The 72089-nt window shown below is 42.2% G+C and overlaps 3 protein-coding genes across 3 annotated transcripts in view; 2 read left to right on the top strand and 1 right to left on the bottom strand.

Moving 5' to 3' along the window:
* Window positions 1-5029, bottom strand: part of mrasa (muscle RAS oncogene homolog a) — a 16850-nt gene extending 11821 nt beyond the window's left edge. The window contains exon 1 of the mRNA XM_071532989.1: window positions 4890-5029. The gene's annotated coding sequence lies outside the window, so the exon portion shown is untranslated. The remainder of the gene's footprint in view (window positions 1-4889) is intronic.
* Window positions 5030-14437: 9408 nt separating this feature from the next.
* Window positions 14438-17006, top strand: tmem177 (transmembrane protein 177). The gene is made up of 2 exons (XM_071532995.1): window positions 14438-14679; window positions 15308-17006. Exons 1-2 carry the CDS (start codon window positions 14479-14481, stop codon window positions 16037-16039), a joined length of 933 nt encoding a protein of 310 aa, XP_071389096.1. The 5' UTR covers window positions 14438-14478; the 3' UTR covers window positions 16040-17006.
* A 3167-nt stretch (window positions 17007-20173) lies between these two features.
* On the top strand, window positions 20174-71680 carry LOC139655555 (tyrosine-protein phosphatase non-receptor type 4-like; the record flags this gene model as incomplete). Its single annotated transcript, XM_071532990.1, has 10 exons — window positions 20174-20597; window positions 51414-51568; window positions 61532-61639; window positions 62122-62164; window positions 63074-63152; window positions 65071-65115; window positions 65607-65659; window positions 69611-69731; window positions 70710-70797; window positions 71592-71680. Coding segments are annotated over exons 2-10 (764 nt in total), but the record flags the coding sequence as incomplete, so codon positions are not given.
* Window positions 71681-72089: the final 409 nt, after the last annotated feature.

The following is a 72089-nucleotide window of genomic DNA, read 5'->3' as shown; positions in this document are numbered from 1 at the left end:
TTTACCACTGAACCCTCAGATTTACAGGGTTTTCATGAAACTGCAGCAATAGACAGACAAGAGGCAGACAAAAAGACGCACTCACACACTACCACCACCGCAACCACCACTCCCCCCCCATTCCTCCTTCATCCACCAGGAAACAGCTGTCAGCTGGCTACAGTCCGTCCCTTCCTGCCCAGCACAATGGAGGGAAGGAAGACGCTTCCTTCCTTTCCACAGCCAGCCAACCAGTCAGTCAGAAAGTCTGCAACAGTCAGCCAGCCAAGCAGTTGGGCAAAGAATTTCTAAGCCAAAATCCTGATATTAAAAAGCCTTCACAGTCTGTCAGCTCATCAGCCAAAGTCACTAAGGATCTACTCCATTACAAAATTTCTTAACGTACAAACACTGTCTCAGACAAATTCTCAGTTCTCTGAAGAAAGACAAAAAGAGAAGCGCTTGAGAAGCACTAATGAAATAAGGTTCTCCCCCATCAGTTGTGGTTTTCACACCAGCCATGTGTGGAATGGCCTAACTGTGGCTAGGTCAGGTCAAAACCTAGTAGGGTGCATAAGTATTTCCCTCAGACAGTCTACCTGGTGGGGTGAGTGGGTCTCTGAAACACCATTTAGAACCTGTGACAGTAAAGTACACCATTGAAACAAGTTCAAATTTAACTATTTTCTAAAGAGTGGAAGCAGCATGGTAGAGGAAATGTTTGTGTCCCTATGGCCTCATAGACCGTCACTACCAAGAGAAAGGAAATCGGGTTTCCAACTGAGGGCCAACCAGGACTAGGCAGGATTTACTCATTTGGCATGTCACTCAATTTTCTGTGACTCTTTTTGCATCTTGTTGCCAACAGAGTCGATTAATCAGCTGAACTATTGTTTCAAGTAGCCTACACAAAAAGCACTTCCAATCTTAGTCATATTTTCTCTTTACCATGGCTCCATAAAGTCCATCTTGGCTCTGCTGTGGAAAAGTGGCTAGCTGCTGCCCTGGGAAAGGATATGGGGTCTTCCCTCTTCACATGGGAACAAAGCAGCAACAGGGCTCACGTAACAGGAACATGGGGGAACATGATGCACACCCCAGCCTGTACCGTACTGCCTATATCTACCGCCATCTATCATTCACACATAGTTCAAAGAGTTCAATATGGAATGCATCTCCGAGTACCTGTCAAGTGAAATCCTCTTGACTTTTTTTATTTTTCGGTCCTTTATGTATAGAATAAGTTTCTTGGCCCTGAGCTCTTGCAGCCCAATTAAAACACATGGTAAGATTTCAAAAATGTTTCATTGTCAACCAGAAAATGTTTTTTCCAAACAGCTGAAAACTTTTTAGAGGCACAATGTTTTCGTCCTATGATACCAGAGTGCTGGTATTTGTCACCTCGACAGTTAGAGTCAAAGCCACAGTGTGATAAAGGTTTGTCCTGTTAGCTCAGTGAGCTGGGGCAAATACAGTGGGATCCCAACGTTGTGAGTTTAGATCTGATTCAGGACCATCTAGCCTCTTATATTTCCTCACTGTTCAACACCTGTCAAAGTTGTCAATTTTAGGGCTGTATGATGATTATTATCACAATTAGTCTTGATGATTTGAAGGTTATGTTACTAAACGTTTGGCATATTGTGTCAGCATCTAGCCTATAAGTGAACTTCTAAATGTAAGTGAAATGTTTCAGTATTGCCAATATTCGACAATTATTAATTCTGGCAACTAAAATCCAATACAATAATACACAATTAATTATGCAGCTCTGCTTTCTTTCACCTTGCTTGCTAGCATGGCATCAGTTACTTTACAAAATAATTTGGCTCACTGGATGAAAACAAGATGTCTGTCTCTAGCATGGCCTTCACACAAAGTACAAATTCACTGTGCAATAGACGTACAATCAGCCCAGCTGAGCCGCACTTCCTCACTGAGACAATGGTTCAAACTGATTCATTCATTTGAGTTGCAGTAGGCTGTAGCAATGCTAAACAGAAACATATGTTCAGACTTCTTCAAACTGGTTGTTATAATGGGGCAGCAGGGTGGCATAGTGAGTAGGGACATGATCAGACGACCCACGTTCAAGCCCCGTTGTGGGCAAGCACCGGCCCTGCTGAAGTGTCCTTGGGCAAGACAATCCCTACCAGCTGCAGGGGTGCTGCTCTGTAGCTGAGCCTGACCCTGAGAAAACATATTTCCCCTAGGATCAATAAAGTATTACATAATTATTCATGTGACTCAAATAGACACAGTGATAAGCACATAAATCAAAAACAGAATCTATCATTTTTGTTCATTTTCAAAAGTGAGGGACCCAAAAGTCCACGGCCCCTCACCATGTTTCCTCCACCACTGACACACTGCGATCTTCAACATGGCGTGCCATTTAGTTGAGAGGACAAAGCAAATAGCAGTTGACTGTATAACTGATCACAGGATTATGGGTCATCCCCAATGACTAAGTCTGCCACAGTATCCAGTCTCACAGCAATGTCAAGAAAGAAAGACTATAACATCTAGACATAAGTTGCATTATTTTCTAATGTCTTTCATAATACTGCATCGCTTTGAGAATTTCTCTGTGAATTAAGCTGTCATCCACACACAATGCAAATGTCTCACTGATCTGCTGTGACTTACTGAAAACATTTTCTATTTTGACCTTTCTATTAATTTATTCTAATCATTTTCCATTCATATTGACTGTTTGGAAATTCCAGCCAGGCCACAAGAATGTCATGAGTGAAACCCGGGACATCAATGAAATTAATTGAATGATCAAATGCTTGTTTCTATACTGCAGATTTCAATTCCAAAGTAAAATTTTTTTGGGGAAAAAATACCATTATGTTCATCATACAATCATACTATAAAGCAAGGAATCTCTGTCTGTATGTGTGTCCTTCGCATATCTCGAGAACCATTCGTCCGATCTACTTCACACTTGGCGGGTGTATTGCTGGGGACCCAAGGATGTGCAGTGTCGGATTGGACACGCGACACGTTCAATATTAATAAACTTTAAATAAACAAGCGAACAGCGCTCTGTGCAGCAGCGGGGCTCAAAGCGAACAAGCATCGCACTAGTATCTCTTAAATACAGAAGATCTGATGTATAAAAGTGTTAACATTTTGTCAACCAAGTATTCAAGTTACTATCCAAAATTAGATTAAAAAAATACCATAATTTGTATGAATTTTGTACTATAAATCACATCACAGCAGATCTAATTTGCCAAATGGTAGATATCGCATCTCAGAAAAAAATTACAAAAATAGTAACTACATGCAGTATTACTCAATAGGTAAAGCATGAAACCACCACTGACTGTGTTAGGTGTTTGCATCCTTATTTAGGCTACTATATTTGCAATGAATTCAGCATACTGTAATCCATGGCTTCAGACCCAAAAATGGGTGGCTGGCCTCTTGCTTTTGGGTCTCCACATCACAGGACTTGTGTTTGATTGAATGAGCCTGACTCCCAAGGGCACAAGCAATTTCTCAATTGAATCCCCTGGCAAAAAAAGGTTTACAAACCCATGCCCTTACCTATAGTTAATCAATGAAATCTCATCCATACTGCCACTTCAATTTGAATAATAGACTAAAAGGAACATCATTAAGGATGGTGACTAACAGTAGAAATTAAGCAAATTTAGAATTATAACACCATACATAAGCAGTTACGCCATTTTACTCTCAAATATCGGAGTTCTCTTTCATATAAGGCTCTATAAATGCATGTGCCCATTTGTATCTTGCAGGTGTTGAAACTATTCAAATAAGCAGCAATGAATCACATACAAATGTAATATATCACTTCAGAGTCAAGGTCTCCTGGGTGGGAAACCCAACATGTACCACTCATCCAAAGGGGAATTTCCCCTGGTCAAAGGGCACATTTAGGCTTACAAGGCTTCAAACAGACAGGCAAACTGTGAAACATCACCGAGCCTATCCAGCAGCATGCTCTACTTTCGATTCATCTGATGCTGCAAAAGTCACAACATCATTATCCTCAAGAGCAACATCATCATCCTCAGTAGGGTTTGACATTTCCATGAAGCCATGATGAAAGGCTAAGAGGGATCTGTCCCCTAATAGCCAAATTATCTGGTGATTTCACTTTGCTATTAATAGTGATGAATATGCCTGTGTGTGCCTCTCTCTCTCTCTGTGTGTGTGTATGTGTGTGTGTGTGTGTGTGTGTGTGTGTGTGTGTGTCTTTCTGCAGACTGACTGGTGCTTCTGAATGATCTCATCCTATGATCTGATACACGAAAAATCCCTATATTCTGTCCAACGGTTAATTTTTTTTTAAATTTTACATCATTTCTGGTTTACAGCTGGACACAATCGTGTGTAGCTAGCAATTAGAAATGTGTTATAGCATACAGAATATCGTGGTAAAATAAATAGGTTGTATGCCTTTGTTTTGTCAATTCAAGTGGGTTCATTATTGATCATTTTGACAGGCGAGAAAGACCATGACAGACGAGGAAAGACGTCTGTGTGTTTTTGTTCAATCCCAACGGAAAAACACGTCTTTGACACATCGAGGCAAGGCCTGTCTTCTTCTGTGAGCGACTGTATGGAAAACCGACAGTAACCGCCCCTGAATAACGGATTTTCGGTTGCTTCATCTTTCTCCGAAGTTTGCAGCAATAAGCAATTTCCGCAAATGGGATATAATGTCGTCCATATTCTTACATGAGACGAGCATCTCTCCCTGACTGTTAACGGTGCTGTCATGAGGTGATTTTTAAGCTAGGCTACAACAAGTTGTTGATATTAAGAGTAGTGTAACCGTTAGGATTTTAACCAAGGTGTTTCCTGCACTGCCCGGGTAATTGCAGCACATATTCACGACCATTTCTCTCAGCAGAAATGCAACTTACCGAAATGAGCTTCGTTGTCGCGGACACAAAGAAATTGCCTCACATCGACATATTCCTCATCTCTCTCTATTTCTGAGCTTCAAACCACCGCCGCCCTTTCGCCACAGACAGGAGTGCGCTTCACACATCCGCGAAACAATACGTCGTGTAGCAAATCTTTATATTGCAACAGCTGATACTATAAATAGAATAGCCCCAAAGGGGTGGACTGTCTTTTTGTTAAGAAATTATGCGGTCAAATTTTCATTTATAGCAGAATGTGCTACCAAAGTTTAGGAAACAATTACATATAAAGTGATCAACTACTTTAAAAATTCAGGCTTTTGTGTAAAATCCTTGAAATCACATGAAGCAGCTGAAGAGTCTCCCTTTTTGGTGAAATGGACTGTTCCGTTATGTCGCGGCAGGAGTTGGTTAAAGGGATAGTCTTGTCAAATGGGCCTTTTCTACATCTGGGGACATCTGGATAGAGAGAAAGGATTTTTTAAGAGAAAAGATAGGATTTAAAAAAAAGACAGCCTTTCATCTAATTTATTAATAGGCCTATTCCCAAATAAGCAATTTGTTATGATGATGATTTTTCTACACTGCCATACTGAATGAGCATAGGCCTACATGATAAGAGTTGTTGCAAATATTTTTGTAGCAACAATATGCACAAAGTCTTGCATGTATAAATTGAATGCAGTGACAGACAAACTCAGCAACAGGTGAGGGTTACAAGTGGTCAGTGATTGATCCTTTGGGTGTTGCTGGGTGAACTCCAGGCTAGTTCTCTATCTTATTTTATTCTCTAATATTAGTTTTAATCCAAGCAATCACTGAAGCTGGGAATTCACCTGCCCCAAGACTAAAATACAACATTTTTTTCAGTCCCTGACACCAAAACATAGTGATACATACCCTCATTAAATATAAAGTTTCATTAACATTCATTAGGCCTGTTGTGCTCCAAAAGATTGGCTCTATTAGTTTTGCACTGAACATAGGTCTGCTGGTCCCTTTGTTAGTTTAAGCTAGAGGTCAAAGAGACAGATAAGGATCTGATCAATCAAGAGAAAAGAGGGAGGGCTGAGTGTGTGTGTGTGTGTGTGTGTGTGTGTGAGTGTGTGTGAGTGTGAGTGTGAGTGTGTGTGTGTGTGTGTGTGTGTGTGTGTGTGTGTGTGTGTGTGTGTGTGTGTGTGTGTGTGTGTGTGTGCGTGTGTGCGTGCATGCGTGCGTGTGTGCGTGCACACATTAGAAAATGATTCAGGATAGATACAGAGGGACAGAGAGAGGGGTGGGGGATATTTAGAATAGATTAGGGCAGATGCTGTAAAATGTAATTTTGCCAAGCAGTGCATTTACATGAACTGGAATGTCTATTGATGGATTGGTGCAGAGAGAATAATGAGTCCTATTACATACAGTTCAAACAGGAAAAAAAAAAGGAATCATTTTCATATTCCACTCAAAACCTGACCTTTATGACTAATTGGTAGGTAAATAATTTGAATGCAGATAATTGGAATTTAGTGTTTTGTCCACTTGAAACAGTAGTGAAACAGTGGAACTCTGCTGACAAGCATGACCTGCAATTACCTGATTCAAAAAGAGGTGTACTGACTCAGTTAATGACTGATTACTCACTAGCTACTTCAAAGAGTTGCTTCCCAGAAATTTTGGTAATAAAGGGACTGATTGGGAGCAGGTAAGTATATTCCGGACGTCAACCCCAAGCCACAGAAGACGGAGAAGTAGTAGTGTAAACACTCAGAGAACGCAGGAATGCTGATTAGTCATCAGGGAACCAGAGCAGGAATCAGCTTTACTCCTATAATATTTAAGTAGAGATGTGACATTAACATAGTGTAGTTAATATGAACACACACACACACACACACACACACACACACAAGCGTGCACGTGCGCACACACACACACACACACACACACAGTCACACACTATTATCTTTGATGGTTTCTGGTAATGGAAGACTACATCATGAGCAGTCTTGGCAGTAAGTGTGGAAGTTGAGCAAGTGTGTGTGTGTGTGTGTGTGTGTGTGTGTGCGTGTGTGTGAGAGAGAGAGAGAGAGAGAGAGAGAGAGAGAGGGAGAGAGAGATGTAAAAGATTTGATTGGAGTGAGGGAGAGGGAGCTTGATATGAGCTTTGCCTTCATAAATAAGCCAGGCATTAGATGCTGTAACCTTTTACAACTCACATTACAGTGACTAATGGATATGAAATGAAATGGGCATCTCTCTCTCTCTCTCTCTCTCTCTCTCTCTCTCCCCAGCATTTCCAGGAAAATCTATTGACGGTCATTCAGTATTTAAAAGCGCACACGCATGCACACAAACACACACACACATGCATGCTCACACGCAAATCCTTTCCACACATTTTGCATTATGCTAAAACATGTCCCTTGATTTTCTTTGCCACTGTCAAACTGGAAATTGGAAAGAAAGAAAGAAACAAACAAACAAAAAATGAACAGACAGAAAAATATGTCAGATCCAGTGATGCCAATGAACATATGATCGATAATACTATAATAAGCAGTTGTGATGTTCATCACGCACTGAAGTGAATCATCTGTTGTTTCTAATGGATGGAAATGCATGGAAGTACAGTGATGTTGAAAGGAAAAGATGTGAGCATGTCTTCATGTCTACAGTTAAGTTTATTTAAAAATAATTTTCTTACACTGGCTTTGGAACTTTTTTTAGGCATAAAAATATTGATTGAAGAGTCCAACGTCATAGGAACAGCATTTCATCAGTGTCGTGCCAAAACATTGCACATGTCTCCACAGTCAATTTTTCCAGGAATTGAGCAAATTAATTGATCTGCTCAATGGATTCATTTTTTTTGTCATTTTACAATGCATTATCAATGGTTTGACTTTAACTTGACATTTTCTAGATATAGAAGACATCCACTAAAGTAAAGCAAAGACAAAATGGAGATATGAGTGTTTCAACAGGTCAGCAACAAAGTGTGAATTCTGTTTTAGGCTTAAATGTACATCAGGGAGACAGAAGCTTGTTCTGTTGGATGAGAAGATCTGCACTATTGATTGGGGCTTTGGAAGACTTCTCAGAAGCAATCAAGAGGTGCTGGATTGATTGACTGGATGATTGATTCATTCATCATAGGTCACTCCACTGGATTGGTAGGCGAGGTGATGGGATCTTAATTTGAGTATTGATTGCTTTGTATCTCCTGCGTACTCCTCATTTGTCTCTAGATGCCATTGATGCCTGGAGGGCAGGGTCAGATGGAGTGCAGCTCTTCCTGAAGAGGTGGAGAGAACCTTGCTCATGAGCCCTTCAGCAGCGGCAGCCATGCAACCTGCAGTCACAGGAGAGCAGAAGGACTAAAGGCCCATTCACAGCTAGAACGCTTACTATAAAGTAGGGATGGGACGATATATCAAAAGTCAGTATATCGCAATACAAATGTGTCAGTACGTATCATGGGGCAGAAAAATAAATGGCATTATTTGCTATTTATTCTGCTGTAGTAATCACAAATGAGACGCTTGACCATCACAATTTCACAAGCTCTCCATCCAAATTATATTAATTGCACTTTGTAATGACATTTTTAAATTGTTGGTTACATTCTGGCAAGTCAGTGCCATTGCTAGAAAGATTTGTGGCTCAGAAATAAACATAATTCTGCACAGTCAAACTTTGTTGTCATTGAACTTTCATGGTATCATGGTTGCATCAAACCGTGAACCCCATACTGCGTATCAAATCGTATGTTGTGATAAACATATCGTTGCATCCCTACTATAAGGATAACTAGAAACTATAACGATACATTGCTGCTCAAGTATTTTTATCTGTGATAAGTTCCTCAACAAATGAAGCCACCACTGTAGTGAGCTACCGAATTCTCCCGAGTCCTGCCCCCTTCTTTGTTAGAACTTCAATTTGCTTGGTTGAAAATGTTGTTGATGTATTAGGAATACTTTTATAGTTATAGTTAAAATTACAGTTCTAGATGTGAGTGGTCCTTTTGTGATAGAACCAGTTGCTTTCTGCTTGCTAGTTGACCTGCGTTACTTCAATGTAACTGTCAAACTGTTTAAATTAAAGGGGGGATTAAAGGGGAGATCAGAGGAGACAGATCTCTCTTGTTTGGGTACAAAGCCAAGAAAACTGCTCTAACACAACTGCAAAACGAAAAATGTTGTAGTATTGATGTGTAAATTTAGAAATGTGTAAAATAAGATAGGCCATACACTCATACACCATTAAGCCAAATTTCATGTGAATAACTTCTGATCAAGCTGTCCCGGACTAGACGATATGTACCATATGAATTGGTTTTAGTGTTGATTGTCCCTTTAAAGTGAGTCAAAGGGTCACAGCTTTCATCACGTCCACCTTGAGAAATCTAATCGCCATTCAACACCATGGATCACTAAGCACCAGTGACGTCTGAGGAAACGGTAATGATGCACATGCCTGCATGCGTAAACACACATGCACATGCACACACACACACACACACACACACACGCACACACACCTACAAACACACACCCACTCATTCATTGTCTCTCTCACACACAAAACACACTCACTCACTTACTCAGTTCCTCTCTCACACACACACACACACACACACACACACACACACACACACACACACACATCTTACTCCTGAGCTGCTTGTTGCTTAATGAACCTACACTGAGGAGTATGTGTGTATGTGTGTGTATATTTTTGGGAGGGGGGGATTATTGGAAGAATAGCTGTCCATTTTCTGTCCTTTGTCCAGTTTCAGAGAGAGGGCGACAATCATGCCTGGGAAAACGAGGCTGTTGTCATACACTGTTATGCTATTTTCCAAGCATATATTTTGTAAGTATATACAGTATATTACAAGTCAGCTCTTTTTAGATGTTTTAAAGGAGCCTAAAGCTTTAACCCCTAAATATCTCATTTGGCAAATTGGGCAGAGGTTTGGCTTCCTGATCCATCCAGGCTACAATCCAGTTTTACACTGGAGCCCAACCAGAGAAGTCACTATGGAGGTGAGTGTAGCATGAGTGGGTGGGTGGATGGGTGGTTGGAGGCTTATCCTCTAGCTGACCGTTAGACCGTTTAACATCCCACATGGAGACCCAGGTTTGAATTTGGTTGTGGTTTGTTATATAAACAGAAAGGCTGGCAGTAGTCAGCGGCCCTGGCTGCCCCCTCCACCCCGAGTTCAACATGTTCCCCTCAGATTGTTTTAAAATGCCAAGGAGAAAAGAGGGGCTGTATACCAATACCAGCTCCCTATAAAATGTTCACTCATTTTCTCTATCTTGAGCCTAGCTTTCTCAGTACACTGGGTGGAAGGCAGGGAAACACTCTGGACAGGCTGCCAGTCCGTCACAGGGCGAACACAGATAGACAGACACTCACATTTGCACCTATGGACAAATTAGAGTCTCCAGTCCACCTGAATTGCATGTCTTTGGAGAGTGGGAGGAAGCACCCAGAGGAAACCCACGGGAACATGGAAGAACACACAAACGCCACACAGAAAGGGAACTCCGGTCTTTCTAGCTGTGAAGTGACAGTGCCAGCCACTGAGACATTGTACCGCCCTTTAAAAGTGTTACATGTTGAAATTTTCCTGATTGAAGTTAATTATGATGATGACACATGACTGTCAGAAACTGGTACAAACTGTCAAACCCCCAATGATCTACTTTGTGTATTCACTTAGTCCAGGTTGGGAGTCCTCAGACTTGATGAAACTGGTATATTATTATGTAAAGACAGTTGGGAGGGGAAATAATGACAAAATGATAAAAATAGATGTGTAAATATGTAAATCCTGTATCTTAACCAAAGGCTAACATAGTCCACCAGGATTATCACTGTACAGACAGAGAACAGAGACATGACAAGTTTAAGCCAATATCTTGAAAGGATTGAGGGGAATAGAATAGAATAGAATAGAATAGAATGGAGCTTTTTGATGGGCTATATCGAATAAGAAGGATAAGAAGGGAAACCTGATTCTCACTGATGCTCCATATTTAAGGGATCTACACACACACACACACACACACACACACACACACACACAACTTCCACCGCCTCCTGCCTGTTTCCATGGAGACAGCAGAGAGCTGTTTTGCTCCAGTAGGATCAGACCCTCTGACTTGATCTTTTTCTGTAGAAGGAATATCACACACACACACACGCACGCACGGACGCATGCACACACACACACACACACACACACACACACACACACACATGTAGCACTGTAATGTGATTACAGTCCACATGACACATAGAGATTATCACTGTATGTACAAGGTTACATTATGTGTGTAATATGATTCTACAGGTGTTATTGAGATTACATTTGTAATAACTACAGATTCCACTCAGGCTAAGTTTCTTTCTCAAGCCTGTGAATCTTCTGCCCTCCAGCAGGACAGAGAGCTGTCTAACGTGCGCTCTTAAAATAGATGAAGTGTTTCTGCCAGAGGAGTAACTTCATTTGATGTCTTCAACTCCATTTGCAAATCTCTCCGATAGCCTATTTTTGCTCTTTTCCAGTGAAACCATTCAGCTATTTTAAACAACTGGATTAATAAGCACAGCCAACATAATTTTGTTGCATATTTCATTGCTGAACGTGCTGGGAGGACTTAACGATGTGATGCAGGGAGCTGATAAGATGTGATGCTTTATTGATCATCGTAGGGAAATTCTCTGTTCGCTTCCCTGGAGCCAGTAGGGAGTCATGGTCTTGCTCAAGGACAGCAGGGTGGATGCTTGGAGTTTAAACATGGGTCATTGAAGGACGATCTTGCTACTGTGCCGGGCCATAATGCGCTTCATGAAAATGTCAATTATCCTCTGACAGGCCCAATACAAACAGTATTCACACTTGAAATGCAAACACGGTGGTAGGAGAGGTGGTGAAAGGATGTAAAAAGGTAAAATTATGTTGTTACACTGAAAGAGTGTTTAGAGGGGCTCCAGCTATAAGAGAGGAGAATGAATATGACTAGAAGTTCCATCCTTCCACCATATCTTTAGACCTGCTGAGAAGATCGCAGCCTGGACTAAATGGAATATCTTAAATATAGGAAACCTTTAAGCCTTAACCTTCAGCCTGAATAGCATCAACTTATATTGGAGGTTGGGGTCAGAGTACCAACATCTAAGGTTCCAGGTTGGAGATTCAACCTTATTGCAACCCAAAATGACTTAATTTGCTGCAACACCCAAATGCCAGTATATGAACACAACACAACGGTATTAGCTGTGGCAGCAGTAGCACTGTGACCTAAATGATTGCCATCACATGACCATGACAGTAACTACAACCTCAACTCCCCAAAGTTTTCTCCTCACTGTCTTCAGCAGCTGCTCAGCTTTCACTTCCTCATCTGCACCACGCACCCAGTGCCTGCATGGAAATCAGGTCTTGTGTGTACCTGGCTCCGGCTTTCATTTGCATCCTGTGCATAAGCCCCAGCCTCAGCTACGCCATTAAAATTTAATAATGGCTCGCAGGCGTTTCGACACGTATCGAGCTCCTCAAAGGAACACACATCATTACAGCTCAGCAGCCGCACATATGCTCGCCCTTTCTCTCTTTCTATAATCAATGTGTGATTGTGTGTGTGTGTGTGTTTGTATGCACCCGCACACACCGACACACCGACACACACACACACACACACACACACACACACACACCACAATTACTCTGCCATTAGCCTATATGCTGAGGCCAGGGTCTCCGGAATGAATGGGGAAATAACAACAGGACTGTAATGAAGAGATCCCATCTACTTATCACACCCACAGATGAGACGACAGCAACGCCGTTGAATAAAGATCTGCTGCTCGTCCTCTACTCTGTTCTCTCCTTCTTCTGTTTTATTCTATTGTGGGCAATTCTATTGTGATGTGTTTTCTTCTGCACTGTTCTGTTCTGATCTTTTGTTTTTGATCTGATTGGTTTCTGTTCTGTTTCTTCTTCTTATTTTTCTGTTGTAGTTTGTTCTGTGCAACAGCAACATGACATTGCAATTACAATTACACATTCTTAGTCTATTCTATTCTATTCTATTCTATCACTCTTGGAGAGACAGAGGTTGTTCTTGTGCCGCAAGAAAACACCCCCTGGCGGTAGGTTAATATGCAAAACTACTAACACAAAAAATCCAAAATATATGGCTGTAGACTGCATCATACTATCTTCAGCATCGATATATTTAATAAAACTGATATTTTAAAATGGTACGCTCTGGTTAGATGGACAATTTTGGATATATTACTTAAAAACCCCTTGTCGTAAAACTGTCGTGCAAAGAACACGACCGCTTTACGGCTCTGGGTCTCCTCTCATAACAGTTACGCTCAGCTGTCCTTGCAGTGATGTCGAGAGCATGTGAGTTATCAGGGATTCATACATACTATCGCGCCTGTTTGTTGTCGGCAACACACTCTGTAAACGTTTTTAAATTCGGTTTTTGTAGCGTTATTGTTATTTGCAGTCAGTGGGGTAAAGCAGGTCATCCATTGTGTAACATTACTTCCATAAACCTTAACAAGTTAACTAATGTTTACAGTAGCTAGCTAGCGACTTCACATTGTCTTCTCGCTCCCATATGACTGAGTCAGACTCCCAATGTCTCTTGTAGGGTCAGTCTACCTGACAGTTAGTTGTAATGTAGTGTAATTTCCCACTGAGCAATTTTCTGTTTGCTGTTTAAAAGACGTCTAAATTGTTATGATGTCTGGGCTAAAATAAGGCTATATAGGGTGAAAGTTTAGTATTCGTTTCCATCATAAACTATGTCTTCTGGGGTATATGACAAAAATAAACCATTATCTTGTACATATGGACTTCTCTGGTGCATATTTGTGATATTTACGGCTGTTTATGCATCGTTTAAATGTGTAATAATGTATTTACTGCTTGGTCTAAAACGTGGCTATGCATAGCTAAAAAGATCCTGTGCTATATGAGAGCTAAAGCAATTGCAGATTGATGTCTAGATGCTTGTATATCCAGAGACTGTGGTAGGCATATTATACCTGTTACTGATAACATGGTTTACTATTTATGAGCTACATGTGTGGACTGAAACATGACAGATGTTTAAAAAAAAAATAATAATAATAACATCATGCATTATTTATGGCTGCTTTAATCTCCTCACCATCTGCTTTGTTAAATTTGAAGAAATGACTATGAAATGTCATGGCACACTAGCTAGTTACAGGCCACAGAACATTACGGCCTAGTGGATAGAGAGACAGACCGTCCCTCAGCTGGACAACACAGGTTCAAACCCGCACCATGCTGAAGTGTCCATGAGCAAGACACTGAATCCCTATCACCTGTAGGGGCGCTATTAGCTGACCTTTGACCTTCTTGAAGGGGGGGAAACAAAAAGAGTCAAAGTGTCACATTGTTATTATTAAGAAATCACCCTATCTATGACCTGCAGGCCTAATGCCATACTCATTAACTTAACTGTCTGTCTCCTTCACAGATGCCACCTACTGAAGTCCGCAGCACCTGCCAGACACAAATTCAGTCTGTACACACAACATGGCGTTTCCCTTCCTGAAATATGCGGTGCTTCTCCAGAAGTACCGCACTCCGCTGCTCATCGCCAGCTGCGGCGGGGTCTTCGCCGCTAACATGTTCTACCACGTCTTCCCCGACCAGTCCTACCGACAGCTGTACCAGGCCTGGCACAGAGGAGAGCCAGTCGCCCTGTCTGACAAGCTGGACGGTGTCTTCCAGCAGGTAATGCGTGTGTGTGTGATAGTAGTAGTAGTGTAATAGTTTTGAAGTTTTATTTATGCTATTATTTTCCCCGTTCTCCCCCTTTCTTCAAGGTTACCTTTTATATATTTGCAAAAAAGGTACATTTAATTTCTAAAACTAATCATATACAGATGGTGCAGATGGATAAAACCCCAAAGGACTTAGAACAACTTGAAATTTGCTTCTTTGACATCCTGTGTATTATTATATAAATATAATATAAATAGTGTTATATTTAAGCAATATTTGGAGAGGGAGTGCTACATTGTAGTTATTGGCACTGGCGTGTTGTGGTTATAAACAATATTTACAACATTTTTTGAATAGTATCAAATGTTAAACAAAGGTGCAAGCTTTGGGTTTATTTAATGATTTTATTTTAGCCCTTCACCAACAAAAAATTAGTCCCCATTTGCTAAGCAGTAAACATCCATGCTTCATTCCATTCATAGTTAAAGGAGGAGTGATACTGGTTGAGTTATGGGATATAAGTTTGTCTACTGCAGGTATGAGCACTCATTGAACGGCTCTTGTCCAATCACAATGTGCGGTTGAAAATGAACATTGTATAAAATCCAATATTAAATATTGTTATTATTATTTGTAGGTGTTGAAGGACTATGGCATCAGCTCGCACAACACTTTCTCTGCTTTCGCCTCCTTCGGCTTCCATCCGGTCGGTGCCGGTGTCCCGTGGCTTCCTGCAGGAGCCCAGATCGGCATCCCGGCCAACTTCAACAGCACGGCCGAAGATCCGGGTGGAATCACCAACCGCACCATTTTCATCAATGGCAAAACGGTGGAGTGGGAGAGCGATTCCGGCGCCGCTCTGAAGGAGGCGCTGGTGTTCTCCCCCGAGGCGCAAAAGTTCGCCATAGCGCGAGAGGTGGCCCGCTTGGACTCCGGAGGGCTGGTTTTGAGCGCCGCTGTCGCCCCGGTCTGTCTGGGCGGAGTTTGGGTGTACAGCGCGTTTCTGAAGCAGGTGTTCGGGCTCCATGTCGGGCCTCCGCTGCTCCGCGGGGCCGTGAACGTTCTGGCGCTGGGGCTCGGCGCCGTGTCCTACTTCCTCAGCTCAGACGCCGTCAGCCAGTGGATGGACTACAGCTCAGACCGGCGTGCGGCGCGAGTGTCCAGCGATTACGCCAAGGGAGGGGTGGAGTTCTACGATAAGATCCTGTCCAGGAACAAGACACTGCGCTCTCTGATGGGGCAGAAGGGAGAGGAGATGTACGCACCCAGCGGGAACCTGTTCCCTGCTCACCTGCTCCAGCTGAAACACGCGCCCTACACATCCAGGAGGGACGGCATCCTCACTCTGCTGAGACAGGAGAAAGCATGAAAGGTGCTCCACACTGTGTTGAGAATTGAATGCCATTGGGCCTCATCTGAACTAGTGTAATGGTTTGAGTTAAATCTTGAAAAGACCGCGGGAGAGAAGTCTTTGACCATCTGAAAAGACATAAAAAATTATGTTTAGAAGTCTGCCAAAGATTGAAGAAGACAAGCTTTTTCATGGTTGTCATGATAAAGGTGTAAACAGTGTCCAACATTAACTCACCAGGTTTTTTTTTAAATTGAAGTATGTCACCCTACTTGTTTTCGATGTTATTTTGTTGATAATTGAATGTTTATAATTCATCACGAAGGGCAACAGAATTCAAATGACAAGACAGCATTTTGGAGCATTATGCTATCATCTCAAAAAGTTACCAGCCAGTGTGACTTATTTATTTATCCACCAAAGACAAGTTTTACTCGCATTTGGTGCTTGGCAGCTGTGAATTTTGGACCCGGGTTATAAATAAACATTTTTGAAGCCTGTGTGTTTAAATATATATCGTTGAAAAGGCATAGAATACAAGTATTTGTCATGAAGAATAAGGCTTCATAGCTATTTGCTCAAAATACAACAAAACAAACACATACAGCAGATAGTTGTCCTGTTTGGCCTCAAATTCCCAAACCATTTTAAGGCTTTTCACTTCATTTTATGTTTGGTTGCCCAGCCAAATGTTTCTTCACAACTGCCTGCTGAAAAATGTCATGTTGTGCGCCCTCAGAGAATCTGCAGCACCCTCATTCCCATGTAAACCCCAAGCTATGTTACCACTCAATGAAAAACGGGTAAAACTTTGACTTAGGATATATTTTTTGGATTGCTATGCAATGGACTAGTACTTCAAAACCCTGTACTATTTGTGTGTGCTGTGCAAATGCAAATGGAAGTGCAAGCCATAAAAAAGCAATGTACCGCCCTTCCTATTAAGCAGTTGTACATAATGTCCACTTGTGCATACTTAAAAGTAGACAAAATGTGAAACTCTGATTAGTACAGTGTTTTTCTCTATGCCTATACCAATGCTCCATTTCTCTCTCCTTCCCTCTGCCTCTCTTTCTTTCTTGTCTCATCTTTGTATCAGTAATTCCTGATTGTACTTCCAAACAACAAGCAGCAGCGTTCTTTTGAGCTTTTCTGGTCAAGAAAATAATCTTTAAGGAGAACAGCACCCTGAATCCCCACACATCACTTTCATGACCCCAGATAATTTGATTAGTGATAATAATCTTAATATCCATCTTACTGGGACTCAGAACTCATCATATAGTGTTCAGGTTCCCCTACGTTGTCTGTCTGCATATTAACGAGGTTCGGATATGATGTTTTAATTACATCTCCAGTCTTGCACCCTGTGGGCTGAACTAAATATAGAAGGGTGTAATTAACGCTGTCACAGATAGACATACACTGACGCTTTTACAGCGCCGTGCTAAGGTAGAACATGTCAAATAAGTAGGAACAAAAATGGAATCCACAGTACTGTCGTTTTTTTCTTGGGGCTGATGAATGCACCCATTAAGGGAAAGTAGAAGGTTCATGTTCTGATAGAAACTGTATATATTGAGAGTGTGCTAACGTGGAAACAGGAGGGAGTAGGGGGGATATCAAGACATGTTGGGTTCAACCCCCTTTGACAGCAAGCATCCCATGCCCCGCCTAAGAAACTGAATCCCTACCAGCTCCTGGGTTAAGTAGCTGACTCTGCACTTTGACAACCCGCACCTTTTATAATTTGAAATAATTCCTCAAATACATAAACCATTATTTACTCTTTTTTTTTGTTCTAACACAAGAATCCCCTTATCATCAGATCATACTGTGTTAAAAAGGGAGTAACTCTGGCATTTTCCTCCATGCCCAGCTGGAAAGTTAAAAATAAGTAACAAAAAATGAATGCATACATTATTAATGAGGAATAAAGCCTGCAAAAGCATCGACAAACATACAAATAAGAAAAAACTTGTCAACGTTGACTGAGTTTGTTGGCCTATCCTGCCAGTTCCCTGACTACAAAGTGGACTTTGGTTTAAGTATTCCAGCAACACTGGGCTTATTGTCTTGTTTTCACCACTTCACTTCATCTGCTCGCTCCTTTTAATGCTGTGCAGTGAGTTACAATGGTCCATTGTTTGTTGAATTACAGGGAACTTCTTTTTTGAGCCACATGAGGTCAGCACAGCCCACATTACCACTCCTGTAATTTGTTACTGTACCTCTTTTACAGTCCTTATGAAAGACAAGGCTCCATTTATGACAGATATGTTTCAGGATTTGATGTTATTTCACCTCTGATAGACAGTGTACAGGTGAAAGTGACAGTAAAGATAAGGGACAGAGTGAGGGGATGACATGAAGCGATCCAGTAAAACCTTCCTCTACAGTTTCTGGGGCGTTTTATGCAACCTAGCCTACTACTAAGCCACTAAAACACTCCTGCTGCAAAAGAGTCATATCTCTTTTCCTCTTACAGATATCTAAAATAAATCATTTCCATAGGAAGAACAAGAAGCAGGCTTGTATAGATGAATGGGTAGAGTATGGCACTAACACTAACCTATACAGAATACACTCACTTCTTTCTCTGAGGCACATAAAGTATAGGCTATTCATCTTTCAGACAAATTAATAGTGTGACTTGTGTATAGGACGATTGGGTTGCAGCATATTGACCTGTTTTTCTGAGCATATACTGTATAGATTCCACACACCTTGCAGTCAAATTCCATGACATGTACAATATACGGTGACGACATGCAGTACATCCACTCACTTCAGCACTGTATCATAATAATCTGGTAAATATATTGACTGTTTAAACTGAAAGAAAGTGCAGGTAGAAGCAGTGTGTGTGGTGGATGTGACATTTTCTGGATACAGCTTTCAAAACATAAAGGTGGGCTGTGAAATAAAGGTTGCATTTTGCAAAAACACTCTAAACTGGCAATAAGCTAATAGGGTATTTGCTGTAAAGTGAGTGATGCACTTGGTTTAGTTGCATACATTAAATTATAAAACAAAGAAAGAAGGGAGGGATTTAAACACAGAGGGCTTAATCATAAGAAAGAAATAGGCTACAGATGACAGCGCATGGTGAATGTGACAGCAGAAGAGAGAAACATGGAAACAAATGCATTATTTCTATTTCAGAGTAGTCTGAAGGGGTAGAGTTAGAGTGACAGTGAAGAAAACAAACCCCCCTTTATAATCACATTCATTTTGAAACACAAACAATGATTCTTGATCAGTTTTGCCATTAATCTGCAAAGAAATTTGATTTGATTTGACACCATAATTTGTACTCCTAGGGACAATGTTCTCTTTTGCAAAGGAGTCACTCATTCAAAGTAATTAATATTGAATGGGCTATTTAAAATAACCTCTCTCTCTCTCTCTCTCTCTCTCTCTCTCTGTGTGTGTGTGTGTGTGCGCTTGCATGCACTTGCGTGTTTGTCCTGTGTAGGTTAAGATATCATGTATCCCACTTGACAATAATGGCAGATAATGCGACCCACACTCACTGTAGCCTATTATTACATTCACGCCTGCTCTGCTCTGTCATTCTGTTTACATACCCTAGTCCTCAAACACTGTAGAAAATAAAGTTGTTTTTTTTTGGGGGGGGGGGGTCTTTTCTATTCTGGTGGCCTCTGTATCATCTGTATTCACAACCAGATTTGACCCAGATCGTTTTTGGCGGCAGCAACCTTTTTTCATTTGCATTCCCTAATTAAAAAGAGCTTCTATACCAATGCTATGCAAATTATATACTACTATACCACACGCAGCAAAAGTGTAAATCATGTTTATTATATTATAGGGATATTATAGCTATGATACCCTAGGAGATAAAATATATACCGTAACGTCCGAAAAAATCACTATAATCTACCACAGACACACTTTGAGTCTCTCTGGGAATATTATGGGAATGTTACCGAGATTCCTGGGTTCTACTAAAAGCTAGGAGCGCTCGGAAACAAATAGCGCGCCTCCCGCTCCGTGGTCCCGCCCCTGTGCACTAGGATTGCGCCATTACGTTGCTATGCTGATAGCGCTGTGCTGCAAGGCAGGCGAGCAGCTGCAGAGAGACGAGAGAGCATTGACAACGGACGGGCTCAGCTTGGGAAAGTCAGAGACGCAACATTTGTCTAATCTGTGGTCCGCTGTCTGAAATTATTCCAATCTAACATTTATGCTGATCGTATCTTCTTTTTTATACGTACGCGTGGAATTACATGTATCGTTTTCTCGGCCTGAAATGACTGGTGGTGGTTGTGTCTAGCCAATGGTTACCGTGGGGGCTCCTGTCGTGTGGATTATCCGTCGTCGCCGAGCGAGTCGCAGGGTCGAGCCCGGAGGAGGCCCCGCTCTGCTGGATGTGTGTGAAGCAGCACCAGGCTCCGAGAACTGATGAAGACGATGATGATGCTCAGGTTTCCTCGGCAGCGGGTGAACTGAGCTTGGATGTTCAGGCTGTATCACCCCGACACAAACCATTTCCTCCTACAGCTAAATTATATTCCTTAAAAACTGGACGCCCCTGGAGCAGTTTATGACGGTAAGAAGACACACACAGGCCACCAGTTTTACAGCCAACTGACGTTAGCTAGCTAGCTTAGCACTGTCACTTTTATCCAAGTTGCTCCTCGCGCAGCTAAGGTGGCTAATATTGCAAAATAACATTGCATTAAATGGCATTTTTGTGTAATTACACGTGGGCATACTTGAGTGGGATTTCGTTATAAGTAATGGAAAGCTATTATGGAAATTTTAATGAGTAACGTTACTAGCCATTGGCTGTGTAGCTTGCCTGTTAGCTAGCTGTTACTTAGCCCATTCAATACCTCTCAGCTTACTTTCTGTAGCAGCGAAACAGTAGCTAATCCATTGTGCACATTATTGATATGTATTTAAAGCCTTATTACATGGCTACAAGATGTAGGGAACTTTGTTTAGCATTCCTGGAGTCGATTTAGCCAGTTAAATAGCCCGTACCCAGCTCCATTCATAATATACTAAGTCCTGCAACAATGTTACAGTGTAGTAGGCGTTCAGTTTGGTGGTTTAAAACAATGCAGCGTTATTTTAAGGATGTCGCTTTGAAGATGAGATTGCTTTTATCATATGCAATAGTCAATAACGAGAGTGATTCGCGTTGCCACATTCCAGGCGTTTTGCAGTGCAAGTCTGCCTTGTTTGACTGCGCTAATGGCTTTCCCATAGCAAGCTCTCGGCTGTAAATAGATCTTGCAAATACCCATTCTTCAAGAAAATGATGTGGGTTTATCATTCACCGCGTATTACTGAAGCACTGTTTGATGCAAATGTTCAGATGTACATGTCACATTCTAGAAATGTCACACTAGAGGGCCTAGGGATAATCTTCTTACTGCAACTATTGCGACTCTATTTTAGCAGCATGCATCATTAATTGTTTCATTTCAGGGGAATAAATGATCCGAATTAGCTCAGGTCTGCTGGTCAAAAACAGTTAACTACATGGTTTGGAATGGATGTGAGGATAGCTGTGATGAAGCGTCCTCTTTTTTTCTCGATGACGTAATCCTCCACCATCCGTGCCACATCTTTTGGGTCGCAGTCGGTTCCTTGCTGCTTGCCAGTCGGCTGCTGCTGCTGCTGCTGCTGAGATCATATGGACGCTGCTCTCCCATGTTTGTCTTGCCTCTCTCTCTCTCTCTCTTTCTCTCTCTCTCTCTCTCTCTCTCGCTCTCGTGCAAGCGAACAGAGGAGTCATGGCATTAGAATTAGAATCAGAATCCGTTCTAATTCTGGGATCTCAGTGCAGGGAAGGAAGGGATTGAATTCAAATTCTGAGAATGCCAGTTGCTGGATTCGGATTTCCAAGTGTGCTGTGGGAGCTTGCAGTTCCCAAAGTGTGGCCCGGGGATCCCCAGGGGTCCTTGAAGGGGTTCCAGGGGGGTCTCCCTACAAGATGAGAAATTGTATAATGTCACTTATAAGATAGGACAAGTAAAGGAATGCTGCTCTGATGACTGTTCTTATCCAGAGTTCCATGCTCCCCCACTGTTATCTCCCAACCTACAGTATGGACAGTTGTCCATTTCTGTAGAAAACCATATGCGGATCCCGTCTCGGATGGGTGTCCCCAATACAAAATCTTATCACATATTTGGGGGTTCTTTACATAAATATGTTTTCCCTGTTTGAAGCTGATGATGATTACTGGGGCTGAACTATACAGTCCTAGGATGTTGATATCCATCAGATATGCTAAATTTAGGGAAGTAAGGATTATTTTGCACTCAACTCATCTGGAAATCACTTGCCACAGGCTTGTTAGCTTGTAGGTCTGTCTCTCAAATGCAGGTAGCAGCAAGATTTCAAAACTAGAACATCATTGTGCAGTTATTTACAGTGAGATACATCCTTAAGACGTTGGTCAAACTGAGCTGAACTTGCTGTTGTCAGCAATTTCTTTCTTGTTCTTTACGGTGAGTAAAGCCTACACAGTAGATTTCAAAGTAGTAGATCTTCTACATGATGCCATCCCCTTCTATTCTGCCAGATGAATGGTTACCAAGGATCAATAAACTCTTAGGTGTCCCACCTGTGTCTTTTTCCGCCCACCTCGATGTAACTGTGAAATCTAGCTATCTTTCCCTTGCTTAAGGCATTAGGATATCTTCTCGTTACTGAAGGTATTAAAATTTTAGCTTTTAGAGTGCCATTTTCCTTGCTCAGGTGTTCTTGATAGGTCCCAGTATCCTCACATTTGCTCCTTGGTTGTTATGTGCTCTTAAAAAGTCTTGAATCCATCATTCCTGCCCTCCCAAAATGCTCCTTCCTGCTGATCATACCAACTAAATGCCCAAAGAGTGGATTTTGAGCAAGTTTTAGCCCGCTTAGCCAGAAGGAAGGTAGGAGAGTCAGGTGTTCAGGATATCTTAAAGGCACAATCTTTCCTAAAAAAGGAATCCCACTACAGATAGCTGAAACACAGGACTGGAGGCTGTGCTGTGGAGCAGCAATTATTACTTTTCATCTGCAGCGCTACCTGTAAGCCCCATTTCTCTTTTGTCTGTAAATTATATGCTCATAAATAATGTGCGGAAGAGAATCCTGTATTAGGATTTAAATTTCTTTGCCTTTGCCCTGCTAAACCTTATGAAGTCCTGGGCTTTAGTGAGGGGAAAGACTCAGCTGGTACAGAATAACTGGCCTGTGGCAAGGGCTCTGCTTTACTGGGCAACACACCTGAACCTGCCTTCCCTATGGTGTAAAACTGAAGTGTGTGTGTGAGAGAGAGGGAGAGAGAAAGAGTGAAAAGAGAGGATGGAGAGGGAGAGAAATGGACAGAGAAAGAGAGAGAGGAAGAGAGGACACAGGTGTGGCAGGGGTAATGGGGATAAACTGCACCTGCTAGCGCAGGGCAGGGTGATCCCCGGGGAGCAGGATGGGAGTTAGGTAATATCATTGGATCCCTGGGCGATGTGTTCAAATGTAACACTGGAGATGGTGCGGAGGCAAGTTGTAATTCACCCTAACATTTATTTCCAACAATTCTAAGTTAACTAGGTATTTTAATAGTTAATAGTATCCAAATAGCTAATCATTTGTGCCATTTCCCTTCACCTCACCTCAAATCATTCCCAGTCTTGGGGCGTAGCCTGCAGGTTTGTGACAGGTCTGTAATATATGCACAACATTTTGAGGAAATAGAGATGGTCAACATTGCCTGTAGAAAGACAGGCATGGGCAACTAGGGCAAAAAATTTGAATAACACAATGTGCTCTAAGTAACAAATATCAAGAATATATCATCATAATTGGTGGTGAAATTGCCAATCCACATTGCTTCAAAATGTTGCCAGTATGTCTTGGTGTTTAGGCCCCTTCTTAGAGAGTTTTGTGAGGAATATCCTCTTATCTACTCTCACTCTGTTATCTTGGACTTATACCACAATATTTTGACGAGATTTAGCCTAGCCTCAATTGAAACACACACAAATGTAAAAGTTCATGGTTAAATCCTTCACATTATAGTTCTTCTCAGTTTTTCTTCCAGTGCGTTGGACGATTTTGGCTAGGATGCCAATTTTATGCCCACTTGGGACAAAAATCTGCAGGAAATCTGTTAGTGTTTATCCACCCCTAGATGATATTCTGCTGCTGCCATCAGGGCAGAAGTATTTAGGAAGGAATAGTGCCATAATTTATTCCAAAGGCATTGTGATAATTTTGCTGTGCTGCCAGCACCATAACCTTAATGTGTTAGTTGATGGGTGCAAGCATTAGGCTATTTCATTAGTGTTGATGTGGTAAGCCATGAGGTGCAAATTTATGTCCAGCTTAACTTTCTTAGGCCTCTCATTACCAATTGCCATGTTTGCAGGTATTTCTCCACAGGTTGAGTTGGTGCCAGTAGACAAAATGCGTAAAGATGGCAGCCTCCTGGTTAAACATCATAAACCAGCCCATAGAGCGGCCAAAGGTCAACAATTTCTCTTGCTGGTTTGAAGTGCTGGATGTGTATGCACTGTGGGATGGGCTGGGAGGACAGAATGTAAGAGAATGTGGAGACCTTGCAGCGCTGTGCCCCCTTCTATTTGATACAACAAGATGACATTTCTACCCTAGTGGGCTTTGAACAGGTCTTCTCGAGTCCCAATAGACCATAAACACTGTAATTTTGTATTTAATGTGTTTTTTTGGGCTTAATGTTGTGGGTTCTGTGCTTTCTATTAATTATGTCAGTCTGCCGTCTTTATGCACCCGGTGCCTTAGTTGTTGTAAGGCCAAGCTTCTTTCTTTCTTTTCTTTCTCTATCTTAGTTTTCCCCTTTCCCTCTATCTGTCTCTGACAGCTCGTGTCTGGTTTGTCTCAACGTTTGGAAGGCACACCCTTCCACTCAGCATGGTGCTCAGTAGTGCTGACAGCTTAGTATTGGTGTCAATTGAGAGTCTTGGTAAGAAGACCACTGCTTGGGTGTTGCAGACAAGACACATTATTAGGCTTCAAAGATGCCAGTATTTCCATAGCTTACATGTTTAGGCTTGGTTTCATAGCCAGAAGTGCAAGGGCTGTTAGTTCACTACTATCACCATATTTTAGCATAGGCCTAACCCTCTGTGAGTACATAAAGTCAGCTTCACATTACCAAGCTGTATACGTCCATGCCATTCACAAATAAGAGACTTGGTTCTTAGGATTCTAGCTTTGAAAGATAGGCCTACGTGTTCATGTTTCAAACCAAGACTGCAGTGTCCAAGATCAGAGAAGATCTTAACACGTGCATTCTTAAATTGAGTGGTATTTCCCTTTAAGATCCCTCCCAGGATCCTCCATTTCATTTGACTGAGACCAGGCTCCCCATGCCATCTACTGACTGTCAGTGACAGCCCTATCAAAGAGCAGACTGTTCATGTTTAACCAAGAGGACCAGCTGCCTGCCCATTCCATTATAACCCTTTGGAACGCTCACAGTCCGGTTTGCAGTTGGGAAGTGCTGCAAGCAGAGCCATTGATAGACAGAGTTCGGCCATTACAGTTTACAGTGGCTGCACTCCAACTCCACTGTTGTTAAGTAAGTTAGTGGTTCTGTGCCTGCTGATTTTTAGAATGTTGTGCATCTCACCATGGTGATGTTCTACAGGGTGTTTTTTCTTCATTGCTGCAAATAATTCTTAGTTCTAGAAATGGGCAGCAAAATATCCCCCATAATACAACCTTGCCCAACATGGCTCAGGCTGGTATAGCACTCTCTGCAGTCTGTCTGCCTGGCAGTCCTTAACCGAGCCAGCCAAACAGCCATCCATTCACACAGCTACCCAGCCAGCTAGCTCTCAGACAGGCAGCTAGTTAGTGGTCTGTCGCTGGGGCGGATATGGCACAACTTTTTAGCGAAAATCTTCTCCAAAGCCCCAAACACAGCTGTGTTTACTCTCTGCGTTAGCTACCACGCCCACAGAATGCCAGAATGAAGGTGCCTTGACGGATGTAGACTTCCGAAATGAAAAATGACACATTAGTTTGGATTGGTATCAAAAGAATAATTGTATCATGTTAATCCATCTGTCAGGATTTTGGGCCTCACACTGTCTGATTATCACTCATGAAGGGAAGGAGAAGACTCAGGTGTTTACATTAGTTTCAAAGGTTTTGAAGTTTTAAGATTAGACTAAAAGTAGGCTAATCATTGTCATTATCATTATCTGCCTACAATTTTTTATGTCTATATAAGAATATGACGCCTAATCCTGTGATTACGGGCCATTTATGTGACATAAAGCAGTGGTTCTCAACGTGGGGTCCGGGGGACCACCAGGGGTCCTTGAGTGGGTTCCAGGGGGTCCCCAGCAAATTGATGAATTGTTAAACTTGAGGAAGAAATTACTATTTTGATCATAGTTTCTCTGTTATCTCTCTACCTACAATACAGATGGTCATGGAATTCTGGACAAAATCATATCTAACAATAAAAATATTCTCAGATTTGGGTCCGAGAGACAAAATCTCATCAAATCAATCTGTGGCTCTAATGTGGACTAAATTAGGGTCCTTGATATGAAAAAGGTTGAGAATCACTGACATAAAGAAGAGAAATATCAGAGAAATAATTCACTCTCTCAGTAGTAGCTTCTTATGAAATGGGGGGTTAGTAGTAGTTGTAGCTCTTGTTCCAAAAAATCTGGCTGAATGCCTTTGTTCCATTTTTAGATTTTTTTTTAGATGCAATATTGTCAGATCAGGGTCACCTCATCCCTCCCCTCCCTTCTCTCTCTCCCTCTCTCTCTCTCTCTCTCTCTCTCTCTCTCTCTCTCTCTCTCTCTCTCTCCCTCTCTTTCTCTCTGTATCTGTCCAGTGTTGGCGGATGTGGACCATGCATAACTAATCAGATGAAATTGCATATTATGGTAATGGTGTTCTCGGTTAGTGGGCAGTCGTAATGGTTTGATTAGCTGAAACAGCGTGTTAGCCAGCCAGAGAGAGGGAGAGGAGCCAGGGACAGGCTCACCCCCACCCACCACCCCCCACCCCTTGCTGCTCACAGCCCTAGGTTGCTAAAACTATGATTAGGCCTAAACAGTTGGACACACATAAAAGAGGTTTATCCATAGAGGTGGATAAACAGACGCACACAAATGCACACGCACATACTATACATGCACACACACATACATAATGATAAATGCACACACACACACACACACACACACACACACACACACACACACACACACACACACACACACACACACACACACACACGTAGACGCACACATATACACACTCACCCCTGCTTACAGTAATAATGGGGTTTTGTAAAGACAGGATTAGCTCATGGCTGACTGACTAGTACATAGTTCCTGAATGGAAACTGATAGAATTCAGATGAAATTCTTGATTCAGTCTGTGGAAGAGGTGTGTGTGTGTGTGTGTGTGTGTGTGTATGTGTGTGTGTGTGTGTATGTGTGTGTGTGTGTGTGTGTGTGTGTGTGTGTGTGTGTGTGTGTGTGTGTGTGTGTGTGTGTGTGTGTGTGTGTGTGTGTGTGTGTGACACAGGTAAGAGTCAGATAAGGAGTCAGAGAACAGTGAAATTCTGAACTTCTTGATGACCTCAGTCATCGTTTTGGTTGAAATCACACCATCTTCCCCTTGTAGACAGAGTGCATCATCTGAAAATTAGCCTAAACATTTTGCTTTTCCTCCTCGGAACTACTAGCCAAAATGCTGATCCTTGAGTTTTTCTGGGCCTAATCACCCCAAAGCCAAGTGCTAGTAAAGTTTGACTGGTTGTAAATTCTTGGTACAACTTGTAAAGAATTTTATGCTCTAAAATACAATTTGAGTGGTACTTTCTAAAATGAGGAAACCCAAATCCAGGAAAAGCAAAATCATGAAATTTGAAGAGCTGGTAGAAATGATATGTTTGGGGGCATTTTAAGGGGTCTCAGCAAAAGTGATCTCTCCAGCTGTGAGATGTTGAGATTAGGTCACTGTGGCTGTCACGTCCTCACATCAGGCCAGACCAGATTATAAGATTACAGCCCTCTGTGTTTCCCAGCAGGGGCAGTGAGATGGAGCTGGCTAGATTACAGCTCTCTTTATCAGCTTTCTCTCTGGGGGCAGTAAACAATGAAGAAGGGACAGTTTTAAGTGAAATGAAGGGGGGATGGCATACTATCTTATAAAAGAAGTTATGAGATTCATCCCTTTTTATTTTATGGAAATAAAGAAGGAAGAAACCACTTTTCCTATTCACCAGTGGTGTTGAAAGTGCTAGAAGCGTAACCTACTTTTCGCCCACCAGCCACAGTGGCTGTAGGATTACAAAATTTACCAGCTGCTTTTGTTGTTTTACTGGCCACATTTAATTTTTTTTTTTTTAAAGAAAGGAAAGACCAAAGAGAAAGAGTTGGCTAGGTCAGCAGCTTTTAGACATTCTTCCTTGGGACCTACATCGACAAAATGTTTTCTCACCCAAAAATAATTTGAGCATATCAAGAAAAAGTGATGTTTTTATGCCACCAGCCCACTAACCTGTAGTATGTTACAGTCTGCCCCACATTGCTTTGAGAGGCTTTGGCAACATAACCAGTGGCTTTAGATATCTGTTGACTAATTTTGCGCCCCATATCAACCCCTTTAACCCACCTGTGCATTCTAACCCGGTTTTTGAAAAACGCAGAGCTAGATTATGGCAACAGAGCCAGGAGATAAAGCTAGCTAGATTACAGCTGGGGGCAGTGAGATAGAGCTAGCTGGCCATGCAGAGGTCGGATTAGGACAGCACAACAGGTAAGGACATTAAAGGATTAACATGATCATTGGTGATCACTGGGTATAAAATGGAGGGATGGTGAACAGATGAATGGAGGGAGGGAGAGAAAATGAGTGGGCAGGTTGGTGAATAGAAGGAAGAAGGGGGGTGGGCGGTAGCTGTGTGGGTGGGTACATGAATGGATGGAGGGAATAGGTAAAAGGATGGACAGGGAAACAAGGCCAGTCCTCGCAAGTGTAAGCCCTAGATGTTTGTGCTGTGTTGCCTTGGCCTATATTAGATGCTTGATGCTCTAAAAACACGGGTACTGACAGTGTTTTTAATAGGATAAGATGCACATGAATATGGTTTCAATTGGATCTTGAATGGCAACAACAGACACATAACCCCTTGATTTTTTGTTATTTTATCTTGGTCACATGATGTTTGTTTGTGGCTGATTTGTTGTGGTGCTTTCTCAGGGTGATTGTTGAGTAAGACTCCATGGCAAACCTGAGCAAAAAATGTGCTATAAGAGCTCAGTTTTGCTTAGGTCGTGGATTTGAGGTTGACACAGAATCTCTTATCATCCGTAGCCAGGGAAGTAAACAAACTTTTTTGGTGGACATGTCACAGTGGCTGCTAAATCTCAAAATTTTGCAATTCCTCAAACATTTTACCAACCAGTTTCAATATTACAAGAGAATAACACTTCCAAATGACAGTTGGTTACCTGCCAAATTGGCTGGTTCATTTGATAACCTTATCAGCCACAAACAAATTTGGCCGATGGCTGTTGTTAATTTCCCATCACCATGACTTTTAGAGTCAAATCAAATAGTTTAATTTAACGCTTTTTTACATGTCACACCAGTTAGATCCTCCCATATTACACCAGTAGGCCAAATCAAATGAAATTATTTGAGCCAAGTTTTTGTGAAGGAAAACAAGCCATATACATGACGAAATGATGAACGTAATTATGAATGTAAGCTAAAAAAATACATTTTCCCTCTAAACTAGTTTCAGTGTATTCCTGTGGAGGGATGGGTCTCAACATGTCTCAACATGTAGAACTACAGTTGCTGAACTCTTGTAAGTCACTGGCGATGTGTAAGGCATCTCATCTTTCAGTGTGACACAGACTCTCTGCGGTCAGACTGATTATTTAAACTGATTGAGTCATTTCTCTGATCAGATTTCCTTCTGTTTTGACCTTCTGCTTAGTTGTGTTATCCACCCAGGCCTCTTTATTTTATTTTATTTATCCTTTATTTAGCCAGGAAGGTCCCATTGAGATACAGGATCTCTTCTTCCAGGGAGTCCTGGTCAAGATGGCAGCTTAAACAGTTTCACATAAAGAAAGACCTCTGTTTTAAAAGTAAACCAATGACTTGAGTTAACTTCTAGTATTTGAGTGATATGATTTTGTTTGACTGTCTTTCAGGGACAGAATTTAGGGATTATGGGAACAAGGCAAGCAAGAGTTTAACTGCTTTGTTCTGTCTAAATGCATACAAACATACATACAGAAATATCAAAATAAGATTAGAATTTAGCCCAGATAGGGTAACAAAACAAAGTATTGTGCCAGTGTTTGGAATTAGTGCTTTAATCCCGATCAAGTATCTAAGTAAGAGCAGTTTTAGAGGTGCAAACTGCACTAGAACCAAAGCTTGAATCAAAACGGGGACGGATGATGAGGCCAATCCAGAACTACTTACTGGCCACCACTGCTCCAAGAAATATATATCATTATATTATTATAGGGGAAACTCTGGAGTGATATGATTATGTCTGACCATTTTCCCTCTGAGAGAGAGGAGCTCTCCCCACCAGCAGCCCAACCCCCACCAGACACATCTCAGGTATGTGGGTCTAGCTAACTCTTTACTTAGAGTTGTGTTCCTGCGCGTGTTTTGGCTTGCCCTCTCCCTCACTATCGTCTTTCCCGCCCTCCCCTCAAATGCATACGTGCACATAGGGACATGTGCACGTGTACATACACACACACACACAATCACACACCCTTGCCTGGAGGTGTATTGTGATGTGCTGTGTACAAAGTTGTAGGCCTATTGCCCATTTCTCAACCCAACCTGCTGCTTGTGTAACCTGAGCTTGGTGTGTGTGTGTGTGCGTGTGTGCGTGCGCGTGTGTGTGTGAGTGTGTTGGCCTCAGATCCACAGGTCTGCCTTTGACACAGCTGTTCCAGGAGCCTTGAATACCTCAGCAGGCCAAGGGACACAGTTACTTAAGAGCAGTGGGTCAGGACCAAAATGGGTTGTGCGTCTGATTCTTAATGAGAACTACCATGTTTAATCATTATTCTTGACCTCAGGTTGAGTTTGTGGTTGAAGACATACTTGCTGACTGCTCCTTTGTATCTGAAAACAGTGACACTGAGTGTCTTCCAGCCTCCAATATTTCAGTTTTACCTTTCAGAGCTAAGTCTGCCCTAAATTTTCACCTATGAGCAATTTTAGCTAAATGTGTCACATTCTTGGTTCTATTATTTATAAAAAGAACAGAAGAAGAGTCTGTTCCTGACACAGTTTAGAGGGGGTGGTCGCTACCCAGCAGAAGGTTAGTATTCTGTATTCATCCATCATTTGGCAAAACTTTGTAGTACTAAGGCAGGATAGATACTGGCTGTGGAGACTTAAGCATTGGTTACCACAGTCATCAACACTCAGTATTCATAGATCTCTCTCTCTCTCTCTTTCGTTCATGCAGTCTGTTTTTGTGTGACAGTTGACACATAGAGCTATTTCGGGAACATCAACAATTTACATGGTGGAACCCAGTTTTTATCCGCTGCTTGTTTTGCTTGGAGATGGGTGGAGGAAGCGCACAGTGAGTCCATGTCCAACTCAAATAAGGATACAAAGAGCAGTCTAAAAACACAGGACTGCAATACTGCTATTTCTTTAATACTGCTTTCCCCTTTCCAAATTCCCCACTGTCAGGCTTGTTTTCTCTCTATCCTTCTCTCCTTCCTTACTTCCTTCCTTCCTTCCATCCGCTCATCCGTCCAGACCCTGAATTCCAGCCTACCACGACCAACTTGTTCTGGAGGCAAAGTTGTTTGATATGGCGTTCTCTCTCTCTCTCTCTCTCTCTTTCTCTCTCTCTCTCTCTCTTTCTCTCCATAATTTCCTCTTTGTCAACAGACGGGTGCTGAATGTAGCTGGGGGCTGTGAAAATGTCAAGCCCTGTCACTGTGTGTGTGAAAGAAGACACAGAGAGCAAGAGGGAAAGGATAGATGACATACGTGGAGATATCTAGTTTCAAAGGCTGATGAGCGTGCTTTCCTCGGGGGGGTGGGGGGGGTGGGGGGGTGTGCTCATGTGATCTTGGCCATTCTGAACAGCTCACACACACACAGATACACACACTTCCCTGTGCTCTTTAGTTGACATCCGGCCCTGTCTTTGCATATCTCACCTTTAGCTTACAGCCTGAGGATAGGAGTGAACGTTCCTCCAGCTAGCTTTTTGTCCCAATAAACTCATTCTCATGCTAGCAAAGAGTTGCTGTTTCTTTTGGTCAGTCAATCAACCTATCAATTTGCCCATCTATTGACCTATTTTCCCTGTGTGTCTGTCTCTCAGTCATCTACTGTGTCTATCTGTATGCATTTGTCTAGATGTTTCTATGCGTCTTACAACCTCGGTTTTACTGCAGTTCTCAGTTGGAAAAACAAATCGACGTCTATGTATTTTTGCACCGTCAAGCCTTGTGTGGGTGTGTATGTGTGTATGGATGAGAAGAGAGGGAGAGAAAGTGAGAGAAATGGACAGGCATATGCTGAGAGAATTAGAGCGTGTGTATGTGTGTGAGAGAGAGAGAGAAGAGGAGAACGAGAGGAGAGAGAGAGCGAACATGAGAACAAGACTGTGTGTGTGTGAGATAGAGAAAGATGGAGAGAGAGAAAGAGGCGGCCTAGCTGCTATTTTCTGGGGCAGGCTGTCAGGCAGCGAGGCAGCAGGGAGGGATAATAACAGAAGCTGTTACATTCTTGTGGTTTCTCTGATTTCAGCGTGAGGCAGGGGGCTGGCTCTGGCTGACTCACGGCTGCTCTGCCTGCTCTCTCACAGCCCCTACGCCAGCATGGAAGCTACTAGCAAGCTGACATTACATTACATTTCTTGGACACTATTATTCAAAACACCTTACAATACGGTGACTGTGTGCATATCTTAGGACTGGTGGCTCAAACATGAACCCCCCCCAACTGGGTATTGTCAGTGAACTACTCTAGTGCTTCCTGTATCACTTTTTTTAAGATGTGAGTGATGGGGATAATTTAGGTTTTGAGTCCCAGGTGTGCTCCTGGGTCTGTTCCAATCAGTTTCAGTAGATGTTGCAGTTTAAGAATGACTCTTATTTGGGTATTTATATCATGATATATGGTAGGGTTGGGCGATGTCTACCAAATTGGCATATGACGATGTCCACAGTGAAACATCCCGATGGACTATGATATCGTTGTTTGGGGGGGGAGAATTTTTTAGACAAACAACGAACGTGGACGTAGACGAACATGCTTTAAATCACAATGTTGCGATGTAGAGGGCTCAGTGGTCGATGACTGTCGGCCATCGGCGATGGACGATGGCATCGTACCAACCCTAATATATGGCCAATTGTGTGGGTTTTTTTGGCCAGGCTGAGCAAAAAGGCCAGGTGATTCTATCCATTGAGCTGCAGTACAACCACAACAACACCAGAAAATTCTACAAAAACTGTGTAGTGTACGCTGGCAGTAGTGAATGGGATGGCATTATGTTTGTGGTCTATGCAAGCAAAGGTAACACAACGAAAAGCATTTAGGATGATCTTACAGAAAGACCTTAGATTAAAATAGGAGCAGGCATTTATCTGGAAACGATAAACTAGAACATTTGAGGGGCTTTCATCAACATGGGTCAAACTGGTTTAGTAACTTCTGGACAGTGGAGTCCAGATAATCAAGGCCTAAGAAGACTCAGGTGTCAAAACACATGTATTTACAAAATATGCATGTATTTTTTGTTTTAGTGGAAGTGTGGGATTAAAAAAATGGGGGAGCTACAGTGCAAAAAAATAGAAAATACAAATAATAGACAACATATTCAAAATCATAACATTAAAGCAACTCAAATGATTGTGCACCAAAACTGGAAAAAGTATTTCAAATGTAGTTATAATAAAAAAGAAAATTGATTAATTTAAATTCTGTGTCAATGTACATTTACAGTCTTTGGTCTCTGTTTGAGCTAAAGTGGCTATCACAACCATATAGCCCATTTTCTTACATTTCTATTGACCGGCATCAGTAATCTGACATTGAACCTGCCCCCTTGGAGGGTTCATTTAAGCCCTCACTTAGTCCTGGGGTGGCACTAATCTTCTTTTAAGCAATCTGATTAATCCAGAACAGGCTAAATCAAGCACTATTTTAACCTGTGTCCGTGAAAGCTGGTTTGAGTTAGTCCAACAGGCTAATACAACACAACAGATGCAGTCCGTTTCTGCTAGAAAGATAACGCTACCGCAAATATATAACCTGTACTGCTAACAAGCTAATGCTACAAAACACATAGTCACTCTAAACTAGCAAGGTAATGCTGCAACAAACCTATAGCCTATGCTACTAACAGGCTAATGATACAAAACACATGAAGTCAGTCTCATCTAGCAAGCTAATGCTACAACAAACATGTAACCTATGCTGCTAACAAAGCTAATGCTGCAAAACACATGTAGTCAGTCCAAGAGAGTCCAGAGAGGATTTTCCAGGTTTGTGCAGAAATTCAGGTTTTTAGGCACACCGGCTAATCTTCAATAGTATATACTGTACATGCATAAATTATGTTCTCAAACCAATCATGGATTAGTGCATCAGAGAAGGTCTGTGTGGACAGGTCAGGCCAGCTGTCACCAACTCTAATAACTAGCAAACTGTACTTATCACTGAGAACCAGGAGGGAAAGGGAGTCTGATGTAACTATACAGTTCATATTTAGTAAATAACATATTACCTTCAGTTTTAAATTTCATTATTTCCTAGTGGTTTAAGATTAACTTTATTGTCTCACTTGTCTCACTGTACTGAAGATATTAAAAGTAATAAATAAAGTTATAAATTGTTTTTTATTACTTTTTCATAATTTAACATATTGCAATGCACATTTGGTGAAATTTCCTGTCATGGCACTCAAGTTCTACAGTCTGCCGAGAAAATGAAAATAGTACACTGCAAAAAATATACTATGTCATTAAAATATTGTCTTAAAATGTTTTTCTTAAAACTGAAAAACCGCCAATGCGATGTGAAATTTGTACTTTTTCCAATGCTATTCATCTTTTTTCAAAATAGTTTTTGATTCAACTATCATTTTATTGATACTAGTGGAATGTTCTGCCTTGTTTACTCTGCCTTGCCTGGACTCTGACTAACTAAATAATGTCAACATAATCAGCATGCAGCACAAGGCACTGGCCAGAGAGTTAGGGTTGTGTTACGCAGCCTAATGTGAGAGTTAAGCAAGCTACTTTTTCCAACATGCAGTTATTATCCTCATCCTCATTAACATACAACATGCAGCACAATACTCTGGCCAGAGTCAGGCAGGTTGGGGTTGTAGCTTGCTAAACTATTTTATTGTCACACAGTTTTCTATATCAAAGCTGTGCCAGCGCACTGAGAGAAAAAGCCATAATTGCTGTGTCAGGGATTTGCCAGTGCACTGGGGAGAGTGATGCTAGCAAAAATACAAACTTCGCTAAAAAAGACTGAGCAATTTGCATCGGCTGTAAGTTTAACACTTAAAGTTGCGCACGCACCACGATATTTTGTAGAATGATCACAAAACACTAAAACTCTAAATCCAAAAACACGCATTGTATTTGCCGATGCAAATTGTGGGCTTGATATTGGATTAATCCAGAAGCAGATTTCTGCATTAATGTCTCAGTACTTGCATACTATAGGTACAAATTGCTGTGTCAGTGTGTTTCACCAGGAGCTAGCCTTAATTTTCTACAGAGTGGAAACATTGTACAGGCTGTGTGGTGTCAGTCAGGTAGGCCTACGATTTCCTGTTTACCAACCACAATGTGTTCCACCCATCTTCACCTCTTCCTCTCCACATCTTCATACATGCAGTGGTACCAAGACCCCCCCACACACACACCACACTTGTCCCACACACACGCAGCACTTATGATTTCATGTGATACAACCCATATAATCTATGTAACCAAGCCATTTACAAATTTGTACTTGGATGGCGTGCAGTTAAACAGAGTTCACCTTTGGGACGCTATCTAAATTTATTGATTTTGCATTTGAATATTTTGTGGTTCTGCTAAACTGAGCATAGTGTCACACACACAGTACCTCTAGCCTCTTTCTCTGCCACAATCTTCAGTGTTTCTCACAACCCAAAAGAGTCAGCAACACCTTTTAGTTTCCACCTGCTGTGGCTTCTGGGCTTGCACCACAGAGCTGCAAGGTCAAAAACAAGACAAGTAATTCTGACATAAAAAACAAAAAAAAAACATGGTGGACAAAATACATTGTGTGTGTGTAAGAGAGAGAGAGAGTTCCACAGTGGCAGCCCTACATCAAACAGGGTTTTCAGAATTATGCCTGAAGCAGAATATCTTTTGTTTTTAAGAAAAAGGAGATTACTGTCAAAGTAATTTTGACCTAAAAAGATGATGATCACAAAAATGGAGAGGGAGAGAGAGAGAGAGAGAGAGAGAGTGAGGGAGAGAGCGAGGGAGAGCGAGCCAGGTGTGGCACAGTGTAAACCTTACACAGAGCTTAGAGTTTTCTGAATTATGCATCAAGCAGAATCTCTTTCATCAGCAAAACGGAGCAGGCTCTATTAGCCTAGGTCGCATCCGTGGCCTGAACACACCCACGAACACACACACACACACACACACACACACACACGCATGAACACATTTTTTTTCTCCTTTTCTCTCTCCCAGTTGCACATGCACACACACACACACACGCCCTATAGGTACAGTACTTTAAAACATGCTGAAGGCAGAAAATGATTCTCTCAAAGGTGAACATGTGTGCTGAAGACACCAAGACAATTAATTTTCAGATGTTTTAGAGCAGCAGATGTCATGTGTGTGTGTATGTGTGTGTATGTGTGTGTATGTGTGTGTATGCGTGTGTGTGTGTGTGTGTGTGCGTGTGCGTGTGCGTGCATGTATGTACAGTATGTGTCTATGTGTGTGAATGAGACAAAGAAAGAGTATGTTCACATACTGTTTATGATAATGTGTGTACCTTTGTGTGAATGTTTGTTCTTATACTTCTATCCTTATTGTTCCATGGATGGAAACAATTTGTCAGTCCTCACTTTAAAAAGGGGCCGTTACACATTTCAGGGTTTGGCTCACAATTAGGGTTTACAGTTATAGGCAATTTGTGGAGAGGGACAACGGTTAGTCCTTGCAAATTAAATAACGCGAACTTGTGTGTAGGTACAGAAGATAGGCAGAAGATAAAAACACGCTCTCTCTCTCTCTCTCTCTCTCTCTCTCTCTCTCTCTCTCTCTCTCTCTCTCTCTCTCTCTATCTCTGTCTCTGTCTCTGTATCCCCCCCCCTCCCCCCCGTTGACGGATGTTATCTAATGGCTTGAACCTTCATGTCAACTACTGTATCTGTTCATCTCTCAGACAGAAGTACATGGTGACACTACGAGTGTGTGTGTGTGTGTGAGAGAGAGAGACTTGTGAGACTTGGTGACACTTCTGTTCAGGGTCAGAGCATTTTTAGCAGTTGGCCACATCACTGCTAAGCTTGTGCGTGTTGTTTTTATCGTGGTCTTTTCTGTGCTATTTATTGTCTTAGGCTTTTTTTTTTTATTAACCAGGAAGGTAAATTAATGACAACTAATTTTTAGACCTTCATTCCAAAATGAGAGATGCACTTGTTTTAAAGCACGACACTTACACTTACAAAATGATTGATAGAAAAAATTATTTTGCCTTTTGAAGGACAGTAAGTAACTAAAGTCCTTGTTTGACAAAATAATACTATTCATTATAGACTGAATCCTCCTTTTTGTTGGTGTTTCATTGTTAAATGTCAAAAATGTGTTGCCGCTAATCGGGCAAATAAATCAGTCTCTCTTAAATACCTGAGCAAGTGACCTTTTGGAGATAGATGGGTTTCGGTACGGCATTGATAATATGGTCATTTTAGTAAAACTGCCATCTGCAGCAGGAGGTGCAGTGTTTCCAGGAAAATGACTGTTGTGTCGCCTCCGAGGATTAGGCTGATGATAAAATCCTTTTCCTGGTATTCTTTCCTCTGCTGCCCAGCGCTGCCTACACGTATCTCTCATTTTAAATGTCAGCCCTAGCCTAATTCTGTTTCTCAGGAAAGAGCCGGAATAGAATATGGGAGGCTTCTTGGAAAAAAGGCTTGAGTATGGTGAGGTGAGTCAGGGAATGAGCAAGTTGGGTTGAGATGTGATGAGATGAGTTGAGATTGGTTTAGTGCTTGAGTATCAGGCCCGTACAGCTCTAACTTCTAAGAATAGGAATACAGGGCCATCCCAGGGGCACAGGGGATTAAGGAGCAAAGTAAATCATGTATTTGTGATGACTTTGTCACATGTTGCTCCTTCTCTCTCCCATTTTTTTTCTGAGATAGAAAGATGCCAGTCAGGGCAGTTTGTGTAAATGCCAGATTTTGTCATTTAAATTGGTCAAAATCAGGCATTAGTTTCAAATAATATTGCATGAACATGGACAGAGGCAGATCTGTAGGCCCCAGTTGATATCTGTGTGTGTGTGTGTGTGTGTGTGGGGGGGGGGGGGGGGGGGGGGGGGGGGTTGTATCACATAGGCTACTGTACATATCCAGGCAGAAGATGAGTCCCCCTCACCACCAAACACACACATACACACACACACACACACACACACACAGACACACACAGACCCTTCCTACTAATGCATAAGCTGCAAGAATAGATGTGGTAAAGATCAGTTCACACACACACACGATCACAAATGCACATGTGTGGGTGTGGTTAGTGTTTCTGTCTGTGTGTGTTGTCAAGGGGGCTTTTACACCCTCTAATGAAGAGAGGCTGATTCACTTACTGCTTATTGATCTTTCTACTAGAAGTGTTCACCACACACACACACACACTCTCTGAGTATGGTGCTTAAAACATTCTGGCTTTTACCATCTTTCTGGTAGACAGCCTGTCTGCCTGCATGTCAGGATTGGATTGTTAAACTACCTCTGTATATGTGGTTCAGGAAAATTAGTTCCAGTCCTTGTTGGAGCACTATCTGACCTGGAATTTATACCATCCAGATGGATCTTTTGTCTACATAAGGATAACACCAGGTACTAGGTACATACACAGATCCAATTGCAGGTCTAAATGAGCTCTATGTACATAGGGATAGGGCTGTTACATGCCAAAGTTTGGTACTTTAATTGTTAATCTTACATCATCTTTCATCCAATCACCATACCTGCTCTAAAACCTAAAGTGACTGCTGATTGGCTCGCTAGGTAGCTACTTGCCACAGGCAGGAAAATCAAACTACTCCTTCGTCTGTTTTGTAAGATGTCTTCACTGTAGTGAGTTCAGCTGGGCTGATGGGAAGTGTGGTGGCCCAAGATAAAACTGGCTAGCCTTGTGCTCTTTACAGTGCAAAGAGAAAAGACCATTCTCAATGTCATTTTTTAGATATTAGATCGCAAAAAAAAAAATTCAGCTCCAATATGCATATCGTCAGATTTTTGTATCGCAAAATTTCAGGTCACAAGCTTTGATTACATCCTTATGTTAAAATGAAATCCCATTTCACATTTAAGAGTTCAGATGTTATTTCTTTCATTTGGGAAAACGAACTGAATAAAAAACATGAATACAATCATAAATAAAAAATTATGGTCAAAAACTTTTTGTTAGTTATCAGTACTGAAATGTTTTAAACGATACCCAGTCCTTCATGGGGATAGTGTCAGGTCTAAATAGGTCTAACTGTATAGGGATCATTCCAGGTCAAAATAAGTCTATCTACATAAGGATAATTCCAGGTCTAAATGGGTCTATCTACATACCATTAATACCAGGTGTAAATATGACCTCAGTCCACAGCCGTTCAGCTGAGCTGTCAGGCCGCTAACCTAGCCGAGTAGCATAACCACTAGCAGCAGGGGGTGCGCTTGGCACAGAACACCTGGCCTCCCTGCTGGTGCAGCTGGCGGGGCAGGAATGTGCAAGGTCGAGGTGGATGCGGGTGGAAATTCGCAGCGTGCTCAGAACACGACCCCTGGTAACATTTAAAGGTGCCAGCGTCAGCAGGAAGGGAAAAATCAGGGGAATGTGCTGCTTTAATCAAACCTGCATTTCTGTCTCTCTGCTCTCTATCTTTCTGTTTCTCTCTGTGTGCATTGGAGTGTGTGTGTGTGTGTATGCTACTGTAGAGAAGAGAGGGCCTCTTGTTTAGTAGTAGATTGTGTAACCACTTGTTCTCTCTCTCTCTCTCTCTCTCTCTCTCTCTCTCTCTCTCTCTCTCTCTCTCTCTCTCTCTCTCTCTCTCTCTCTCTCTCTCTCTCTCTCTCTCTCTCTCTCACTGTCTGTTTCTCTGTCTGTCCATCTCTGTTTATGTATTCAGTTTTGCTGTTTTAGTTGTAATCCCTTAATTTTTTTTTTCACTGTATGGGAGTTCGTGGGAGTTCTGAGTGTGAACAGACGGTGTAGACCCTCCTGATGACACGCACACACACTCACACCACACAATACAATACATTAATCACAATCATTAACACTAATCAATACAGTAGGGTTTCAGATCTAGTCATAGGGATGCCTTGAAATTTCTTTCTTTCTTCTTTCTTCTTTTCTTCTTTCTTTCTTTCTTTCTTTGCTGAGTAGCCCCAACAGTTGCCTACACTCAACTCATATAAACACAGCCTTTTACAAGTCTGTTTTGAGACTCAAAATTGGGTCAAAGGAAGATTAAAATTGGTCACCAAATTATTCAACAGTAGTTGTTGGTTTATGATTTGACAATTTTGAAGTACTTTATGAACCTTCTAGAAATTTAGGCTGATTAGTATGCTGTTGGCATGTAGGTTGGGGGCCAAAAAAGGGTAAATTCTGTTAGATGACTATTCAAAATAACCACAGTATTTTGGAAATTTCAGTCCTCAGAGGAATAAGTTTGAAAACCACTGTCTCAAACTATGTGCTTCCAGCCAGAAGGTGTTGTACAAGCGGAAATGAATGACTGTAACGGACGGGCTTTAAAAGCTGTTTGAGAGGAGGAGAAATTACACAGCCCCTGTGCATTCATTTGGCTGCTCAGCCACCGGAAATACAGGTTAGTAAGGTCAACAGGGGAGGAGAGGGGTGGGGAAAGAAAGGCAGAGAAAGGAGGGGAGATGCTTACAGGGAGGAGGAGGAGAGCAAGATGAGAAGAGCAGTGGAGGTAAGGGGGAAGGTATAGTGGAGAAAAAAGGAGAGGGGAGATGGCAAGAGAGGAGCAAAGCAGATGGAAGATGGAAGATAGGATAGGAGATAGTAGGAGATAGGAGAGAAGAGAGTAGAAGAGGGTAGAGGGCTATAGGGAAACAGAGGGGAGGGCAAAGAGTGACCAGGGGCAAATAAATAGAGCAAGAGGGGAGGAGAGGTAGTTATGGGAGGGATGGAGAGGAGATTTGGGTGAGATGAGAGGACTTGTGTGATGCATCTCAGTCTCTCTATCTGTCTAAAAGATGAGTGCAGAGAGCGACAATCTCCAGTTTGAGCTGAAACAGAGTTATCCTCTTCTCTACTGCTGCAAATGTGCGTCAGCCTCTATTATCTGTATCTTTCATTCAGTAGAAATCTCCGCCAGGTCTTTACATTCTCTATGACAGGTGTTTAGGTTTTGTGAGTGGTATTGCATGTGTGTGTATGTGTGTGTGTATGTGTGTGTGTCTGTATGTGTGCGTGCGCTTGTGTGTAAATGGCAATGTGAAGTACTGAATGGCTGCTCCCTGGCACTGATGTCTGTGATTTGCATAATGGTCTTGCAGTGGAGTGACAGGCCAAGTGAACAGTGAATGAAAGACAAAGAGAGAGGAGGAGGAGGAGGAGCACAAACACACAAAAACATTTACCCAATTTTTTGCCGTGGGTGTGGGGTGCTATAGAAGGAAAGAAATGGGGCGGCGGGTCTTCTAGCAGCCTTATAGTAATCACTTTTGCAGCCCTGTATTGTAGTGCATGATCTACTCTAACTTTTCCCAGCCTGCGACCCAAATGACAAAGAATAGTCTGTAGCCTTGAGACACAGACACAGTGAAACACACTTGTATTCTTCTCATGTTGGACCTGTTACCCATTTCCACAATAATAAAGAAGCCAGGGATCTAGGCTATTTTGTGTGTAACTCTTTAAACCTTTAGCTTACTGATTGATCACCTAGATTGACTCTGGCATCATTCGGCTGGACATTGTTTAGCTGTCTGTGAACCAAGTTATCGTTTGCTGGAAGAGATGTTGGATATTTGTAAACCACAGATGAAATCAAGTGGATCTGCCTTGTTAGTAATCAGTTGTTTATTGTTTTCCTGTTTTATTAAATACAGTTATATAAATGTAAAAAAATACATAATTTAAACCTTTCACCCACCAAATATTCCCCTCCTTACCCTCACCTAGCAAATAAATAAACAAATAAACAGACAATTAAATAAGTAAATGCATAAATTAGATCAAATTTGATTCATAAGCCTGATGAAGCTTTATGTGAAATGCGCAAGTCATGACGGTCTTCAATAAAGAATTAAATAAAGGTCCTAACCTTGGCAAACCCTCTGGCTTACAGTGTAACAAGCACAGCGTGAGTATCTTGGTGTGTTAAGATTCATTCTTGGTATTTGTATCTTTTACCAAGGTCTTGTACAAACTGGATTCACAGTCTCTTGTCCCATTGTGTCAGTGATGCAATTTTTTCAGGTTATTTTCCATCAAATAGCCATTGAGAGCCATTGATTGATCCGCCACAAAAGCGTCTCCCAAGAGGAAACTGATGTCCTTGTGTGGGTGTGGAATCGCCCTCAGCAAATAAACAGCACCTTAAATAAGCTGCAGATGATGTTAAATTGACTTGGGAGGAGATAACACATTTGGTTAACATGTTGCTGGTCCTGGGAGAACTGTCGCCCAATGTAGGTGAACTGCAGGGACAGTTTGGCTACAGGAGGGGGGCATCCACCAGCCAGTCCCTGAGATCTATAGAGGACATCTATATGGCCACCTCCACAATCCCCACTGAAATTGTGCAAGGTTTTGCTGGGAAATTCCCTTCAATGTTGTTCTCAGTGCGTCATAGTGCATACTGACAGTTCTCAGTTGGATGACAATAGTTCACACCACAGCAACAAATGTATCTTATTTTTTCCTGCTTGATTTCTATTTTTATATTTATATTTATTATAGTCAAATTGGCCAACATATCATCCAGAAAAAGAATTGGTTTGCTTTTCAATGGGATCTGTTAATGTGCTCATCATTTGCTAAAGCCACGGAAATGGCATAGAACAGACTGCACTTAACGTTGAGCGCCTTTCATGTGGTCTGTGCAGGCGGACAATGCAAGCGCAGATCTCCGTCATCCTTGACACCAATATTGCACTGCGCTGCTTTAGCATTACTGACACATCCCCTGCTGCACCTCTCCTCTCACTTAAAAGCAGTCAAGTTCATAGCGAGTCATCAAAATACCGAGAAAAAAACCATTGCCATTTCGGCGGCGCAAAGCCCCAACATCCACCATGTGGCGTCACGAAAATAGAGCCTATTGTGTTAAAAATAAAAAAGAGGGTTCTAGGCAGCTGAGAACTGGATTGGACTGTCTGGTTTTTCTAATCAATGCAGTCAGGCGGGCTGACTCAGGCTTTTCATTCATCTGCTTGGAGAGGCTTATTCCATAAGGGTTCACCGAAGTTCAAGCAAAGGTCTGCAGAGGTTTGCAAATCTCTATAACTGAATTGTGAAGAAACTGAGACCAAAGGCAGGAGACTGGACTGGGCATTTGTCTCTTATAATCAATACACTTGTCTCATTGAGACTTATGTTTTTCATTGATTTGCCTATACAAGCCTTTTGGGTGAACGGAGATTCAAGCAAAGGGCTACAAGTGCAAAAGAAAGCTCCCTTTTAAGTCTGCTATGAATGTAATCATAAATATCCCATATTTGCTTACTTGTTTGCTGCACAGTTGTTCACAGAAGTTTGGGCAATTTGTTTGGTCAAGTACTTTTTTTAGTGCACTTCAGTTGTCATATCACAGGCGAGTCCTTGACCGACGACACCTTGACTGGGATAGACATAACGGCTGTTGCAGAGGGGAGACTTTTACAATGGCTACCACTATAGTCTGCTTAAATAAGGGGTAAAAAATAAAAGTTTCCCAAGTCATGTTTTTGTATGACTGATGGCAATGAAAACCAAAGATAAGAAACTGCTCTGGACAATCTGGGCTCTCATAGGCTGCTCAGTACCTTCAGGCTGACTCATGGTTTTCATTCATCTGCTGATAGATACATATTCCTTGGGTTTCACAGTGGTGGTATAGAGCTGCAGGGAATTGCAAGTTGTCCTGCAAAAACCTTTACTGTATTTGACTTTATATGTACATGCTGCCTTACAATGGGACCAAGAGAAACCAAGCAGAATGCATTGGAACATGTCAAAAATGGAATCAACATCAAATAATCATGTTCTTCTCCGCTGGTCTGCTCACTTGTATTCATCTACTTGTGTGTTCTTCATCTTTAGACCTGTCTTTCTTTGCTGTATCTATCAGTTGATCAGCCTGAGTTATGTATATTAGTCTCAAGGCTGTTGTATTAGCAATGACTCTGCTATAGTAATGTAAGGGTATGCAAATTTCAGGCCTGTTTGCGTATGACTGAACAACTAACTGTGTATGACGGAATAATGGATGGAGAAAAAAAAGTATTTTGGCTCCTTTCATTTTCCAGTAATCATGTAGACATATTCCATTGAGGGTGTTATCATATTGTTTAAGTCTTGATTTGACTCAGTACTGGTATGTTCTATTCTGTTCTGTTCTGTTCTATTCTATTCTATTCTATTCTATTCTACCCTTGAGTAAAGCCTGTGAATACGCCTATGAGAGACAGAGAGAGAGAGAAAGAGAGAAAAGGGGGGAGACAGAAAAGGAGACAGAGAGAGAGAGAGAGAGAGAGAGAGACAGACAGAGAGAGAGACGCAGTAACCAGTTTACAAGCAGCACTGTGTGGCTTTACCATCAGCCGGGGCCACACACACAAGCACATACGGCTGTCCCTAAAGGAGGTCAAAGGTCAATCGCTGCCCACATTCCCTAAGCAACAACCTCCCTGACACCCCACCCCAACCCCCCTCACAGGCATGCACACACACACACACACACTACCCTGCAGAAGAAAAATAGCATTCTGCCTGGTGTTTTGGTTGTTCGTTCTGTTGCCCTAGATAAGGAGAATACCACAGGGGGTGGGTGGGATGTGTTGGGGGATGGAGGTGGTTGGGAGAAAGGGGGGAAAGAGGGTGGGAGCAGGCATTCTGGGGGAGGATGGGGGGAATATTGGGTGAAGGTAAAAGGTAGAGAGGGAAGATCCAGAATGAGAAGCCTTTTTTTTTCTTCCAGATTAGCAGCAGATCTTTATTTTTCCGCTCCCGTCTTGATTTTGGCCTCTAAGTTGTAACATACTGTATAGTCACCGACCTTGGTGTATGTTGGCAGGAAATGTGTGTGTGCGCGCGCTGTGTGTGTGTACATGTGTGTGCGATATGATGGGTGATTCAGCTCTGCGTTCTTTGTCAATTAGGTCCCTTAAGCAGAATCCTCCCCAAGAGACAAAGAGAAAGAGAGAGAGAGATCTATGAGGCCTTTACGGTTTTCTACAATCATTTATTATGAAAAGTCACAGCAATCACAAGCAATCCCCACACACACACACACACACACACACACACACACACACACACACACACACACACACACACACACACAGACGTTCACATCTGTAATTGACCACCTGTTTGTCTGTGGCCTAGTTTTTGCTGTATGAAACACTGTGGAGCGGCGATGTACAATTCCTTTGGGCTTCTTAACTGCTCGCCTCTTAACTCAATTGTTCCAAGGCAACACAGAGGAAGAGAAGGCCCATACGTTGCATGTCTGTCGAAATTCTTTTGAAGAACTCGGGTATAAATAGAAATGTATGGGGCAATTGAAGTTCAGTAGTCCGCCCATGTTCGCAGTGGGAGAAGAAGGCGGCTGTTGTCACGTAACTTTCCCTTTGAAGATTTTTGTCCACGTTAGTATAAATAGGAAATATGGGGAGAATTTAAGTTCAGTGGGTTATGTTAGGATAAGTTTTATTTCACTCTGTGTGTGTGTTGTGTGTGTATCTGAGTGTGTGTGGTCTGTTTTTTTGTTTTTGTGTGTGTGTGTGGCTGTATTCTTACACAATGGATCTATATGGGACATTATTCTTTTTTTGTTTTGCCAGACTAAAGTTTAGCTCAACTGTCTCAAATGCTCTCACTATTTGATGTTAGATGAGTGTGTGTGAGCGTTTGTGCATGTTTTGTGTGTGTGTCTATGTTTATGTGTGGCAGTAGATGTGTTTATAAATGTGTACATGTGTGTGTACGTGTGTGTATGTGTGTGTGTGTGTGTGTGTGTGTATGCTTGTGCACAGACAGGAAGGCTGTAGGCCGTCTGTGTTTTCAATAAGCTGAGAGGGCCAGAGGAGCCCACTGGTGAGGGGAAGCTTTAGGGTCAAGAGACCTCACACACACACACACACTCATCCAAATGTACAGACACGTGTATTCATACACACACGAAACACACACACACACACACACACACTCCTGCCTGTTTGTAAGCTCTGCTGACGGCAGGAAGCAATAATGGCAGCGTGCTTCCGGAGGCTTCTCTCAGGGGAGCGTGGCTGTCCTGTCCAGCTAAGCAGAGCAAAAGTGAAAAGAACACAACAGAAAGGGATAGATTAGAACACAACAGAACAGAAAATGCTAGAGTAGAATAGAGCAGAGTAGAACAGGAAATGGTACAACGGAATAGGACAGCATGGAATAGAATAGAGCAGAACAGAATATAGTAGAATGAAACAAAATAGAGCAGAGCAGAAGAGAACGTAAATGCTAGAATGGAAACTAATGGAATGATAGAAGAGCAGATTAGTTTGGTGGTTAAAAGTGGAACAGAACAAAACAACAGAAAGAAGTGGTCACAATCGTTTGAGCCACGTCAAAGTGAAACTCATTTAATTCAGGAATTTTCTGTTTTGGGTTGTGTAGGCTAAAACGTGTGTTTACTGCAATCTTAACTCCTGCAAATACTAGCTTGAATGAGTGTGATCTGGTTTCAGAAGAACTTGATTACAGAGAGAGACCAATGGGTTTCAGGCGAGAGCAGAGTGGCAGCAGTTGTGAACGGAGCGCTACCAGTTCTACTTTTCTAAAATCGCCTAGCTTTTATCAGAAATCACCTACATTATAATAGCTTTAAAAAACACAAATATTGCTTTAGTATTTTTTTCTTTAGGGAACAGTATGAATCAAAGACTCATAGACTTGGTGCAACGGTATGGTGCAACCAGAAAATATCCAGTGGCACTGATGGGAAAAATGTTACAAAATGTTACCAAATGGTTGCACTGTGGAGCGCTGCTTTTGCTACGAAGATTCAGGACAATCCTCTGATCTGTCTTCAAATTGTTCTGTTTTTAAGTTCCATGTCTTTAGTTGGATAGTATAAAGAAGGGAAGGCAAGTCGGAGTCCGTAGAGAGTGTCTGTGTGTCAGACTGTGTTATCTCTGTATGTGACAGCCCTTCCTCAATGTGAGAGAGAGATAAGAGAGCGTCCGTCCTTCCTTCTGCATGGCTTCTTCTCTCCGTTTCTCTCTGCTCATCTTGCTGGTCCATTCGCTCCATTTCCCAAGCTGACAGTGCTGTGGCTGGCATGAGTGTGTGTGTGTGTGTGTGTGTGTGTGTGTGTGTGTGTGTGCGTCTGTGTGCCTGTCTCTGTGTGCGCTTGCATGCGTTTGTGGCCCGCCTGTGTTGTTTATGCATGTCTCCCTGTGTGTGTGTAGTAGCTCTGTTGACAGTCAGAATATATTGTTGTCACAGGGACATATGACCAACTTCACGCCTGGTTGGATGTTGTCTGCTAGCTGTCAACCAGGCTACAGCTAACATACATGTTGAAGTGTCCCATGCTTAGCTAAAGCTCCTAGCTTGCTTTCCTGTCAAGGTTTGCTTTTAGGGATTTTGGATGCTGACCTGACAGGTATATAAACAGCTACAGATCTATCCATCATTGATGTCCCATGTTGGAGGCCCTGTTGCGGCACTGTTGCTCCATCCCAAAGGGGAATTGTTTGGGAAATGCTGCGGGGTGGGGTGCTTTCAGAATTGCCCCATTTTGCTCCTTGCTCCATTTGCTCCATTCATAGTTTGTCTAGTGAAAATAATGTGTTTAAGATGTTATCAATCACACATTTAAATTCCATGTTAAAGATTCTTTAAAATTCTTTAAAATCATAGATACTTTTTTTTTTTAAATCACTTGTTAAAGATGTTTTAATATCATATGGTTAATATGTGTAGCTTGCCCCTCTAGTGAAAATCTTTCACTTTAGAAGGAGGCGAGAAGGAGGGCTGTGACTGGCGTGTCAGTGGTGGCCCCTAGTGTGTGTGTGTGTGTGTGTGTGTGTGTGTGCGTGTGTGTATTTGTGTCTGAATGCTGATGTGAATGATTGAATAGATCGCTGTGGGACCTCAGGGGGCCACTTCCAGCATGAAGACACACACACACACACACACACACACACACACACACACACACACACACACACACACACACACACACACACACACATAAACATACACATAGTATGCTTGTCATCTGCCAGTGCTCATGGGAGTTTGCTGTGATGTGTAGTGACAAGCAGCTCAGACACAGCGAGCCATCCATATATATACACACATACACACACAGAAACGCACACAGAGCCATCGGTACAAATACAGCAGCTCTTGATGACGAGGCCATGACCTTTGTGGGGTTATTATGTCTGCTGTCATGATAGATCACCTAGGAATAAAAAAAAAAGCAAGAGAGGACATTTTCATCGTGGGAGTTCAGATAAAGGCGCACAAGACACAAGTGGTGTATTTTACCCAACAAAACAAAAAAAACAACCCAAACTAAAACAACCACAAAAAACAACACAGAATGGAGCAGGCCATTTGAATACATGGTATTCCAATTATAGCTCCTTTTCACAAAATAGTTTATAATAGACCAGCTGCTTCGCCCCAGTTTCTTTTACTGACAGTGAGTGGACAGTCCATCATCTTACATTACTATTCAGAGTTTTCTCAGTTTTTTGAAGAAAAAGTATTATGAGCATGTAGTATCAGTTCAGATTCAAATACAAGCAGACCGTATTTTATTTGGTATGTCATTCATTTATATGCTAGAGTGGAAAAAGAAGAAGACAGATTTTTGACAGCGCAAACCTGGATTTAAGCCATATTTGACTTCTCAGGGAGGTAGTTCCTAGACGACTCCTCTTGGAGGTCTAGGAAAATACTCTGAAGTGGCCAACAACTCAGAGTCAGTAATGAGGAGGTTTTTTCTTTGTTCTAAGTAGAGCAGCTTCAGTTTGAATCATTGTTTGTTATTCCCCCTGATGAGCAGACCGGGCATCCTGAGCCACTGTTTGCACTGCAGTCATTTACCACTTGTGCTGCTCCAGCCAGGCGTGAATATGATGAAATGATGAAATGAAAGTATTGATCAAATTCCTCCTTGAAAGTCTCAGCTGTAACAGAGGTCAAGCTTGCTAGGAAAGTGTTTTTTTGGCTGGACCTCAACAGCGGGGCCAGCCCTACAAACGCGAATGTCTGTCACTGACTGACTGACTGACTGACTGACTGACTGACTGAGTGATCAAGTTACACCATTGGTCGGCCGTGGCACGTGGCACATCATAGGATCACAGAGCCAGAAATTTCAGTTTCGTTTTCTCCGCCGTCTAGTTTCTCCGCTGAGATCAGGAGCCCGTTTCTCCCACACAGTAAGCAGGCTGACCACTATCATGCATGTAAGCTGAAGCTAAAGTAGAATCTATACAATTATATCATATCACTGTTTATGTCGATGCATATGCGCGAGCTCAGTCCACCTGAAGCCCTCTGTTCTGAGAGAGACACAAACAAGCATGGAGGTTTCATCACGCCGAGGGCTTATTGCCGACCTTCCCGAAGTTTCCCGGGGCCACGGTTCCGGCCAGTGCCATTAGCTGGCCGCTGATTTGTTCCCGATGATCCGGCTGAGATTTCGGCCAGGGTCCCGACGACGATGCACCCCCGGTGTCCGGCAAACAGCGTTTTCGGCACCGACGGGTAACAGAGCGCCTGGCGCTTTGATCAGCAGGATCAATGCGGGCCGTGGGCGCGGTGGAGACGGCGCGCTGGAACGATCAGTATGGATGTATGGACTATTATTCTGTATTAGCAGTCTACAGCGGAGTTAGTTACACCATTGGTCTGCCGTGGCACGTGGCACACTCATACACGGTCCAGCCATATACTAGGTTTTGACCTAGTCTTGTTTAAGAGTGGGTCTTAAGTGGGCCAAAGCAAAATTAAGGGTACTGAGTTGGGGGAGTTTTGTTGGTTCAATGGTCTAAGGCGTGTGCTGGGTAAATGCCAAGTCCTGGGTTCAAATTCAGCTCAGGATCTTTGTCACATGTCTTTTCTGTCTCTCTCTACTTTGAACTGTCTAACAAATGTGGAAATGCCCATCAAATAATCTTTAAAAACCCCCAAAATGAGTACTGAATTGTCCTAAGTATCTAGACAAAGATATTCTGATTGTTGGTTTTTCTCACTTGCCCCGGACTGTAATATATCATTCTTTACTAAATCAAACCTAAATACATTTTAAAATTCTCTAAATTTCTTTAGCATGTAAGCAAATGTCCAAGTTCTTGACTAGACAGTATGTTAAAATCCCCTGCGCTGGCCTACTACTTTCCCCATCCCCTAGAGAATCTACTACCTGCCTCCTCATTGACATTCTTTTCACATGAAGCAGTCAGTCCTTGCTGCTATTCTGTGCCTGTACAGGCTTGCCTTGCAGTGTAGCTGTCCTCACTATGGCAGTGGGATAGGGAGGCGCAGACTGAGATGTAGCTGTACATCATGTCATACTGTGCATTGGCTCATTGTATTCTTTGTAGGCAGTTCGAGCCTTTCCAAACGGTGCTTTCCATCACCTGACACACCTCCAAATTAGTCATACCGTTTGTATATATCGGAGACTTGAGTGCACCATAACTTCATCACAAAAGTTGCTTTCTCTGTCTATTTCTTTCTTGCTTTTTCACCTCTCTCTCTCTCTGTCTCTATCTTGGTCTCTCTCACTTTCTATTTCAGCCTGTTCTGCTTGTACAGGTTGTATGTGTTGGTGTTTTCCTGTTTTTTCTCAATCACTCACCAGTATTTTCTTCCCTCTGCTGTGTCTCTGGCTGTTGCAGACCCTGGTAGGAGCGTGATGAGCGCGCGCTTCCGCTTGCCTGCTGGCAGATCCTACAATGTCCGGGCGACGGAGCTGGAGCGAGACAGGCAGCACACACAGGTTGTGTGCAACGTACTGCTGCTGGACAACACCGTCCAGGCCTTCAAAGTCAGCGTAAGTACTGCCTCTTTAGCCCGCTTTCCATTCATGTATTTTGTTGCGTATTATGATGTATAGAATTAGGAAAGCTGAAGGAAAACGGCAAAATTTGATAAAATTTCCTCAATAACGTTTTTACGCTCTTCTCTGCTTTTATCGACTAAATAATGACGTAGGTTTTGCGTGACCAGCCCAATGAATTCATTGCACAACAGTTAATTAGTTGACACCAAAGAACAATAACAACTTGCCCAATACTAATCCATTCTTTAAAGATTATTTCCATTTTTCTGACATGGAAGCCCATTTATTCGCCTTAACCCAGCTGATGAAAACACACCTAATTTACATTTTATTTTTTGCAACATTTCAAAAGTAAGTAAACATTTATTTATATAGCACATTTCATACACAGGGAAACTCAATGTGCTTCACATAAAAGCAAAAATTTAACATGGAAAACAGAAATAAGTATATACATATATACGTAGAGTCACACATTGTAAGAAGGAAGGACAACAACAACTACTCTCAGCCCACACTATCTTTTTTTTCTTGTGATGCTCTATTCATCCTTGAAGGAGAAATTTACTGTTCTCACCTGCTGGTAGGGAGTCAGTGTCTTGCTCAAAGACACTCCAGCAGGGTGGAGGCCTGCCGTCACAGGGCCTTGAGCCCCCAGCCCCTCTGGTTGAAGGAGGGTCTCCCTACTCACTACGTCCCCCTGCTGGCCCCGGCCTTTGCACACACTGTCTTTCTCAGCACAACGCCCTGCTTTACAAACACACAGTCACACACATTCACACCTGGGAGCTGCCCAGTGCAGCCTCAGTCCTCTGCTGTTGGCCGCTGGAGCAGTTGGGGGTTAAGTGCTTTTGCTCAAGGGCACTTTCACAACAGTTACTGAGGAAGTGTGTGTGTGTGTTTGTATGTTGTGCCTAAAAGCAGGTGACATGGTATGAGAAGCTGTCTTGTGACTGATGTTAGTCATCTGTCTCTTTCGGTCTTTCTCTATTCTCTTTCATTCTCTATATTTCTGTACATCCTTTTTCCTCTGTCTTTCAGAGGAAAAAGAGTCTGTTCTCTCTCTTTCTCTAAGTCTGCTTCTCTCTATGTCTCTCTCTCTCCCTCTGTGTGTGTCTGTCTGTCAGTGTTTGTTCAGAGTTATATGACGGTATGAGTAGGGAACTTCCCTCTGTGACTCCTTTAATAACATCCCCTCTGACACATCACATCCTCTCTGTGTGTGTGTGTGTGTGTGTGTGTGTGTCTGTGTGTTTGAGTGTGTGTGCGCGCACGCAGGGGTGCGTGTAAATGTGTGTGTGTGTACCGTCGCTCGCGGTGAAATGCTTGACATTCCTGAGCTCATAGGAGCCTCCTGAAAGCTGCAGCCCAGTCAAGTACATACATGCACACAGTGTCAGTGTAGCTACACACACACACGCACACACAAACACACAAACAGACATACACATGGATATGCATGCACAGGCACACACATAGACAAAATGCACAAATGTGATTGTGCAGGTTGTGTGCGTGCCAATCAGTGTTGATGTGATTACAACATTGTTAGAGAGAGAGACAGAGAGAGAGAGAGAGAGAGAGAGAGAGAGACCTGTGTAAGAGTGTGTATTGCTGTGTGTGTGTTATTATGGGGGAAAAACAGACATTTAGTGATGTGTATTTGACAGAAGTAGGTTGGGGATGCCCCATATATCAGCAAGTCTATCTGACCTCTCTTCTCACTTCATGCCACCCTTCACTATACCGCTCTATTGCTGACTTTGTGCTGCCACCAACCCATCATATGTGTGTTTGTACTGTGTATATGAAACTTGACAATATTGGATTGTAAAATATACAAATTCCCAGTAGCTAAACCAAATGGCCAGCAGCACCCAAGTTGTATCACATTTGGAGTGCATCAGCAGAAGATGAGAGCCTCTCCCAAACCTTCTTCATGAAATCCAAACAAAATAAAGTGCAACAGATCTTATCTAAACAATGAAAATGATAATGCTTAACAATTCCTGTGCACAACAGTTAAAGATAAGTTGGAAAGCTAAATATTTGCTAGAACAGAATAACAGTCTTTGATAATCTGGCATGGTGCGTATCGCCAGTCTCCAACTGATGACTTTTGGACTGTTATTTTCTGTTTACCATCCTCACCATATAGTGAAAACAACATGGAGAAGCCGTTCCCTTGGGGACTGATCATGCCACATCGTTGGATCATTAAAGTTTTTTTTCTCCCCTCCTCTTCTGCCTCTGCCTGCTTTCTCTATCCCATTCTGTCTTTGTAACTTTCATTCCCCCCTTTTCTGTTTTTCTTTCTCCCTCTACCTCTCTAGCTTTCTCTCAGTCTCTGTCTCTCCTCATTTTTCTACCCCTTACATCCCCTTTGGCCTTCTCTCTCTCTCTCTCTCTCTCTCTACCTCATCTGCCTTGCCTACTCTAAATTAAGGCTCAATAAATTATATGTTATCACTCATACAATATTGGTGTTAGACTTTTCTACAACAGCAGTTGTTGAAAATACTCAAGATGTTGTTACAAGATGCAAAAAGAGCAGTAAAATAATTTTGTTCTTCAAATCATTGAAATAATTGGAATTAACTGTTGTGATCACTAGCAAAATAATCAGGATTTTCAATGTAACCATAATCGACATACATACATTACATATAACCCTACTATATCAGTCTGTTTCTCTCTCCACTCCATTTTTTCTTTCGCTATGTTTCTCTCTGTGTGCCTCTCCATTTCTCACCCCTCCTCTCACTCCCTCCCTCCCTCTTTCTGAATGAATGAGTCAGTCTCTGTCAGTCTCTCTGGTCATTGATCAGCCCCCGGTAGCAGCAGTAACTTCCTGGAAAGACAAGACATCCTTGGAGCAACAAGACTTCTATTGATCCTCTCCCTGGCCGACTGGCCTTGAACCTAGTGAGGAGGGGAAAATCCAGAGAGAGTCACTTATCGTCATGGGAACCGGACCCGGGGGGGCGGGTGCACCCGGGGGCGTACGACACACAGGGTATCGATGATCTTAAAGATAGAATTCCTTGGGTTCTTTTGTTAATTTTTCAATACAAAAACTGCCAGACTTGGCCACATATCATTCATTCTTCACACCATTACTTAGCATTTAGTTGACCAACGGGCAAATCTGCCAAATACTTGGTGTATTCCTCACACACAGTGATTGACGAATCCTCCTGCAAGGCACAGTTACCCTATATGTTCTCTATGCTTGGTAGAGGAAACCCAGGATCCAACATGGAGGCCGGAGATGCAGACTAGTACAGCTGCTGGGTTTTGGTGACATTATTTCATTATAATTATGTGTGTTGGAGTTAGGCTTACTATTTGTGTGAAAACAATATGGAGAATAGCTTAGCACTAGTGTATGTGTGTGTTTGTGTGTGTGTGTTAGTGTGTGTGTTGCGGGATGGGTGTGGCTGTGGTAACATTTATGCTTGCTTAGCTCCTTCTCCATCCAGAAATAGAGAGGTGCTGCTATGTGGAGTAGGGCGTGAGGGTGTCATATTGTGTGTGTGTGTGTGTGTGTGTGTGTGTGTGTGTGTGCGCATATGTGTATGTGTCTGCCTGTGTGTCTAATATGTGATGGATAGTCAACAAATGTTATGATGATCGCAGTTATGCCAATTTATATGGCTGTGCAATTCACTACCCCGATTTTTTTCATAAGTGTGTGTGTGTGTGTGTGTGAGAGAGAGAGGTTGAGTGAATGACTCCTTTACCTAGCTCTATTCCTGTCTGGACAAGCTGCCTCACGCCTTCCTGAATTTCCATCATTCTTCAACACAAACACACACACTCCAGATTCAGTTTTGTCCTCCGTGGAAGGAAGGAAAGAAAAGAGGGAAGGAAAAAAGGAAAAAATCACAATTTTTTCTGTCACTTTTTCATGTCCAATACTGATACCGCAAACTTGAGTATCTGCCGATACCGATACCAATCCGATACCGTCTTTTTCCCTCTCTTAAACAACTAAGCTGTTAATAATACATTTGTCTGGATGCACTTTGCTTAACCTAGCCATCTAAACATCATGCTCAAACTGAAACAAATATTCTACTCCCCTAAAGGAAGAAATACATAGCCCACAACATGACTCAGTTATGCAATACTGCTGCTTCTTTTTATTGAAACTTTCTCACACACAGAACTTTTAGCAGCATTTTTGAGTGATCAGCACCATTCAAACATTCAAAATGAAATTTAAAGTGCAACTTTGTGCAAAAGTTTAAATCTGAGTATTTAGAATAACAAAGGAATTATAATTCCAGTGTAAAATACTGGATATAACTCAACACTCAATGTAGCCTATACCTCAATGACATAGCAAAAAACAAGTTGCAATGTAGACCATAACTTAAATAACTATAACTTAACATAAAAATAATAGCATCTCCAGTATAAAATGTACAGTGGAACACAGTACTGTAGACATGGCATCTTAAGGCACTCACAACTGAAACTCTAGGCTATTACACCTGATATCAAGTCAGCTGCATTGAAAAAACAAAAATATCTAAGGGTAGACAGTGCAAGCTTTAAAGTTGCTTTCACATGTAACCTCTGGGGTTGATCACCTATATAAAACTAAACATTAGAATGAATACAATTCCAGTATGAAAAGATAATTGCAATGTAAACTAAAATATCTGGTTCAAGTTTTTCCCTAAGATGATAAGACATAGCAGTAGCTACCTGACCTTTAAAAACTCACAGAAACCACTGGCTCATCTTTTTTATGTGACTTAAGTCCTTATGTGACTTAAGTTTGTTCACTTTAACATGAGGGGCAGATTCTTCTTTAGAAAGATTAGCATTTCAGCCTTCTCAGCTGTCAGCCTGCTCCTCCTTTCATTGATAATAATGGAGGCTGTGCAGATTCCACGTCTCTGAAATGTCTGTTCACAGCCTCAAGGAGGGTGCCTTTCAACTTCTTTTAATTCCCTCGTCGGCCTCGTTTTCTCGAGTGAGAACGCGTTTAAGGACACTGACAATGGGGATGACATCAGGTGCAGACGCAGATGAAGAGCTTACCTCCCTTGTCAACTACTCAAAAGGGGCTAGAGCTGCGACAGTCTTTTCCAGTACCCCCCACTGGTTTGCAGTCAATGTGGCTGGCAGGTCGTACTCAGCTGTATATGCACACAGGGCCCGTTTCTGTGCAGTGAGGCTCTCGATCATATAATATGTACTGTTCCACCTCGTTCGTACATCTTGTTGCAGATGCTCGGGCGGCATATTCAGCTACACTTGAATGTCCTCCGAGCGTGAATACGCAAGTGGCGAGTGCTTGAAGTGACCCACAATTTTTCTGCCGATAGCCAGTGCATCACTTATACTGTGATAGCAGTCCCTCGTTCACAATAAGTTGCAGGGTATGCGCGAAGCATCCCAAACTGGCAACTCCAAGGCGATCCATTGCTTTTATTATGTTACTGGCATTGTCTCTTAAAATGACATGGACTTTCCTCTTCTCAATTTTCCATGCATTTAACATCTCCTCCGTTGATGTAGCGATGGACTCTCCTGTGTGTGAGCCACGAAACTGCTTAGCCTGCAGCACTGCTTTTTGCAAAGTAAAACTTGAGTCTATCCACTGTGCTGTCAGACTTAGTAATGACATTGGACACACGTCTGAGCGAAATGAATTTGCACACTTCCTTGTACTTATTTGAGATAGCCATTTCGGAGATGAAATGCCAGTTTGGCAACGTGCAGCGAGGCTCCAAATGTTCGATTAAGCGTCGAAAACCCACATTTTCAACAACAGAAAGGGGTTGGTCATCCAGCACCATGAATTCAGCGACTTTCTCCGTTATCAGCTTTGCTTTGTTGCTGTCTGGAGGGAGTTTTTCACGTTTCTGAATTGTTTCCAGCAATGTTTGTTTCCTTTTGTTTGTTTGCTTTTGTTCCGGCACACTTTTCTTCTTGGCACTCGTACAAATTCGGCATACTCCTTTCCATGATGCTTCTGCAAGTGTTTAATCAAGTTTGTGGTGTTGAAGTTTCCAACGCTGCTGCCACCCCTCAAAACACTCGCATTGCATAAATTGCACTCGGCTGTTTAGCTTTTTTGTTCCTTGAGCTTAAAATAACTCCCCACAGCTGACATGATGACAGCGCTGCTAACAGGTCTCACTCACGTTCTAGCTACTGTTCACATGACACATGCTGCTCATCTGTGTTACTCTTGTCGTGACACATCTCTCTTTACGGCATGTTGCTCAAAGTTTAGTTAAGCATTTACGTGACAGTATAGGCTAATGGATCGTATCGGATTATACTTTTTTTTTTTCCCGATATCCGATCCAGTGATTTTGGCCAGTATCGGACCGATGCTGATACTGAGTATCGGATCGGCGCATCCCTACTTTTCTCCCACACTGAAGATAAACCTGGACTAAGACTGTGTGAAAAAACACTTCTATCAGAGCATCTCTCTCACTCTCTCAGCCATTCTCTTGCGCTCTCGATTGCTCTCTATCGCCGTTTCTCTCTCTCTGTCGCTCTCTCTCTCTCACACACACAGACACTATTTTACTCAGCGGGGCTGGTGGATTGATGATCAACACAAAGAGCGTTTGTCTCACCCAGCCGCATCGTCAATCACTCCTTTTCTCTTCTTTCCTGCTAGCTCTCTCCCTCTCTCTCTCTCAGTCTCTGTGACTCTCTGTCTTCCTCTCACTTTCTCTCTCAGTCTGTGTGTTGTTCTCTCTCTTTTTCTCTCTGTCGCTTTGTCGCACTTTCTTAGTCTGTTACTGTTTCTCTTTGCTTCTATTCTCTCTTTGCTTCTATTCTCTCTGCTTCTTTCTGTCTTTCAGTCAGTCTCTCTCGCTCTCTCTCTCTCTCTCTGTCTCCATCTCTTTCTCTCACTATCCAACCCACGAGCTATCTATAATATGGAGTTTGCTGCTGCTGTAAGAGAGTGTGTAAAAGCGTGTGTGTGTGTTTAAAAGCGTGTGTGTGTGTGTGTGTGTGTGTGTGTGTGCGTGTGTGTGTATGTGTGTGTGCATGCGTTCCTAGCTCCATTTAAATAATGTATGGCTGTTTGCTCCTGCAGTGGCAGCATTTGCACATTTGGCTCCGATGCTTTTAGAATACCAGAAGAGCCTAACACACACACACATATGCACACACACATACGCACATGCACACACACACACACACACATATGCACATGCACACACACACATGCACTCACACAGTGGCGACGAGTTTCCTGGGAGCACAGTATAAAAACGCCACAGAGGGCTCCCACATCCAGCCTGAAAAGCCACTTCATACAAAGGGGATTCTGTAGACACACACACACACACACACACACAAACACACACACACACACAGAGTCTCAGACATATCTATGAATAGCCTTACATGAGGAAACATCAGATTAGAGCCTTGCATGTTTCTTCACTTCCTCATTTGTCTGTGTGACCCCGGCCAGTCAGCAAATTGGTCAGGCAGTGAGATAGTCAGTCAGCTAGTTGGTTACTTTGTCAGTAAGGCCATCAGTCAGTTTGTTTGAAATCTTGTCATTTTGTCAATCAGTCAGCCACTCATATTCCGTCAGTCAGTCAGTCTGGCTGTAAATTAATAAGTCAGCTATCAAATATGTAATCAGTCAGTAAGCTAGCAGGCTTCTGAGACTTTCTGCAAGCCGGAGAGTCTGTCACTCATTTTCAGTAGTCCTCCACCACACCCACCCTCACAAACACACCTTAAAGTTAGTGCTAGATTTTATACTGACACTCACAGGCTTAAAATATTCTCTCATTCATGCAAACACTTTGAGCGTGGGGTTACAGGGAAGTGAGCAAGGAAGGAAGTAGGGAAGGAAGGAGCACAGAGGGTATCAGAGTTTACTCACATTTAACTAGGCTCTGACAGCAGCAGCAGATAGCTAACACACACACACACACACACACACACACACACAGCTGAGAGACTGACTGTGATCCCACAGGGCTGCCATGTCAACGTGTCGTCAACTGTCAACTACCATTCCGTTTGTATCCCCCCCCCCCAAACACACACACACACACACACACACACACACACACACACACACACTCTAACATGCTGTGCTGTAAAGTGTGTCACCAGGGGAGAGGGGAGAGAGATGGAAGAGAGAAGCAGTGGGAGAGTGTGTGTGTGTGTGTGTGTGTGTGTGTGTGTGTGTGTGTGTGTATCTAGCTGTTCTCCCATGGGATCTCTGGTGGAGTTACACACTCACACACCCTTTCTCCCTCCCCCCCTCTCTCTCTCTCTCCCTCTCTCAAAGTAGCAGCATGATCAGGTGTGAATTTGCGCTCCACTTGTGGCTCCACAGTTTATTCTCTCTCCTTCCCTTCCCTGTTTCCCAAGTACGATCATCACATGATGCGATTTTACAGTAATGACTCACACGATAAATAATTCCTTGCTCTTTCCCTCCCTCATCCGTCTATCCCTTCCACCCACCATCCTTCCCTCTGTCTTTCTCTTTCTGTGATCTGTGTATCTAAGTATTTATGTATGTTAAAGCTCATGGTCGTTCTTTGTTCCTTCTGCTTGATAACAGCAGTGTTTATTTCTATATAAGCAGACATCTTATTGTCAGACAACAGCCAAGTGGATAGCATGTAACACACAGCAGTTATCACAACAGCACTGAACTTGTCCAGAACCAATGCACCTTGTCTCATAGCCAATAGACTGGTCAAAGCGGACATTGAAGATGTCTAATTACTTATCCATGTTAAAGCACATGGTCATTGATTTAGCTGAATTAAATCACTTTTCTGCGTTCTCAGTCTCTCTCTCCTAATGGCCCTGTCTCCACAGACAGATGTGGTTTTAATGTTGAATATTATCACTTCTTCTTTCTTTCTTCTTTTACCATGGCGCCATGATTTTCAAGAGCCAAGTGGTCAAGTGGCCAAGAGTCTACAGTAGATATGTGGACGCTATCAAACTTCATCACAGTTTTACAGCAAATAAATGTCTACAAATCATGGCTGTTCTTTTCCGAGCAGGATCTAATTAATGAAAAGGAAGTAAAAAGTTGTTTTCCTGTTAAAATTAAACTTTAATAATGAATCTTCACACCGCAGCTGCGATTTTTCACACAGCTCCCATGATCCTCTTCTCGTATGCAAATGAATTTAGGTGATTTCACAGGATGGGAGAACGTACATCTGGGTCCTTCATCTGTTAGTTTTGCATGTACTGCTGTGATACAGTGATGTATGGTGATTACATATAGGTAAACACAATATGGCGTTTTGTAATAAAGCAAGTTGTTGTTGTTGTTGTAGTGTATCAACAATGCTTCAATATATGTATGGAGCATGTAATAAGCTATGTTTGTTGGATAAGCAGTGATTTTATGAATGAATATAATACGGTACTAGCCATGTTTAGCTGCTAACTTTACCCAGCAAACCAAGTAGCCTAATGTTATTGTATTCTCCATAGAAGTGATTAAGGCAGCTGATCAATTAGGGAACCAGAGAGAATTATCAAATAAACTGATAATTAATTAGCTCTATATATATATAGACACAAAGCCGCAGCGGATTGTACACAATCTGTACTTTTTTTTTCTCTCTCTCTGTCTCCATCCTAGTGTTCCTCCCTCTCTCACCCTGCAGAAAGCCAAACATGGTTAGGAGTTGGTGCTGTGCTTCCAGATCTTTCTTTTTCTCTTCCTCCCTTACATTGTCTGTACTTCACTTTTAACCTCCAAACTTCCATCCATCTATCCTCCACTCTCTCCCTCTTACCCTCCCTCTACCCCTCCACGTGTCTGTCATTCCCTCCCTTCTGCCCTTTCACCCTTTCCCAGATATGGTCGTGTTGTTTTTATGTAGTTATCCTGAAATTAACCAATAAAATCTAACAAAAATGTCTGACTTTTCCTTTCTTCCCTTTCCCTTCTCTCCCTCCCTGTAGAAGTCGGACCACGGCCAGGTATTGCTGGATGCTGTCTTTAAGCACCTGGAGCTGACTGAGAGAGACTACTTTGGCCTACACCTGGCTGACGACTCCTCAGACACACCGGTCAGTATGCTGCTGTGGGTCTGTCCAAGTGTGTGGATGTGGATGTGTGTTCAAGTGTGTGAGTGTGACAGTTTGTGGGAGATTTTTCTATTGAAGTGTGTCAGCCAAATTGTTAAAATTCCAGCCATATCAACAATGTGTATGGGCCAAAAGTAGGTGTAGGCTACTTTGTGTGTGTGTGCGTGTGTGTGTGTGCGCGCATGCATGTGGGTTATGTGGTCACCATAGGACTGAGTTTAGAACACTCTCAGAGATAAATCACTACTGCGTGTAAATATTAAACTCTCTAGAGTGTGCATTTATGTCTGTGTGTATACTCTGGTGCGTGCATGCATCTGTGTATATAGTGTTTGAGTATGTCTGACAGGTGTGCGTGTGTGTGTGTGTAGCAGGCTGAGCCAGTGGTGAATTATTGAGGTTGCGTAGTAGTGCTTTGGAAGTGTTATGGTGTCTCTAAGTCTCTCTTCATCTATATTTTACAGCGCTGGCTCGATCCCAACAAGCCCATCAGGAAACAGTTAAAAAGTAGGTGAAATCTAGCACATACCACCTTAAGCAACAGTTCACAGTCCATCTTCAGCAATGATTTGAAAGACCACTACCTGAGCCACTTCAAGCAAGACTCCTCAGTCAACCTTAAATTGCTAATTTCAAAATCTACAAGCCAGTTGAAGCAGTAGTCCGCAGTCCACCTTTACTGATGGTTTAAAATACACACTCCACCTCAAGCAAAAGTCTCCAGTCCACTTTGAGCATGATTTAAAATTCACAATCTGCCTCAAGTAATGATTAAACTTCATTTCAACTCTGCTCTTATTTTTGATAATGACTAATAGAATGTATAACACATAGAACAATTACAAAGTAGCCTTAGTGAGATCAGCAATCCTCCCCGAGCAATGATTGAACTGTATTTCAACTCTGCGTTTTTATGCTGAGTGATTGACTAAATAAGTAATAACTATAGTCTTTTATGTTTTTCATACTATACGGATAGCTTCTGATGTGTTTTTATCAGGCCTACATGTTTTAAGCCTGGAGTTATTTATGACACCATGTTATATATAACAGTGGTATAAAAATAAGTGTTGAAGCTGCCACATAATGTCAGTGTCCAGCCGGAATATTGTATCTCTGATTTTGCTTTTTCTTTGAGTATTAACTACTGACATTGTCCAACATGTGTAGAAAATGCCTCTTGGTAACTGAGAAATACAAAAAACACATGACCATCAATGGAAAATGTATTTCCTATGCCAAAAAAGATATATTGTATTCTCAGATAATCGTTTATACTCATCTAACATGCAACACTAATTGCAACAGCTGTGCATGTTTTCTATGCAATTTTTTCTACACAGTCAAACATTTGACTGTCAGACAAAAGCTCCTCTGTGTTTTTTTTCCTCTAACTGTCCTCCATTATTTTCCCAGGAGGGTCTCCCCACAACTTGAGCTTCAGAGTCAAGTTCTTTGTGACAGACCCTGGTAAACTTCAGGAAGAGTACACACGGTAAGAGGCACTGGTCCTATATATAGATACATGGAAATTACTTGAGACACATGATAACATACAGAGAAAGACTGTTTTGTATCATACAATAAGACCTTCTGTAGACCATGGCCTGGGTAAATGCTCAATATTAATTGACTGGAGGATATTTGTTATTTTACATTAACAAGATATAGAAAGCCAACACCATTCAGTAAGACACTATGAACAGCACAGATCATTTAAATACTTTTTGATAAATAAACACACAATAAAATGATAAAAAAAATGGAACAAGTGAACAGCAAACTCTTCTTCAAGTATTGTTTTTTGTAGTAGTGGATGGTGAGGAGATGTAGGAAATGGCAGAGAGGTATGTGACACAACATTCCTGTTCCTTGTAGATTTTTCATTAGGCTGGCACACTTAACATGACGGCTACAAAACTTTTCATAGTGGAAGTAAGCATTAGTGTAGGGCTCAACTCCCAGAAAACCGATGGATTAACAAGGGAAGTCATTATATAAGTGAGCTTTACAACCTTTTGAGTTTCATCCACTGTCCGCACAGGAAGCAGTGCTCATTCTCTGGCTGCCGTATTAATGCATTAGAAGTGCTTAACGCAGTGTATCGTTTCTGATACTAATTGATACTCTATTGTGCAAGACAGTCTAGATCTCAGATTTACTGTTTCAAAGCTACTGACTGTCGAGCCTACAGTGTTTAATCCAGTCGACCAGGGGCAGCACTGTGGTGTAGTGAGTAGGGAGGTCGTTCAACCAGAGCGTCCTGCTGGCAAGCCCGCCGTAAACACACCGTGTTTGCCCTGCTGAAGTGTCCATGAGCAAGAAACTGAATCCCTACCAGCTCCACTCTGACTCCCCTGTGGAGGGGAACAAGTGAAAAGAGAATTTCCCCACAGAGATCAGTAAAATATCATATTATTATTATTATTATAACACTGTAGGAACTTTGAAAGTGTGGCCAACTTGTTATAGCCAGTTCCTCTGGACACCAGTTCCACCAGACCTATTTTAATCCTCCCACGACCCAACTTTGGCCTCGACCCAGGCTTTGTGAAACACTGCTTTAGATGAGTGAGCCACCAGCCCAGCCCCTGGTGGATTTACAAAGCTTGCAACCCGTTAAGTCTGTATGTAGGATCAACATACTAGAGCAGATTTAACATCATTGTCCAAATTGAACTGTTGGCTACCTGCCACGGAAGGAAACAGTTGGTAAGATTACAGAGTACAGAACAATACCAGTTGTTGAGTTGAATTGGAATCTATGATATTCATTGAGATGATTGAGATTAATTTCAGTGTAGCTGTTCCAGAGAGCCATAACATGGGATGCTGGACACTTTTTAGCACCAGGACCTGGCCTGGTGCTCTGCTGCTTTGTCCATTCTAGGCACGACTAAACTCCTGATAACCTTGTTGGAAATTAACTGTGTATGTGACACTGATGGTGTATCACACAACAACACTTTGTACAACAATATTTATGCTGATACCAAGAGCATAGGATGAGGAATGACTTCCCACTGTGTTCCTAGAGATAGCGAGTTTTCATTCTCTCTTAAAGCTACAATAAAACTATGCTCCTGTCTTGCTTCATAAAGAGATTTTTAGTAACTATCATTATAGTGTCTGTCAGTTTGAGCAACCAGTCTGATCACTCAATAGCTCGATGGGCTTATTGTACTACTAATTATACTAAAGGCTTAGTGGATACTCGGTTCTGATTGGCTGAAGGGTGTTCATTAATTTCACTTAACAGACACCTCCGGCAGAACTGTCACCATAACCCTGCTGCTAGGCATCTGGTGGCTCTTCATTTTTACATGATGTATTCAAATTAAACAGACTTTCCTTTTCGAGGAATACAGTTCACTTGTATCTTATCCTAATGTAATGTCCTTTTCTCCCTTCAGGTACCAGTATTTTCTCCAGATCAAGCAGGATATATTAACTGGAAGGTGAGCATGTTGTCCTTATTCTAGATATTGCTATATAGACAGGGTAGACAGGGCAAATCTACTGCCAACCGGCCTAATAGAATTGTTAGCATTGCATTAGCATTGGTTTCAGTGCAGAGCTTTAGTGCTACATGGGCTAAATGCTGCCAAGAAATATATATACAGTAAATTCTGGTGTATGTATCCGTAGGTTGGGCGGGCTCTATACATGTAGATTTTACCAAGGCTAATGGTTTTGTTTTTCAGTGAAAAAACATTTTGCCTTTTTCATTCTCAATCCTTGACATAGAAAGCTTAATCCATGTCCATGTTATTCTGAATCCTATATCACTGTTATTATTAAACATCAGTAACCTTTGGTGTTTGAATCAGTGTTTGAAAAGGCCTATTACAGCTTCTGATCCAAAAGCTGAATCATCTGTGTTTGTGTTTGTGTGTACGTTTGTATGTGTGTGTATGTGTGTACATGCGTGTGTGCTTGTGGTTTCCAGATTGCCCTGTCCACACAACACAGCCGCGCTCCTGGCATCGTATGCAGTTCAGTGTAAGTACTTCTCCCTGGATACACACACACTCTAGATAACGATGGAAAGGCAATTCATTAGGTCTCTCTTTAGCTACACACACGCAAACTGTTTAATGTAATGACTGCGGTTGTTCCAGTGCATTTGTAGTTGGCGCCCTGAACCCATTAGAGTTCCATTAGGCTCTTTGGTGATACTTAATATTATCAGCAGCGGTAGAAACGTTCTATGTGATCGCGGCTAGTGTTTTTCAGTGTGGGCTAGTCCAAAATCAGCCACACTGGCCAAAAGTTGTACAGAGGCAAATGAAGATAGTGGGAAGGTGCTAGAGAGATGACCACTGGGTGTTTAAAGTACCAGGTTCAGTTTACATGCATTGTCCTTTCTTTCTGCTCTTTTTCATTGTTGATTTAAGTACAAAGATTTCTGAAAATGAATTGTGGTGTCTAGGGATGCACCGATATATCGACAGACCATCAGCATCAGATGGTATCAGCTTTAAAAACTAATATCGGTATCGCGGTATTAGTTTTGCTGCTAATATTTGATCAGTTGTGGAATTGATCAAATATTGTGTGACCTTTTTTTTCTAGGAGTGTGTCACTTAATACAACCGTTAGCAACAGAAACAAACTAACAAAAAAACACTTAATAATCTTAAAATAGGCCCGTCTGAATAGCTTAACCTGTTTTACACTTGCATTTGCACTAGTGTTGCATCAGTGTTGATACTGGCCTCAAAAAAACATCAGTGCATCCCAAGTGGTGTCCCCAGTGCTGATATGACAAATTAATGAATTTCCACAACGTAATGACCTAGTGAATGAACCAGTTCTAGATTTACTGGCTGTAAACTTGGCGATCTCAACAGCTCTTTTATCGGAACCCACATTTTACCATGACCACACAGTTCCAATGAATATATTAGAAACCACTTATTTCCCCATTTAAGTTGTTCCGTTCTCATGGCCCTGTCACAACACCTCACGGTTTACATTTGTTCCCAACCCACCAGTTGAGAAACATTGCTGTAGACCTATAGCCCAGCCTTCGTCAGTGCTGTAGTGTGGTAATAGCATTCAGCCTTAACTCTAATCTGATCTAGTGTGGTGATTTAGCATTTAGCCCGGGGTTTGCTGACTTTGCCCTCTGTCATCGTATTGAGCTGAATAATGACTCCTGACACACTGGCCTGTCTGTCTGCCTGTCTCACTCCGTCTCTCTCTCTTTCTGCTGCTGCTGTCTCTTTCTGTGCTGCTTATTTTGCGCTTTCTCTCTTTTTCTGTTTCTGTTTCTCTCATTTCTCTTTTTTCTCTCTCACACTGTCTCTCTTTGCTTATCCCTTTTTTACTCTTCTCTCTTTTCTCACTCTCCTCCCTCTTCATCTTTCTCTCTCTCCATCTCCTCTCTCTCTCTCTCTCTCTCTGTCCCCCACCTCTCTGGAGCATTTCATGGGGAATTTCACTGCTATATAGGTCAGAGAAGAGATTTGAAGTGGACTACCAACATCATGACAGACACTACTGCATTCACACACACACACACACGCACGCACACACACAAACACACAAACACACAAACACACACTCTGTAGCTGGGTCCATGTCTGCGTTGTCACTTAGCTCAGTGCCAGCCCAGATTATGAAGATAAATGTTTGCTTTGGGAAAAACGGCTTGAAGCAGCTGCTATGCTGCTAATTCAGTTAGCTCGGCCCAAGTGCCAGGACTGATCAAATTAAATCCCACACTAAAGCTTGCATTCAAAACACTACAAATCCATTCCAGTAAATTTGAATTCTTGTTTGAAATTTACCAAAAACTGTCCGATAAACACAGCAATCTCTTCCTCAGAACTGGTGCCATTTTGTAAGCCAGTGTCATGTAACAGCTAGTAACCCACTCATAATAAATCCGCAATGCTCTTTACATCAGTTTTTAAGGAATTGATTTTAAAGGGTAGTAATTTTTTTCAAACAGTAGATTCACACAACTGTTCATATTTACAAAAATGTTGCATCACCAAACACTCTGGCTCTTTTACACCGCCGTTCATTGAGTTGCACAGTGTTGCATTCGGTAATTTATTCAAATTGACAGCAGGGCATGCTGGGGGAGTAAACTGCTGCATTCCTTCATCAGGTTTTCCCTCAAGTCTAACGTTAACAATGGGCTAATTTGCACTAACAAGGGGTACGCCGTTCCCCCAAGTAACCCCCGCCCCTCCTGCCCGCCCTCCAATTGCATTGTATCATCTACATTGCATGTAAATCCATAGATCCAAAGCGAGAGTTGAACATCTTGTTTGAGCTTTGCGGTTCAGTCAATAACATAATTATTGGGAACCTAAGCTCAAGCTAGTCTTTTCTACTGTTGGCCAATCTACAGTTCAGTATGGATTTCACATTTAAAGATAAATATGAGAGGAGAGATCCGGCCGTCAGCTATTCTTTGAGCTTCATTCCATGTTGGACCAGGTTAAAACAATGACACCAGCATAAAACGAGACCAACTTTACTGCGCCGTTCCATCACTATGTGCTGTAATGTAATGTAATACTGCCGCAGTAGCTATCGACTGTACATATATTTGTCCCTGGAGCTGTAAGTACATCAATAGGAGGGTTAGTTAGAATTGATTCTTTGGTCAATATGCTTAGGCTACAGGGAAGTGGGTTAGTCCAGGGAGTACTTGTGTGAATTTAGGCCGTTTTTGCGTTCAACCACTAGCTAGTGACCTAATGGCTTTGGGGATTCACTTTAAGCTCCGTCTCTCTGAGGCCTCCGAAAGCTGCCAGAGACTTTCAAATCATTTCGCTCTTTTTGTTTCTGCCTTTTATCTGTCATCACTCTGTTCTTTCCCTTTGATTGATTAAAGACAGTGGTGTTGTTGATGTTATGTTTTTTGCTATTTTTAGCCATGTTTAGATGCCTTCTGGCCATCTGCTATATGAAATACACTGTTCATAGGATAAGGGTCAGAACGTATTTGTTTATTCCCAATAGATTGTTTTTGCAATTTATTTTTGGATCAGTCACCTGTTCTTTAGGCTATTTGGGACACACACACACACACACACACACACACACACACACACACACACACACACACACACACACACACACACACACACACACACATACATCCCAATGGTTTTTGGGCCTTGGCTAACGGTTATTGGAGCAGGCAGGGATATGACTCACTTTATGTTCAGACTCAGTCATCGAGGGATTGCTAAAAGTATGGTTCCTTCTATTTTTAGCTCTATTGATAAGCTGCAAGGCTATCTCTTAGCACATACAGACACATACTCGCATGCATACACATCAGCTCACACACACACACACACACACACACACACATAGATAGTAATGTGGAGGCATTATTACACTGTATGATTAACACTGTGCTTTCAATCTTCTGATGTTGGCAGCATATTTTTTTTAGACAAATCCTAACAAGTGTAGTCTCATGGTGTACTTGCAGCGATAACATATGCTTCTTTCTGAATAGCAGAAGGATGTAAAAGGTTGTGTGAAAATTTGCAGCTAAGGTGTGAATATTCATTAGTTTAGATTATTTTAATGATAGAACTTTTGCTTCCTTTTATCTAGTAGATACTGCTCAATAAACAGACATGACATGATTTGCAGAAAATCATTTTCACAAGGTATAGAGGAGTGAAATATCTCCCCTCTGACTGACACAAATTAAAAAAAAAATGCACTACAACAATATACATTGTCATACAAAATTCCCAATCCTATATAATCCAATATTCCATTGATTTTCTAAAGGGAATTATTATAATGCAATGTGCTGATCTCTATGCCTGTAGACAACGAGTGTAGTGTTTTTGTCTCTATCTCTTGCTTCCTAACTATCATGCAGTATTAGCAACTTATCAAATTTGATACACTGACATTATCTCTCTCTTTTTCTCTCTCTCTCCCTCTATCCCTTCATCCCTTTAGCTGAGTTAGGTGACTACAGTGAAACAGAGCATGCTGCAGGCTATCTGTCTGACTACTGCTTCATCCCCAGCCCTCCACAAGACTTCCACAAAGAGGTCACCAAACATCACCAGCAGCACAGGTACAACATACACACACACACACACACATACACACTTGCAGCTGTGGGTGCAGTAGGTAAACAGAGAATGAATAGACACACACACTTATTCAAGCATGTAAGTGGCAGGAACTCAACACACTAACAAACAAATGACAAAGAAAAGTATAAAGTATAAGTTTGGGAATTGCTCAAAAACTATGCAAAATTATGGAAAAATGCTGTTTTTAAGTCCAGACACACATTTGACTAGCTGTAGATCCACTGTCATTTCACATATTATTATATTTACATGTCATTTGTTGGAGTAAAAAATAATTTAGTCTGCCAGTATGTATATATCATATTGAACACCCACCCAAAATCTTCAAATCCACTCCAATCCATGAAATTTAAGTCTGGAAAAAGTGTGGAGTTTTAAAATGCAAAACATGTAGGGACCTTGTACTCAGTACATAAGCAAACACACACACATGCTCAGATGTGCGCTTATATACACACAGATACACACATTCATGCAGGTGCAAGCACATCCGTGGGTTGCCATATGTGTGTACACATGAATGAATGCATGCATACACCAATACAGCTGACTGATGTAGGTTTTCAGTAAATGGCTCGTATGCTAAATCTGACCTTTTCCCTCCCATTGCCTCTCTCTTATCTCTCATCCACCTGTCTCTTTCTTTTTCCTCACTTTCCACTCTCTCTCTCTCCATCTCCATATGTCTCTGGCTCTCTTGCTTTTCTTTCTCTCTTCCACTCTCTCTCTCCCTGCCCCCTTCATCGCTCTCTCTGCCCCACCACTTCCCTCCATCCCTGTCTCTCTCCTCCCACCCTCCTTCTTTATTCTCTGTCTCTATCTCTCTTTCCTTTCCCCTTTTTCCCATCTACTTCCCCCATTCTCTCTCTCTCTCTCTCTCTCTCTCTCTCTCTCTCTCTCTCTCTCTCTCTCTCTCTCTCCCTCTCTCTCTCTCTCTCTCTCTCTCTCTCTCTCAGTGGTCTATCTCCTGCCCAGTCAGAGTTTAATTATCTGAACACAGCACGCACGCTGGAGCTCTACGGGGTAGAGCTGCACTATGCAAGGGTAAGGCTGTGTTTGCATCTCTGTTTGTCTGTTTGTGTGTATATGTGCTGTATGTGTGTGTGAGACTGTATATATGTATATGGTTCTGTCTGACTCTGTAAGTCTCTTTCGTGCATGCATAGTGTGTGTGTTGTATCCATGTTGCGTGTGTCTCCCTGTCTCTGTATCTCTGTCAGTTTGAATATGTGAGTGCTGGGATACTCGTGGTTTTCCACAGCTGAAGCCATGTGCCGTGTTAGACGTGTCGGTGTGTCTGTGACCTCAATCCTGTCTTCTCCCCTCTCTCCCTCCCCTCCCTTTCCCCACAGAAACTCTTTTTTTTCCCAGAGCAGTCCAAGATAATTTAGCTCACGTTCACCTTCATCCCATGTAAACAGCAATTGCTGTCTTAACTTGGCTTCTTATACACAATCTTGTATCAGTTCTCAAACTTAAGGGTCAGGACCTCCCAAAGGGTCATTAAGTAATTTTGGAGTTTGTGGGGGAAAAAAAGGAATAATCTTAAGACATTAAGACACAGAAGTATAAAAGCCACTCCTAAAATGGGGTCACTAGGCAAAAACCATAGAGAGCCACAATCTAAGAACTGTATTTGTCAAGCTCATGGGCAGTTAACAGTCTCTAGGGTCATTATCCAGTATAGGCTACACTCTGCTATTGGTTTGAAGGCAGGCAGACCCAGAAGGCAGCACTGGTTTCGCTTGCAGGTCTGTTTTCTGCAACCTCCTGTTGTTTTGTAGCAGTGACCTGGCCTGGAGAAAAAAACACACTCTGTTTCCCTCTGTCTCTATCAGGACCAGAGCAACACAGAGATTCTGATTGGGGTGATGTCAGCCGGTATTGTGGTTTACAAGAACAGGGTACGGATCAGCTACTTCCCATGGTGAGTGACACATACACACGCACACAATTGCAAGGGGTCACAGCAAGTGTCCAAAGGAAGGAGTGGGATGGCGGAAGCCTAGAATTTAGAGAAGCAGATTTGGGACCGGAAGGTCGGCAGTTCAAATCCCAGGACCAGCTGGGAAATGTGGGTGAGGAAAGTGAATGAGTAACGCTATCTACTCCTTCAACAGCCTGTGATCAAGGCTCTTGACCACCAGCTGCTCCAGTGAAGCTGCTCAGTGGCCAACAGTAGAAGACTGTGGTTTTACTGGGCAGCTCCCAGGTGTGAATGTGTGGAACTGTATGTGAAACAGGCCGTTGCTAGAAAAGAGCAAGTGTGCTCTGACAACTTTCTCTGGAAAAATGAAAGTTAACATAAAAATGAAATAAAAAAAAAAAGTGGTTGT

Source organism: Centroberyx affinis, unplaced genomic scaffold (genome assembly GCF_046629955.1).
Source record: "Centroberyx affinis isolate AG114_WGS23_722 - 3 ecotype Tasmania unplaced genomic scaffold, CSIRO-AGI_Caff_v1 ptg002305l_1, whole genome shotgun sequence".
Classification (NCBI taxonomy): Eukaryota; Metazoa; Chordata; class Actinopteri; order Beryciformes; family Berycidae; genus Centroberyx; species Centroberyx affinis.
The sequence above is the reverse complement of the archived record's forward strand: the minus strand, read 5'-3'. Positions and strand labels throughout refer to the sequence as shown.

Bases quoted from the DNA above. Each gene is read 5' to 3' on its own strand.
- tmem177 (XM_071532995.1), top strand. From the start codon at position 14,479: ATGGCGTTTCCCTTCCTGAAATATGCGGTGCTTCTCCAGAAGTACCGC. The intron at 14,680-15,307 runs GTAATGCGTGTG...TATTATTTGTAG, and splicing joins TGGACGGTGTCTTCCAGCAG to GTGTTGAAGGACTATGGCAT.